Source organism: Barbatula barbatula, assembly GCF_947034865.1.
Source record: "Barbatula barbatula genome assembly, chromosome: 15".
Taxonomy (NCBI): Eukaryota; Metazoa; Chordata; class Actinopteri; order Cypriniformes; family Nemacheilidae; genus Barbatula; species Barbatula barbatula.
Genome location: NC_136778.1, coordinates 15,798,633 through 15,859,580, shown reverse-complemented (window position 1 = coordinate 15,859,580; position 60,948 = coordinate 15,798,633). Strand labels below are relative to the sequence as shown.

The 60,948-nt window shown below is 39.0% G+C and overlaps 4 protein-coding genes across 5 annotated transcripts; 2 read left to right on the top strand and 2 right to left on the bottom strand.

Moving 5' to 3' along the window:
- Window positions 1–403: 403 nt before the first annotated feature.
- LOC306904834 (flavin-containing monooxygenase 5) lies at window positions 404–10,578 on the bottom strand. Its single transcript, XM_079474976.1, has 13 exons — window positions 10,196–10,578; window positions 9,927–9,974; window positions 9,697–9,744; window positions 9,369–9,428; window positions 7,697–7,844; window positions 7,357–7,502; window positions 6,939–7,127; window positions 6,387–6,546; window positions 5,460–5,602; window positions 5,112–5,311; window positions 1,647–2,002; window positions 1,442–1,514; window positions 404–1,335 (listed from the first exon to the last, which is right to left on the bottom strand). The coding sequence occupies exons 6-13, from the start codon at window positions 7,486–7,488 to the stop codon at window positions 969–971; spliced, it is 1,620 nt and encodes a 539-aa protein (XP_079331102.1). The 5' UTR covers window positions 7,489–7,502; window positions 7,697–7,844; window positions 9,369–9,428; window positions 9,697–9,744; window positions 9,927–9,974; window positions 10,196–10,578; the 3' UTR covers window positions 404–968.
- Window positions 10,579–12,383: 1,805 nt separating this feature from the next.
- Window positions 12,384–16,144, bottom strand: LOC306904600 (flavin-containing monooxygenase 5-like; the record flags this gene model as incomplete). The annotated part of the gene is made up of 8 exons (XM_079474587.1): window positions 12,384–12,750; window positions 12,854–12,926; window positions 13,058–13,413; window positions 13,974–14,173; window positions 14,322–14,464; window positions 15,044–15,203; window positions 15,595–15,783; window positions 16,013–16,144. The coding sequence occupies 8 exons, from the start codon at window positions 16,142–16,144 to the stop codon at window positions 12,384–12,386; spliced, it is 1,620 nt and encodes a 539-aa protein (XP_079330713.1).
- A 2,537-nt stretch (window positions 16,145–18,681) lies between these two features.
- Window positions 18,682–25,910, top strand: mysm1 (Myb-like, SWIRM and MPN domains 1). Its single transcript, XM_079474365.1, has 20 exons — window positions 18,682–18,838; window positions 19,309–19,381; window positions 19,508–19,578; window positions 19,726–19,791; window positions 20,068–20,140; window positions 20,262–20,360; window positions 21,115–21,562; window positions 21,651–21,867; window positions 22,328–22,458; window positions 22,550–22,653; window positions 22,796–22,873; window positions 23,385–23,470; window positions 23,560–23,614; window positions 23,763–23,813; window positions 23,906–23,980; window positions 24,138–24,326; window positions 24,427–24,559; window positions 24,650–24,755; window positions 24,854–24,911; window positions 25,236–25,910. The coding sequence occupies exons 1-20, from the start codon at window positions 18,780–18,782 to the stop codon at window positions 25,566–25,568; spliced, it is 2,505 nt and encodes an 834-aa protein (XP_079330491.1). The 5' UTR covers window positions 18,682–18,779; the 3' UTR covers window positions 25,569–25,910.
- A 1,889-nt stretch (window positions 25,911–27,799) lies between these two features.
- On the top strand, window positions 27,800–50,921 carry oma1 (OMA1 zinc metallopeptidase). Of its 2 annotated transcripts, XM_079474647.1 has the most exons (9): window positions 28,003–28,641; window positions 32,362–32,376; window positions 34,107–34,335; window positions 34,530–34,703; window positions 35,025–35,132; window positions 36,212–36,340; window positions 38,486–38,560; window positions 39,690–39,839; window positions 50,033–50,921. In XM_079474647.1, the coding sequence occupies exons 1-9, from the start codon at window positions 28,274–28,276 to the stop codon at window positions 50,282–50,284; spliced, it is 1,500 nt and encodes a 499-aa protein (XP_079330773.1). In that variant the 5' UTR covers window positions 28,003–28,273; the 3' UTR covers window positions 50,285–50,921. The 2 variants fall into 2 exon arrangements, with proteins under 2 accessions (XP_079330772.1, XP_079330773.1); XM_079474646.1 differs by lacking the exon at window positions 32,362–32,376 and having other exon boundaries at window positions 27,800–28,677.
- The last annotated feature ends 10,027 nt before the right edge of the window (window positions 50,922–60,948 follow it).

Below are 60,948 nucleotides of genomic sequence, written 5' to 3'. Positions count from 1 at the left end.
ATCAGAAGCTGCTGCCATGGCTCCCTGAAACAATTCTTTTTGAGACATCTCTTAATTATTATTAAAAGAAAATTTGATCCACTTTACAACTGTACTTGAGTAAATGAGTCTCTTATCTCCGTCAATTCACTTATAGTTGAGTCCACACGGTTCTCATCGGCGCAATGACGTCAGCCGCTTGCCTCTCGTCCAGAAAGATTGTTAACAAATTAGCTTACTGTTCATCCGCTGTTGTCTCGCCGGCGTCCGATGGCACTTTTTTTCGTTGGCAATTGCAGTTGTAGTTTCCAGATGAAATCTCCACTTCTGACACCAGTTGTCGTGTTCGCGTGTGTAGTTAGTTAGCCTCGTTAAACGTTAGCCTGTGTGGATGCGTGGTAGTAACGAGCCACGACAAAGGGATCGCTTTCCGAACATTCACTTTACTTCTTCAACAGGTTGGTTACACCAGTACACTCACCAACAGTACAGTAGATGATATATCCAGTTTACATGTCAAACCTCACACTGTTCGGTTGTCTCGCTCCGGCACAGGACGGCAGCTTTTCCGACCGTGCGATGAGCATTAAAACAACCTGTAGACTAAACTAGAAACTCTATTTACGTAACTCGCACATAGTCTCTGACTGACACATTACACAGCCAATAGGAATAGAGACAAGATGAACACAGAGGATAGCTTAAAGGGACCATGCTCTTTCGTTGCTACACTATTTATGACATAAGTGCTTGCAAGTGTTCTGTACATATAACGGTTTATTTCACTGTTTTTAGTATAAAAAGAAAGCTCTGTCATTTTTACTATGAAAAACATAAACAATGTTAAGTTCATATGCAAAACAAATACATTACACTAGTGTCTAAAAACAGATGTATGGCTTAATATACATTTGCCAAACTTAAACTGCGGGTCTTTCATGTGTCTTGCACTAAGGAGAGGCTTCCATCGGTAGAGAGGTTGTCTAGTGTTAATGGGGAAAGAGTGGAAGCTTCTTTTGTTTAACCATAACGATACAAATTACTGCAGCCCCTCCTGCCAGACCCAGCCAATACAACAAACTGATGGATTTTTTTTCTGGAATAGGGCGTGTCTTCATGGGTTTGGCCACACGATCCCATTGGGTAAGGATAGCCTGACGAGCACCTCTCCAATGCCCTGGTCCGCTTAGCCGAAACTGATAGGGTGTACAGGGACCAAACAAAACCCTCAAACCAAGAGCAGGGTCTGTTAGGAGCAGCCAAACAATGTTAGGACAGACGCCCACTTCCTTGGCTATTGTGTCTAGGTAAGGAATGTAGGGAACTTGAAGGGCAGCCTGTTTAGGACAAGGGTAACTATAGAAAGAAAAAAGAGAAATGATTGAAACAGTGAAAGTCATCATATTATATTAATAAATATTTATAGGATTAAATATTTTTCATCAAGGTTATGAGGAATTACCATTTTAAATTTGCGTTGCGCTCTTTTTCAATAATTTTGTGCATTTTCACTGCTGAGGGAAGACGGTTTAACCCTTGAAGGTCAAATGGAAAATTAAAACATTAAAGCAAAACTTTGTATACGCGTGATTCTTTATATAAAGCTTTAAAATCTCATTGAAGGACAATTGAATAAAACATTATCACAGTAATACTGTGCAGATTACCTTTAATGACCCTTGTGGCCCAGCGTGCCTGCAATTCTACCACTGGCATGATGGCCCCTTTGGGCTGGAACAAACCCATGATACCCAGTGTTGGGCGCTCTAGAGATGGGGGAAAGATTCTTCTATAGAGAGTCAGTTCTCCATCAGGGCCAGAGTTTAAAGAGGAAGGGAGGAAGGGGAACGTGGAATTATATCCTGTACAGAAGATAACTGCATCAATATTGTCTTCCGCTGTCCCATCATTGAAAATGAGTGTCGCGCCTTGGAATTTTTGCAGGTTTGGTTTCATCACCAGTTCTCCCACCAGAATGCGTCCCGGGAGGTCATCATTGATAATAGGACGCTGGTCAAAAACTCTAATCAACAGCATTAGAAGATTACATATTATATTAAGTTTCGTTGCAGTTTAAATGCAGTTTTTACTACAAATGTTTTCAAAATAGAAATTTTGTATGTAGTTAATATAACGTGAAGAGAATTAAGACGTATAAATGTTGTTCATTCATAAATCAGGACATTTTATGAAGTTTTCAGTTTAAAATTTAAATTCTATCCTCATTTACCTATTGACTTTCATTGGTTCTGTGTCCCCTTCCTTGAACCGCCACCTTAACGTGGTGGAGGGGTTTGAGTACCCGAGCGACCCTAGGAGCTATGTTGTTGGGGGCTATATGCCCCTGGTAGGGTCTCCCAAGGCAAACTGGTCCTAGGCGATGGGTCAGACTAAGAGTGGTTCAAAAACCCTTTATGATGTTTAAAATTACAAGGACCGTGACGTCGCCCGGTATGGCGCAACCGGGGCACCACCCTGTCCCCACGGGGTCCGGCCGGGCTCAGCCCGAAGGAGCGACGTGGGGCCGCCTTCCCGTGCGCTCACCACGTGCGGGAGGGACCATAGGGGGTCGGTGCGTAGTGGATCGGGCGGCAGTCGGAGGAGAGTGCCTCGACAGCCCGATCCCTGGACACGGAAGCTAGCTCTAGGGACGTGGAACGTCACCTCGCTGGCGGGGAAGGAGCCTGATTGGGAGGAACGGCCCCCCTGATCTGAACCCGAGCGGTGTTCAGAACTGATCACCACCTGGTGGTGAGTTGGATCCGATGGCAGGAGAGGAAGCTGGACAGACTCGGCAGACCCAAACGACCTGTAAGGGTCTGCTGGGAACGCCTGGCCGAGTCTCCTGTCAGAGAGATCTTTAACTCCCACCTCCGACAGAGCTTCAACCAGATCCCGAGGGAGGCTGGAGACATTGAGTCCGAGTGGACCATGTTCTCCGCCTCCATTGTCGAAGCGGCCACTCGGAGCTGTGGCCGTAAGGTCTCCGGTGCCTGTCGAGGCGGGAATCCCCGAACCCGGTGGTCACCGGAAGTAAGGGAGACCGTCAAGCTGAAGGAGGAGTCTTATCGGGCCTGGTTGGCTTGTGGGACTCCTGAGGCAGCTGACAGGTACCGGCAGGCCAAGCGGACTGCTGCCCGGGTGGTTGTGGAGGCAAAAACTCGGGCCTGGGAGGAGTTTGGTGAGGCCATAGAGAAGGACTATCGACTGGCCTCGAAGAGATTCTGGCAAACCGTCCGGCGCCTCAGGAGAGGGAAACAGTGCCCTACCAACGCTGTTTACAGTGGAGGTGGGAGGCTGTTGACCTCAACTGGGGATGTCGTCGGACGGTGGAAGGAGTACTTCGAGGATCTCCTCAATCCCACCGTCACGTCCTCCATTGAGGAAGCAGAGGCTGAGGGCTCAGAGGAGGACTCATCCATCACCCAAGCTGAAGTCACTGAGGTAGTCAAGAAACTCCTCAGTGGCAAGGCACCGGGGGTGGATGAGATTCGCCCTGAGTACCTCAAGTCTCTGGATGTTGTGGGGCTGTCTTGGCTGACACGCCTCTGCAGCATTGCGTGGCGGTCGGGGACAGTGCCTTTGGGATGGCAGACCGGGGTGGTGGTCCCTCTTTTTAAGAAGGGGGACCGGAGGGTGTGTTCCAACTACAGGGGGATCACACTTCTCAGCCTTCCCGGAAAGTCTATGCCAGGGTACTGGAGAGGAGAATACGGCCGATACTAGAACCTCGGATTCAGGAGGAACAGTGTGGTTTTCGTCCAGGCCGTGGAACGCTGGACCAGCTCCACACCCTCTACAGGGTGCTGGAGGGTTCATGGGAGTTTGCTCAACCAATCCACGTGTGTTTTGTGGATTTGGAGAAGGCATTCGACTGTGTCCCTCGTGGCATCCTGTGGAGGGTGCTTCGGGAGTATGGGGTCTGTGGTCCTTTACTAAGGGCTGTCAGGTCCCTGTACGGCCGAAGCAGGAGCTTGGTTCGCATTGCCGGCAGTAAGTCGGACTTGTTCCCAGTGCATGTCGGACTCCGGCAGGGCTGCCCTTTGTCACCGGTTCTGTTCGTAATTTTTATGGACAGAATTTCTAGGCGCAGCCAGGGGCCGGAGGGTGTCAGGTTTGGGGACCACACGATCTCGTCGCTGCTATTTGCGGATGATGTTGTCGTGTTGGCCCCTTCAAACCAGGACCTTCAGCATGCACTGGGACAGTTTACAGCAGAGTGTGAAGCGGCTGGAATGAAAATCAGTACCAGTCGGAAAAGGGTGGCTTGCCCACTTCAGGTTGGTGGAGAGTTTAAGTATCTCGGGGTCTTGATCACGAGTGAGGGAAGGATGGAACGGGAGATTGACAGACGGATCGGTGCAGCTTCTGCAGTAATGCGGTCGATGTACCGGTCCGTCGTGGTGAAGAAAGAACTGAGCCGCAAGGCGAAGCTCTCAATTTACCGGTCAATCTACGTTCGTACTCTCACCTATGGTCATGAGCTTTGGGTCATGACCGAAAGGACAAGATCCCGGATACAGGCGGCTGAAATGAGCTTCCTCCGCAGGGTGGCTGGGCGATCCCTTAAAGATAGGGTGAGAAGCTCGGTCACCCGGGAGGAGCTCGGAGTAGAGCCGCTGCTCCTCCACATCGAGAGGGGTCAGCTGAGGTGGCTTGGGCATCTGTTACGGATGCCTACTGGACGCCTTCCCCGGAAGGTGCTCTGGGCCCGTCCGACCGGGAGGAGACCCCGGGGAAGACCTAGGACACGCTGGTGGGACTATGTCTCCCGGCTGGCCTGGGAACGCCTCGGTGTCCCCCCGGAAGAGCTGGAGGAAGTGTCTAGGGTGAGGGATGTCTGGGCATCTCTGCTTAGACTGCTGCCCCCGCGACCCGGCCCCGGATAAGCGGTAGAAAATGAATGAATGAATGAATGAATGAATGGTTCTGTGTCCATACAATATTAGTGAATGGAAATGGCTGTTGTTTGGTTACCAACATGCTACAAAATACTGCATCTTCTTTAGCGTTTTGCAGATAAAAAAACAGCAATGCACGTTGGAAAATGAGTGAGTTTACGATGGCAGGATTTTCATTTTTGGGTTAACTATCCTCTTAAAATCATGTTTTGCTGAGCAGTAGACAATCACCCGTGTTTAGGCTGTAGTCCATACAGCTTGTGGTCATGTTTCTGATTGAGACTTCTCGCCGCAATCCAGTTGATCACAGCTCGAGGCAGAAGATTTAAAATCAGATCCAGATTTCGCCTAACCAGCATCATATCCACAGGGAGCCCTCGATTTAACATGCGACCTGTGATCCATGCCCCTGTACGGGTACTCAGGAACGTCTAAAGAAAGGAATAGGAAGACAATAGGAAGACAACGGGAAGGCAGGAAAGGGAAATTAAATGTGTGTGTCAATAGTTTGTATGGTGGTAAATCGACAGGACACTGTATCCAGTCGCTGTATCTGAATAAGATACAAAATTCGCTTGCCTTCTCACAAACTCTGCTGAGCTCCACAGCGATGTCTCCTCCAGAATTTCCAATCCCAACAACCACAACTCTCTTTCCACGGTAAAGATCAGGGTCTTTATAATCATAGCTGTGGACAATCATTCCTGGGAAAGTATCAACACCTGTAACAAACCAAATGACACAAAACTATTTATACAATACATTTCCTTCTCTGTCTCTGATCTATTTGCCCTGAAATTAAACATTGAACACATAGTGAAATACATTAACTGTGTTGTCACTCATTGAATTTGCTATCACATGGTACAAATTCACATTACCCTAACATTAAACGACCTATCAGAGGTGGACAGTACTCAAAGCGATACCAAAAATAAAAATTCTGTCATTATTTAGTCAATTTTATACCTGCATGACTTTCTTCCGCAGAACACAAAAGAAGATATTTTGAAGAAAGTTGGTAACCGAACAGCACTGGCCCCCATTCACTTCTATTGTATAGACACAAAACCAATGTAAGTGAATGGAGGCCGGCTAACTGCATTCTTCATAATATCTTCTCTTGTGTTCTGCGGAAGAAAGAAAGTCATAAAGGTTTAAAATGACAAGGGGGTGAATAAATGATGACCGAATTTTCACTTTATCTACTGTCCACCTCTGCAACCTATTACATAAATATAAACAGCCAAGCAATTATAAAACACAAACAATTCATCAAACAACAAAAATATAACAAAGGAATTGTTACGGAGATTAAGACCTTGTGACAACAAGCCCCGGCCTCTATTAAACACATAGAATAAATAAATAATACACTGCAAAAATAAATTTTCCAAAGTGAAAATGGCACACAATAAGCCACCATTCACCCAACATAAATCTGTTTTTGTCAGTTAAACATTTTAACAATGTTTTTTACTTATTTGTGATATATAAGATGTGCACCTGGGAAGGCCGGTGTGATAGGTTGTGTGTATTGTCCTGTACACACCAGCACACCGTCAAACACATGTTTCTCCTCTCGCCCATCCCTGCCTGTGGTCACAACGTCCCACTGACCCGAAGCTGAGAAATCAGGCCTCTGTCTTACACTGCATACTGAGGTCTGAAACACATTCAAACATTTTGTAACTTATAATAGACCCTGAATATAAAAGTGCTTGAGATCTCATCTCCTGCTAAAGGTCTAGTTTAGCGGGCAGCCAACGGCTTACTGCACCTTCCCCTCCCTTTATAAAGCACTATGGTGACGGTGGACTAACATCATCACACATTTATGAAACGCGTTCCGTAGTGCAGTTTGTCCATTTAGCTCTACTGTAGAAACAACATGGTGAATTCCCTGCAAAGGGACCCATGGTAGGTAGGAATAGCTCATACTAAGATAACAAAAACTTAATGCTTCTTTATATAATGTCTTTATACACCTCGGAAGACATAGTTATGTATATGATTTAGCATTTCTGTCAATAGGACCTTTAATAGAATGTTACAAACCTGAAAGTGAATATATCTGAGCAGGTCAAAGTGCTCCGTGTAGAGTCTGAAGTACTGCACGACAAGAGAGTTGTGCATGTAGTTTGGGAAATGATCTGGCACAGGGAAATCGCTAAAACACATCATTTCTTTTGAGGTGTTCGCTGTAAGAGAACGATAAATGCTGGTACGTAACGTCTCTTGTGTCTCCTGTGAACATGCAAGAAACAGACAATTGTTTGTGTTGAGTTGTATGTGGGTATGTATGAACCTGTGTGCGTGTCCGTATTCTGTGTGTGTTCACTTTTATTAGTTTTTACTTGTATAACTTAAATGTTTTGCTTATAGTCAATACATTTCATGTACAGCTGCTAAAAAAGCGCTATATTAATAACGTTGAGTTGAGTAAATCCTAGAATTTGAAATGGTTGACGTTGACCTTAAACCTCCAGAGTCCACCAATATCATCACTGCTTTCAAAACACACCGGCTCCAGCCCTTCATCCAAACAACATTTGATGCAGACCAGCCCAGAGCAGCCTGCTCCAATCACAGCAACACGCTTAGCCATGTTGCTTGGGAACACTGTCAACAGTGAATGATCACAATAAACTCAAAAATAGGAAGAAATCATCCAACCCGTCAATGAATCTACTTTTGCATATCTACAGCAGTTGATTACGTAATCATTACGAAGCCTGTGTCAAATTCAATGATAGCACAATGCAGACAGTATATGCTACAAACTAAACACGGAATATGACAAAAATAATTCTCACCTTAGAGGAAGCTCGTGTGAGGACTTGAATAAAATGGCAGAGAGTTCTCCAGAAACAGCCGCTCTCGTTGAACTCAGCTGTTATGTAACAAATCGAGTGTGTCTGAAGTCTCACAGAGAAGGCTTGTCTGTGCTGGCTCTGGTTTAGTCTGGATTCGTCGGTTAAGCATTAAATATTTCAATCATGATTAATCATTTGCCATCACCATAGACGTGCAATTTCACTATTAATGTGTTCTACTAAATCTTATTTAACTAAAGGTCATTGATCGTTGCTTAAGATTCAATAGGTTAACATGATTCTATATACTATATAGTTAACTATAGTAACCATGTTTTCTTGGTTTTAACTTGGTTTTAACTATATTAATAAAAGATTATAATATTTATATTTATAATATATGTTATAAATTATATTATATATAGATTATTATGTATTAAATTGGGCGAGTGTGTCTGACCCTCGAATAGTGTCGGGAAGGCAATTCCAGAGTTTAGGTGCTATGTGTGAGAAAGCTCGACCCCCTTTGGTGGATTAAGTTATTCTAGGTATTATCAAAAGTCCTGAGTTTTGAGATCTTAGAGAGCGTGGTGGCTTGTAGTGTGATAAGCTCTGTTAGGTAGGTAGGGGCTGAACCCTTTAAGGCTTTATAAGTGATTAAAAGAACTTTAAAGTCAATACGATACTTAATGGGTAGCCAGTGAAGGGTTGATAACATTGCGGTGATCGTATTTTCTGGACCTGGTAAGAACTCTTGCAGCTGCATTCTGAACTAACTGTAGTTTGTTTATTGATGATGCAGGACCACCACTAAGTAGCACATTACAGTAGTCTATTAAAGTCACAAATGCATGAATAAACTTCTCTCGTCAGCAACACATAGAATATTTCGTAATTTGGCAACTTTTCTAAAGTGGAAGAAAGCTGTTTTTGTGATATTTCAGATGTGATTTCGAAATGACAGGTTGCTGTCTAATATAACGCCTAGATCTTTTACTGTATTTGTTGGAGTAACAGTATACAGTTCATAAAAATATTTATGCACGTGGGGTTCCGGTAAAGTGATTTGGGTCATTTTGGGTCGGGTAAAGATCTTTGGACCCGAGAAGACCTCTACAATCCACCAAGGTGCACACTGCCACTTAGGGGTAAACCAACTTATTACAACATATATATTTCTCGGATATAAAGCTTTGGGACAATTTAATTGTATGTTAACTTAATAGCAAGCTGATTTGCCATTTAATGACATAAACACAGTACAGGATAATACATATTAAGTGACATTTGAGTAAACCATTTGTAAATGTGTAGTGCTGTTTTGATGTTTCAAGGTTATGATAAAAATGTTAGTGTGTATTTAGGTGACATTAAATTCATTTTAATTTATCTTATTTCTGCAATGGTTATATTTTCATTTCACGTCCTGCAAAAGTTTTTGCCAAAGATCTATTTTTGGTATTTACTCTATTCCTGTATAATAATCTATACTGTAAATAACATTTGCAGGGGTTTCCGTGGGTACCCAGGAAAGCTTAAAGAGCTAGTCAACAGTTTTTCAAATGTCAATGTGATATTTTTGGTGCCGTTATGTACAGAATGTTCTCGTGTTTTTGAACATTATTTCCAAAAATGCCCAACAGAAATACTATTGAATTCAATAAATACGTACCGTTTGGTTTTCCAAAATTGGTAAATGGTACCAAAAAGGTAACAACACCCGAACTGTTCTCTGTGGGAAAGGGTGTAAAGTTAGGGAGTTGGAGTTTTAAGAGTGGGGCCAGATTAAACATATGGGCAATACTAATAATACTAATAATATTAATTGTGACTAATTCAATTGAAATGTTCTGCAAAGATCATATCATAAGCATCTTACCAACTGCTGCTTGAGGGTTTTTATTTTTTTCTGAAGGGGTGGCTCTCCATCAAATGTAACATGATATTCTGTACTTACAAAACTTTTCTGCAGTTCTATTATTTAATGCACAAAATCTTACCAGTTGTCACTGGAAGGTCTGGAAAGGAGGCTGGAAATGTGTTGCTTCCTGAAAAATGAAGTCACAAACATTATTATATTTGTGTGTACAACGACAACGGTATACAATCCGTAACCTGAGTGTGGTGCTTTGACAATTAATAATAATAATATATTATTACCATAAATGGTTAATATATATATACACTTTTATTATTCTAATTATTATTATTATTGTGCAAAAAATCTTACAGGATGTCACTGGAAGGGCCTGAGTGGAGGCTGAAGATGGGTTGTTTCCTGGAAAATCAAGGCAAACATTATATTTATTTTTGTTAAACTGTCAGACACTGGTAAATTTAGTAACTGGAGTATAATATATACAGTGGGTACGGAAATTATTCAGACCCCCTTAAAATTTTCACTCTTTGTTATATTGCAGCCATTTGCGAAAATAATTTAAGTTCATTTTTTTCTCATTAATGTACACACAACACCCCATATTGACAGAAAAAACTTACCTCTTCTCCAGTTCGTTGCAGTTTTTTTGCATATAAATTTTTTTTTCTCAAAGTTGTTTTATCACTGTTTATTAAAAAAACTGCCAATGTTATTTTATTCATACAGCACTTTTCAGAATTCTTATTGTTGCAAAGCAGCTTTACACACGATTTATGATAAAATACAGAATAAGTAATAAACTTCAGCAATTCTAAAGCAAAATGATATGCCAATTTGACAGTTCAAAAATGGGAAAAAGACCTCCCCCTCCCAAAGTTTGCATGCCTGAGATTCAAGAAGTAGCAAAGATATTTAGATTGGATCTTTTTGGATCTTAAAAAATGTAGCTTGTTTCCAACTATCAAAACAACTTCATTCACCAGCCATTCACTAGGTCCAAGCTGGCCAACCAGCTATGACCAGCTTGAACCAGTACAGAGCACTCCCTACACCACACCCCTTTTCAGAGTTGCCAGATCTGCTCATGATACAAGCGCAAAATGGCCTCTCAAAACTAGCCAAAAATGTGTCCAAAAACGAAAAGTATGCAGAAACAAAAAGTTATGTTTTTAAAAAAGAATATACCATTATTTCAATAATGCACAGTAAAATTACACTTAAAAATATTCAATACAAGTTCAAGTGTCCAACTAAAAAAACAACTGCAACAACTGTTTAAAAGTAGGCCACGTCTGCAAGACTTTTTTCAACTTTGTGAGTGGTAGACCACTGTTGAACACCTTGACCATCAGTAAATACTTAAGTTTCAGATTGCACACAACAAAGTCCTGTTTGTAAACAAAACTTTAATCGTCCATCTTGTTGTGAAGAGTTCTAACAAGAAGCTGAAAAACAAATACTAAATATTATTTATAAATACATTAAACCTGCATTTATTTATTTCTACTATATATATATACACACATTATAAATATATTTTCCTTCAGTGCAAACTCTAAAGAAATTCTAATTTGGAATAATTTGTTTAACCATTGTAAACGTATTGCTATCTTGTTCCATGTTTAAAACTGATTTAAATGTAAGATGAAGTTTGAGCTGGAGACAGGAATACTCGACTGGTCCTTTTGGAATTTTTGACAACTGTTACGTTCTAGCTCCCAAAAGGAGGGGAAACTGACAGTCCACTACTCGGGCCCACCAGTACCAGTAAAGGAGGTATGTAGTCGCCGTTGGAGAAAAGGACACAAACACCAAATACCTTATATAAATAACCAAGCTTTTATTTAGCCACAGTAATGGTATAAATAATTAACTTGGAAGAGGGGAGGGCTGGACGGACCAAAGTAAAGAAATAAACAAAAGAAACCCCCACCCCTAACCTATACTAACCCAAAAAAATTGAATACAATAATCCCTATCTGGCACACGATCAAGGTGCCCTAATCAAAGTTACAGCTGGTGGTCCGTCCAGGTCTAGCTGGTGTTTCTAGGCAGAGAAGTGTTTCTCCTACAGGTGATGTATCCCCCGGGGTAGCTCTAAATCTACTCCCTAAGAACAACAAAGAAAAGAAAATTAATTAAGAATAAAAAGGAAAAGAAAAATAATTCACACCAATTATTATTAGGATCCACAATAATACAAATGCTCCCTCCTGCTGCTACAAATTCCAAAACGGAACACAAGTTAACTTTACTCACACACAACAAAGGTTTAAAAACTATTACCACATGTTTGTATCAGTGTCCGAAAAGTTTTCTTAAGACCTCCACACAGAGTACAAACCAAACCAAAAGCAGGAACAAAAAGAGAGTGTGTCAAAACTGTGCTTTGTTTTTAAAGAGCCCAGCCAGCTGCAGCCACTGACGAGTAGGCGGAGTTTGAGGTCCCAATCAGCCGTTGAACCACCAATCAGCTGCCGGGACAGTCCCTGAAGCCCTCTTGCCTAGTAAAATATACAAACACACCACAAACAATACTAGAACAAAATGACTATAAAACGAACCCAGAACTCTGGGGACGTAACTCTGGGGATGTAAATAATTTAAATTTCTGCAGTAACACATGTAACACCACAAATGAATAAACATCAATCCAAACTTTTCTAAAATGGATTAGATTTCAAGAACATGGGACATTATTATATAAAAACAACGTATGCCTTAATACATTTGCCAAACTTAAACTGCGGGTCTTTCATGTGTCTTGCACTAAGGAGAGGCTTCCATCGGTAGAGAGGTTGTCTAGTGTTAATGGGGAAAGAGTGGGAGCTTCTTTTGTTTGACCATAACGATACAAATTACTGCAGCCCCTCCTGCCAGACCCAGCCAATACAACAAACTGATGGATTTTGTTTCTGGAATAGGGCGTGTCTTCATGGGTTTGGCCACACGATCCCATTGGGTAAGGATAGCCTGACGAGCACCTCTCCAATGCCCTGGTCCGCTTAGCCGAAACTGATAGGGCGTACAGGGACCAAACAAAACCCTCAAACCAAGAGCAGGGTCTGTTAGGAGCAGCCAAACAATGTTAGGACAGACGCCCACTTCCTTGGCTATTGTGTCTAGGTAAGGAATGTAGGGAACTTGAAGGGCAGCCTGCTTAGGACAAGGGTAACTATAGAGAAAAAAGAGAAATGATTGAAACAGTGAAAGTCATCATATTATATTAATAAATATTTATAGGATTAAATATTTTCATCAAGGTTATGAGGAATTACCATTTTAAATTTGCGCTGCACGCTTTTTCAATAATTTTGTGCATTTTCACTGCTGAGGGAAGACGGTTTAACCCTTGAAGGTCACAAGGAAAATTAAAAAATTAACCACAACTTTGTATACGCGTGATTCTTTATATAAAGCTTTAAAATCTCATTGAATGACAATTGAATAAAACCTTATCACAGTAATACTGTGCAGATTACCTTTAATGACCCTTGTGGCCCAGCGTGCCTGCAATTCTACCGCTGGCATGATGGCCCCTTTGGGCTGGAACAAACCCATGATACCCAGTGTTGGGCGCTCTAGAGACGGGGGAAAGATTCTTCTATAGAGAGTCAGTTCTCCATCAGGGCCAGAGTTTAAAGAGGAAGGGAGGAAGGGGAACGTGGAATTATATCCTGTACAGAAGATAACTGCATCAATATTCTCTTCCGCTGTCCCATCATTGAAAATGAGTGTCGCCCCTTGGAATTTTTGCAGGTTTGGTTTCATCACCAGTTCTCCCACCAGAATGCGTCCCGGGAGGTCATCGTTGATAACAAGACCCTGGTCAAAAACTCTGAAATTGGGAAATCAACAGCATTAGAAGATTACATATTATATTAAGTTTTATTGCAGTTTAAATGCAGTTTATACTGTAAATGTTTTCAAAATAGAAATTTTGTATGTAGTTAATATAACGTAAAGAAAATTAAGACGTATGAATGTTGTTCATTCATAAATCAGGAGATTTTATGAAGTTTTCAGTTGTGTTTAATTTAAAGTGATAGTTAACCCAAAAATGTAAATTCTATCCTCATTTACTCACACCCTTGTTATTTTAAACCTGCATGACATTGTTTCTTCTGCTGAAAACAAAAGAAGATATTTGGAAGAATGTTGATAACTGAACAATGGCAGTACCTATTGACTTTTTATTGGTTCTGTGTCCATACAATATTAGTGAATGGAAATGGCTGTTGTTTGGTTACCAACATGCTTCAAAATACTGCATCTTCTTTAGTGTTTTGCAGATAACAGCGTTTATTATTTCAAACAACGTTTAGAGTGAGTTTACGGTGGCATTTTTGGGTTAACTATCCTCTTAAAATCATGTTTTGCTGAGCAGTAGACAATCACCCGTGTTTAGGCTGTAGTCCATACAGCTTGTGGTCATGTTTCTGATTTAGACTTCTCGCCCCAATCCAGTTGATCACAGCTCGAGGCAGAAGATTTAAAATCAGATCCAGATTTCGCCTAACTAGCATCATATCCAAAGGGAGCCCTCGACTTAACATGCGACCTGTGATCCATGCCCCTGTACGGGTACTCAGGAACGTCTAAAGAAAGGAATAGGAAGACAATAGGAAGACAACGGGAAGGCAGGAAAGGGAAATTAAATGTGTGTGTCAATAGTTTGTATGGTGGTAAATCGACAGGACACTGTATCCAGTCGCTGTATCTGAATAAGATACAAAACTCGCTTGCCTTCTCACAAACTCTGCTGAGCTCCACAGCGATGTCTCCTCCAGAATTTCCAATCCCAACAACCACAACTCTCTTTCCACGGTAAAGATCAGGGTCTTTATAATCATAGCTGTGGACAATCATTCCTGGGAAAGTATCAACACCTGTAACAAACCAAATGACACAAAACTATTTATACAATACATTTCCTTCTCTGTCTCTGATCTATTTGCCCTGAAATTAAACATTGAACACATAGTGAAATACATTAACTGTGTTGTCACTCATTGAATTTGTGTTTCACATGGTACAAATTCACATTACCCTAACATTAAACGACCTATCAGAGGTGGACAGTACTCAAAGCGATACCAAAAATAAAAATTCTGTCATCATTTACCCTCTTGTCATTTTATACCTGCATGACTTTCTTTCTTCCGCAGAACACAAAAGAAGATATTTTGAAGAAAGTTGGTAACCGAACAGCACTGGCCCCCATTCACTTCTATTGTATAGACACAAAACCAATGTAAGTGAATGGAGGCCGGCTAACTACATTCTTCATAATATCTTTAAGTATATTATGAAGAATGTAGAAAGTCATAAAGGTTTAAAATGACAAGGGGGTGAGCAAATGATGACAGAATTTTAACTTTTTTTAATGTCCACCTCTGCAACCCCTAAATCAGTTTTTGTCTGTAAACAATGTTTTGTGATTATTTTGTGATTTTTAAGATGTGCACCTGGGAAGGCCGGTGTGATAGGTTGTGTGTATTGTCCTGTACACACCAGCACACCGTCAAACACATGTTTCTCCTCTCGCCCATCCCTGCCTGTGGTCACAACGTCCCACTGACCCGAAGCTGAGAAATCAGGCCTCTGTCTTACACTGCATACTGAGGTCTGAAACACATTCAAACATTTTGTAACTTATAATAGATCCTGAATATAAAAGTGCTTGAGATCTCATCTCCTGCTAAAGGTCTAGTTTAGCGGGCAGCCAAAGGCTCACTGCCCTTTCCCTTCCTTTATAAAGCACTATGGTGACGGAGGACTAACATCATCACACATTTATGAAACGCGTTCCGTAGTGCAGTTTGTCCATTTAGCTCTACTGTAGAAACAACATGGTGAATTCCCTGCAAAGGGACCCATGGTAGGTAGGAATAGCTCATACTAAGATAACAAAAACTTAATGCTTCTTTATATAATGTCTTTATACACCTCGGAAGACATAGTTATGTATATGATTTAGCATTTCTGTCAATAGGACCTTTAATAGAATGTTACAAACCTGAAAGTGAATATATCTGAGCAGGTCAAAGTGCTCCGTGTAGAGTCTGAAGTACTGCACGACAAGAGAGTTGTGCATGTAGTTTGGGAAATGATCTGGCACAGGGAAATCGCTAAAACACATCATTTCTTTTGAGGTGTTCGCTGTAAGAGAACGATAAATGCTGGTGCGGAACGTCTCTTGTGTCTCCTGTGAACATGCAAGAAACAGTCAATTGTTTGTGTTGAGTTGTATGTGGGTATGTATGAACCTGTGTGCGTGTCCGTATTCTGTGTGTGTTCACTTTTATTAGTTTTTACTTGTATAACTTAAATGTTTTGCTTATAGTCAATACATTTCATGTACAGCTGCTAAAAAAGCGCTATATTAATAACGTTGAGTTGAGTAAATCCTAGAATTTGAAATGGTTGAGGTTGACCTTAAACCTCCAGAGTCCACCAATATCATCACTGCTTTCAAAACACACCGGCTCCAGCCCTTCATCCAAACAACATTTGATGCAGACCAGCCCAGAGCAGCCTGCTCCAATCACAGCAACACGCTTAGCCATGTTGCTTAGGAACACTGTCAACAGTGAATGATCACAATAAACTCCAAAATAGGAAGAAATCATTCAAACTGTTCAATGAATCCACATTAGCATCTATCTACAGCAGTTGATTACGTAATCATTAAGAAGCCCGTGTCAAACTCAATGATAGCACAATGCAGACAGTATAAACATATGATACAAACTAAATACGGAATATGACAAAAATAATTCTCACCTTAGATGAAGATCGTCTGAGGTCTTGAAAAAAATGCCAGAGAGTTCTCCAGAAACAGCCGCTCTCTCTATAGCAGCGGTATCGTTGAACTCGAGTGTGTCTGAAGTCTCACAGAGAAGGCTTGTCTGTGCTGGCTCTGGTTTAGTCTGAATTTGACGGTTAAGCGTTATAGATTTCAAGCATGATTTAATCATTTGCCATCACCACAGACGTGCAATTTCACTATCACAGTGTTCTACTAAATCTTATCATTTAACTAAAGATCATTGATCATTGCTTAAGATCCACAGGTCTAACCATGATTCTTTTAGAATACTATAGGTTATAACCATGTTTTATAACTATATAACTATAGCATGTTAACACCAGTTCCATGTGCAGTGTTAAAACTCTTTCCATTTCAGTGGCTTGTGTATTTTATAGGTCAATTAAGACATTCATGTGTCCATATCTAAAAATAGATTATAATATCGATGTTTAGGATATATTATATAAAATATAGATAATTATATAGCCTAGTATATGCGACGCGGCACACGGCTCCTTGGGTTTGTGGCGTTCTAATGCATCTTTTGTCGTGCCACATCCGGTGAAGACACGATGTAACAACGTGTTATAAATGTGAATTTGTTTTCAAATGCATACAATTATTTTCTATTGTGACCCATGGTCACAATTGCATTGTAACAGTGAGCACTTCCTACCCTTTTCACTATGATATAGGAGATAATTAAAGACTACTTAATCCAAAACAAAAATTAATAAAAAAATGTATATAAAGTAAATGCAAGTTAACATCTGCAAAACTATTCTTCAAATGATACTTTTCTATATTTCTTCAATACTGACTTTCAAATTTAAGCCATCATGGACTAAGTTTAGATTTAACAGCGGGTCAGTTTTAACTTTCAACTAAAAGTGCAGTACAATTAAGTAAATCAATGAACACCAGATGTTCACGTTGCAACACTTTTTATACTGCGATTTGTGAATGGGCTTGAGGGCTAGTAGTGCGGTTGTTTTCTTGATTTTGTTGATACAGGAAGCTGGGGTGGGACATCATGTCAAAACTAAAGCAGATTGTACAACGTTAAAAGCAAAGCAGCTGTTTAATAAGTAAGTACATGTTTTAGGTTTTAGCAGTCTTTAGTTTTTTGTTATTGCATTTTGTCATATTTTTTACCCCCTTTTACCCCGATGGTTATGTTGTATAATATTTTGCTATTGTTAAAATTCATGAAAAATGTAGACCATAATAATACTGTCAATGTTAAAGTCTGTTATTATTTACTCACCCTTGGGTTGTTTCTAACCTGTATACATTTCTTTGTTCTGCTAAACACAAAGATCTGTTTGTTACACTTTTTGGGTGTTTTAAATAAAAACGATTTTATTGAAATAAAAAAAAAACATGATGGTGAAAAAATTTACAAAACAGAAAGGCAAACCTAAACTTCCCACATGGGAAAAAACAAGGTCTTTAGAATAATAAATAAAGAAACAGTAAATCCACAAACTTGAAAACAAGAACAAGTATAATCCGACACGAGGGAGGGTATGCAAGGCAGACTATGGTGAGTACATACAATGAACCGACCAGGGACAAAAGGGCACTAAGATAATATAAAGGGAAACGCTAACTTTGGATGATCACAAAGGGACGGAAAGAAGCACTAACGGGAAGTTACACTAATGTGACAATGATGGAGACACAAGGGGGCGGGGCTAAAGGACGCGTGGCGCAAAGTCAAAACAAAGTCCACGTGTCTCCACACAAAACATAACAAACACAAAAGGCATGATACTGTCACGACCCTGTCCACAGAGCTAGGAAACTACTGACAAGAACACGATCAAGGTGAAATTATAACCATTGTAGAAATTAGAGTCATTCAAATTAACTTATTTTATTTTCTTGTACTCTAAACCACAGGTTTTAACAAAAGTTTTTGCCAAAGATCTATTATCTCTATGGCATTGCAATCCCACTAATCATTTGTTTTATGATGAACTTAAACATGAATAAAGGTAATTTCGAATGTATTGCAATTAGAAATAGAATAATACTATAACGAATCATAAATACAGTATATAAATACACTTTTTTATTTTGTTTTCGTATTTAAATAAATATTTTGTCATTACTATTATTATTATTGAAGTGATGTTGCTTAGTTTGGTCTCTAAAGTTTGAGAAAAATGTTAAACTGTATTACAACAAATAAGAAAATATGAGCGGTTGTATTGTAATATAACTATTTTTATAGTTGTATTCAATTTCTAAACTGTTATGAAAATACTAAGGCATTGTAGCCACTACAGGGGACACATTGTTTCCTCCTGACCGCGGGCGGCGCTGTGAGAAACACAAAGCCCTAGAACCCACAAACCGTCTTTCTTCTCACATAAGCAACAAACATGGCAGACGAGCTGGATGTTGTGGACATTGAGGGCGACGAACGCGATGAAAATGTGGGGTAGGAGTTTCTTTCTACTCATATCCCGCTGTTTAGTAAATGTTATTAAAGTATGATTTAATATGATTGAGTTTCATGAGTTATCAGAAGCGAAACAGGAGCGATCTAAAGCGAGGCAGGATGAAATCATCCTCTCTGGTTATTTGAACATAGTCATATTGATGTAACTTGATTAAAAACATATTTAATGAATATATGGTGGAATATAAATATGGGGCTTTAGTTGCTAGTAAGACATTGCTAATACGACTTGTAGGTTTCTATAATAAGCTGTTTAACATGCAACTCTAATGAAACCACCCATGTGTTATAATAACGTCATCGCTTCATATTTGTTTATAATAACTCTATTAATATGGCTATGCATTATTGTGGCACCTTAGTTAACACACACCTGCAACATTCCTTCTCCTTATTCCATGCTTTGTTTCTGTATGTAAGACCTGACCTAATGCATCCTTACATTATAGTGACCTGAGCAGTGCTGAGATACTTCAGGACCAATACTTACAGTCGGCATGGAAAACAAACAGCAGTATTCTGGTGAAGCAACTTCATCATTATTTTTGTATAGTGTTGACCAATGGTGTATAAGAGAATATGCACTTTTACTCTTGCTCGAGATATGTATTTTTTGGAGATGTTTATGATGTGTTATTTCTCTTTCAGCCATGGTCGGTGGACAGCTCTATCAGCGATGAAAACAGGCAGGCCATTGAGAACATGCTGCTTGAAGAACAGTATCCTTCACTCTTATACATACAGTATGGAACCAATTATAAGTGCTTATTTTTGCGTGCTTTAGTGTGTTTACATTTTCTAATAGATGTTAAAAAATATGTGATCAGTCATTGAAAGCATTATGCTGTTTTTCTTAATGGAGAAAGGTATTATTTTGCTGGTAAAAAAGCACCAAAGGTGGCATGGACCAATGAGAAGACTAAAGTCAAAAAGTAAGTATAGACAATCCCCCATTTTAAAGGCGTACTCCGCCCATTAATATCAATTCTGTCATTAAACTTCTAGTTGTTGAAAACCTGTAAAATAATTTTTGTTTCGTTGAACACACAGAAAGTAATTTGGAAAACATTTCTTACAATGATAGTCAATGGTGCCCCGGAACTGTCAATTGCTTTCATTATTTGAAATATATATTTTTTTGTTTTCAGGTTTTAAAGAACTTGCAGGAATATTTTTTTTTCAAACTAGTAACTTCGTTTTCTTTTTAGGTCATTGGTGAAGACCTCTGTAGCATCAACACGTTGGGCTGAAGAGGAGAAGGATCTCTTTGAAAAAGGACTCGTATGTTTTTCTATTGTGATTTCTGAAATTTAGCAAGGGTCTTCTATTTACCATACAAGAACACTGAAGAAAAGACTCTCTTGTATGGAATTCTAGTTTTTACTTTTGTAATGGTTTCCAGGCTGAATTTGGACGCAGATGGACCAAAATTGCCAAACTGATCGGTACTAGGACGGTTCTACAGGTGAAGAGCTATGCAAAGCAGTACTTCAAAAATAAGGTATGATTTCTGTCTTTTCCAAATAACCAAAAGAAAATTGTGTATATACTAGTAGAGTGTTAATGGTTAAAAGCCATTATAGGAGCAGTTCACCTTCAAAATGAAAATTCTTTCATCATTTCCTCACCCTCCTTTCATTTCAAACCTGTGTGACTTTCCTTCTTTTGCAGCACACAAAAGAAGATATTTTAAAAAAATGTTGGCAATGGAACAGGACAGATCCCCATTCACTTCTATTGTATGGACACAAAACCTGTCAACAAAAGTTTTTCAAAATATCTTCTTTTGTGTTCTGTGGAAGAAAGAAAGTCATATAGGTTTGAAATGAAAAGAGGGTGAGTAAATGATGACAGAATTTTCATTTTTAGGTGAACTACTCCTTTAATGTGTATAGTGGTGTATACAAGCTTTCCTGTAGCTCAGCGGTTAGAGCACGGCGCTAGCAACGCAAAGGCCAAGGGTTTCGATCCCAGGGATTGCACATGCTCAGAAACAAAAAGCAATGTTAGTCTCTTTGGATAAAGCGTCTGCAAAATGCATAAATGTAAATGGAAGTTCATGAGCGGAACATTCTTTCTTTTTTCTTTCGTTTTGACATACAACTTCATAACTTAATTTTGTTATATCATATAAAGTTATGTTTTGAATAACTGTATATATCAAACGTTTGTTTTGATGAATTAATCTGTAAAAAAAACTTTGAGCATCAAATGTCTCTCAGTGGTACTAATAATAATTGTATAATTCTTTGAAGATAAGAACAGAAAGTCCTGCTGAAGTATCTACCACCAAAGCCGCTCCAAGCCCAGATTTCCCCTCTAGAGATTTAGTCCCTTCAGTTCAGCCTGATATCTCAGCACTGACCAACGCTGTGCGCATCGAGCGGCTCTCAGATGACGAGGATGTGGACATCACTGATGACTCCAGCAATGATGGATTTCAGGTGGAAAACCAGTCAGACTGTGACGACAAAGAAGAAATCTGTCCGATGTCACCCCAAACAGATGATCTTTTAAACTCTCTGACACAATCACAAACCACAGCTTCAGACGGACCCACTGATCCAGACACAAATGAAATCGCTGGCCTCCCTCAGAATAGGATTGATCCAGAACAAGAGGTGGAAAGTGTAAACGACTTATTTATGTCAGGCAGTCCAGGCAAAGACAGCCTTCTTGAGGAAGAGAGCACTTATACAGCAGGTATGTTGTCGTACAATGACAGTGACTACAGAGAAATTATTGCTAGAATTATGCTTAGTTTTATTGTTAATGTATTATTTCACCACAGATGAGATGGAGTCAGGTGAATGTCCAGAGGAGGAAGTGGAGGAAGACCAGGAAGATGAGGAGGAGCAGGAGCTCAGACCTCCGGAGCAGGAAGTCACATTGGACTTAAACGCAGTCACAGAGGAGGAGAAGCAGGCCATCTCTGAATTTTTTGAGGGCCGTCCATCTAAAACCCCAGAGAGATATCTGAAAATCAGAAATTACATCCTCGACCAGTGGTTAGACTTTGTATTTAATGTGCATTAATAAAAACATACCTTTCGGTTAAAGTAGGGGAACGCATTTTTAAGACTTTATTTATTTCTACTGTCTCATTGTGTTGAAAATCGTCAATAACAAATCAGACCACCCAGTAAGTCGGTTATGCATTTTTCTTAAAGTTATAGTTCACTGAATGAATGTTGGCAACTGAGATTTAGACTACCATAGTAGGAAAATAAATAATTGCATATGTTTTTGTTCTGTTGAACACAAAAGAAAATATTTAGAAAATTTAAGAAAACAAACAGTTCTGGGGCACCTTTCTCAACCATTTAATGGTAGTCAATGGTACCCCAGAAATCTCAGTTGCTAATATTCTTCCCAATATCTGTTGCAGGATTGGAACAACTTGAGGTTTAGTAACTCATAGCAACATTTTTGCACTTTAACAATGACAGTTGTTTAATGTCTGTGTAGGGGAAAAAGTAAACCTAAGTACCTGAACAAGACATCAGTTCGTCCAGGTTTGAAGAATTGCGGGGATGTCAACTGCATTGGTCGAATACACACCTATCTGGAACTCATTGGAGCGATCAACTTCAACTGTGGTAATGCTTCTTTAGCTTCTTTTTATAATTACTCATTTTTAAAACCAAAATATGACTACTTTACACTCACTTTCTCTCCCTTCATCTGTAGATCAGGCAATCTACAACCGCCCGCGATTGGTCGACCGCTCTCGACTGAAGGAAAGCAAAGACAGCCTGGATGCTTATCATCTTGCCCAGAGACTTCAGTCTATGGTAGGAGACACTGGAACGGAATGAGCTCAATATTTCTACGCATCTTATTTTCATGATATTGTCCATTAGCAGCACTATTTTCCCTACATCTCATTGACTGATTGTTTAAATGATCGCTCTGTTTTGGTATGTTGTTTTGTAGCGTACAAGGAAGCGCAGAATTCGGGACATGTGGGGAAATTGGTGCAATGCTAAAGATCTGGAGGGCCAGACGTTTGAGGTAAAACAAAAACTATAGATTGTATCAGATTCTTAGTGCTACAGTTTAGCCAAGTCTTTTCATATATGGGCAGTTTACTTCATGATCTGTGGTGAGGAAGGCGGAAGAGAGAGCCACGGACTGACACGGGAACCCAAGCTGCTGCACGAAACCTGGAAAGGAGTCTGACGGTGTGCTGGAGTAGTCGCCACCCAGTTATTTTGTTAACAAGCAGTCTGTTTCTTTGTCTTTAATAAACTCACGTGCCAGTCTCGCAAACCTCGTCCTCTTCCAAATCCACAAGCTGATTCCAACTATCACTCAGGCCACCGGCCCCGCCTCACTGCTCTCGTACCGCCTTCCTCACCACAATCATATTTGTATCTCTACCATCACTTGTTAACGTCACGATGTGTGATTTAATTGTTTGGTGTAACTACTTCTATGGTTAAATGTTAAACATTTTATGCAAGTACAGTGTTTTATACACAAATCAATTACAATGTGTTTAGAAAGGTTGTGTGTTTTTAAGCATCTGAGCGCAGAGGAACTGGCTCTCAGGAGAGAGGAGATGAGAAAAAAAGGACCGAAACCGTCTAAACTCTCCAAACAAAGAGGGTAAACTCGCACACTGTTGTTGCTTTGTTTACCAATGCATGTTTAGAATAAAAAGATCAACAATAATAATGGCTTCTTTATGTCTGCAGCGCTTTCGATCCGTTCCAGCTAATTCCATGCAAGTCATTTGGAGAGGACAGACAGGTACAGACACTTCATGTCTTGGAGATTTCGGCTCTTAAAAGTGTTGCAAAAGAAACTTAGTTAAGCTTTCTGCTGCAGTGAATTTACTGAGAGAACATTGGTTACTTCACACTTATTGTTATTTGCTTGATTTTTCTTATTCCATTAGGAACCCTACAGAGTGCTTGTTTGTGCTGAAGCTCTTGTGGTCATGGATTTAGTAAGTATCACGTGACGACATGTAGTCTAAATTAAGCTTCATTTTTGGTCTCCCTTTTATTCATTGGTATTTTATTGTTTTGTTTTTCCCAGCATGCTCATGTATCTATGGCAGAGGTGATTGGCCTTTTAGGAGGAACGTTTAAAGAGGACGAAAATATTTTAAAGGTTAGATTTAATCATCAATTCCTTTGTGGCCATTTTGCGTTCAGACGGAAATGCTTTTCACATCAGGCATAGTTTGCATCTTGTTTGTGTTATATCATATTGATTTAGTTGGTGGTATTATAATTTGTGATGTATGTCCATGTTTTTGTGTGTATAGATATGTGCTGCTGAACCATGTAACAGTTTGAGCACAGGTATGCAGTGTGAGATGGACCCCGTCTCTCAAACTCAAGCTTCCGAACTGCTTGCTGGGAAAGGTCACAGTGTCGTCGGCTGGTACCATTCTCATCCGGCCTTTGACCCAAACCCCTCCCTCAGAGACATTGACACTCAGGCCAAATACCAGGTTGGAGATTTTAGTTCTGTAGTGCTCCTGCTACAGTTTTTTAACAGTATAGATAAAGCTGATTTTTTTTATAATCTTTATTTGTTTTTGTGAATTGCAGAGTTATTTCTCTCGAGGTGGTGCTCCATTTATCGGGATGATTGTCAGCCCGTACAACCCAAGTAACTCCTCCCCTTTCTCTCAGACCACCTGTCTGCTGGTACAGGAGGAGGTTGGACCCTCTGGACCTGAGAGTATGTTACAGCATTTGAAAGAGTGGTAGTTGAACATAGTTTGCATCGCTAAGGCAAGGCACTGACATTTGTAATTCTTTGTTTTTTCAGAACTTCCATACCGGTTTAACATGCAGTATTTGTCTGAGCTTCCTGATTGGTCAGAAGTGATGAGAAGAACAGAATGGGTGGTGTTCAAGTATAGACAGTGTCATGGGTATGCTTTTTGTGTGTATACTGACTTCATGCCAATTTAATTAATCTTTAGTTTGAGCTTATTATTACTGACGTTTGGTTAATATTGTGTTTGTTTAGGAGTGTACCAATGGACAGGCTTTTTCGCAGAGATTCTTCTCTCACTTGCCTGGCAAAGGTAATGTTTCATTAAACAACATTCTCCAATAAGTTTTAGTTTCAGTCTCATGGCCCCTTCACATGTTTCATATATATTAAATGAAATATATTTTATATATATATATATACATATTTATATATATTAAATTACTGTTGTATAGTCATATTTTTTGTGGTTACAGATAAATATAAAACAATGGCTCAAATTAACATCAACTCTGTTAAGTCACTGTGTCACATGTGTCACATTGCACTTCATTTGCATGCAGTTCAGCTGTCATAAAAGACTTCTCTTGTCAATCCTTAATAAATACATTTTGTTTTTCATCTTGCCTCTCAACAGATGCTTGCATCAGCCCGTAAGATTTTGGAGCAGGTATCAGATGCTGAAGTAGAGACTTGGCTCTTTCAGTTACAAACCTTGTTTCAGACTCATTTTATTCGTGATACTGCCTCTTCCACCTCTCAGCCTCATGAACCAATTACACAGCACCATTTACTGTCATTCTACTCTGAGCCAATCAACAACAGCCTCATCACAGATGAAGAACAGCAAACAGTTGACTCTGACAGCCAAGATAAAGTGTACACTATAGGAACTGTCAACCATATCATAAACTGTAATAAAGAAGAGAATGCAGATTTTACAGAGACTATCAGTTCAGAAGCTGTGTGAAATAATCCATTGAATCCCACAATGGATTTACCGTGTAGAATCTGCTGTTGCAGAAGTAAAAATATATATACACTGTTCAAAACTGATATTTAGAAACTTGTACGATAGATTACATTACTAATGATGTAAGGTTACTTTTTACACTGTCATTAATATAATCTGTCCATTAAAGGGTTACTTAGTTTTCATAAAATTTTTGTTTCAACATTCAATGTCTTTATTGTGAAATTTTTATTAAGGTTTAAATACATGATAGTTCTTTCTAGTTTGATATCTATGTTTTTATTATCAAAATTTCAGCTTACTGCAGTAACCGAGTTGATAACTGACTCATCAACATGATATATTTGTTAAGTGCCATTGAGCGAACCTTCAGCGCCCTCTGTGATGACCTCCTAAACTATTGTAAAAATATTATTTTCAATAATAGTCGTCAGATTTTCCCTTTTACATATATATGTTTGACTTCACTTCAATGTCTGGCTTATATTTCCTGAGAAAGGCTTAGTCGGGTAACATGTTTTTTATTTTATTGGAAAAGCAGATACTTATTAGGTTAAGTCCATACTTTCTCCCAAGATATTATTCCAATACGGTATTTCGTAAGGTATTGTTGTTAAATCTTTCTGAAAGAGAGCTCGGATTGTATAATGATTCTTTTGATGTTCTATAGAAAAGCACACACTTCCGATGATTGTGTCAATTAAAGAGAGACATGTACTTGGCCATGGAATGTGGTGCCTTGCAAAAGAGAAGACACAACCAGAAGGAATGGCATTGAAAACAACAACGCATTCCTCAGCAGATACAGGAATGTTGTATTTCTGCATGTTGTATTTACATTTTATTTAAAAAAAGTTATTTGTAAACTGTCCAACTAAAAGAAGGCTGTTTTCAAAGAAGTTTTCAATGAAAAGAGATTTTTCAGGCCAAGAGCTTCTGCTTATGAAAAGTAGAAAGTTTGATTGGGATCTTAGAAACGTTATGGTTACAAAGCAGGAGAAAATTCAAGCCCCAACCTAGGGGAAAATATAATTTGGGAGAATATTCCAAAGTGAAAAGGGATTTTTAAGAAAATTCTTTGGCCAATTAATAGATTTTATTACGGACTTCATAATATAGTGGGTTTTGTTTTTCCAAGTGAAGTTATTTAACATGCTATCAACCTTTTTTAATGTTCCTTTATCAACCTCCAAGGAAAGAGCTGCATAGGTCAGTCGCGACAATCCTTCGGCTTTAGATTGCAAAATTCTTCCTCTTATTGATCTATCTGCAACCATCTATCTGAACTTTCTTTGAGTTTTCACTACTAAAGAGTCAAAATTGACAGTAGTTTACATCTTGTTTTTTGGTCTTTATTATTTACAGTTCCAATGTAACTTGATCTTTCACAGGAATGTTGGATATAGATGGAACATCACAGCGATTGACATTAACTCACATTTGTTGAGGACTCGATCAATCAAAGCTAAAGGGATTTGGGAGGTGTCATCAGCCAGCAGGCCGATTATAATTTGTCTGTCGTCGATTGTAATACCTTGCAAATTACTACTGGAAATATGATATGTCTTCAGGTTCGAGTCTTTAACGTTACGTGACCGCTTCATGGATCATAAGTCAGTGATGCATGATGTATGTGCTACATGTTGTATCATAGGTAGGACATATTATGAAATGCTTGAAAGATATGTGCAGTAAAGATCTTCTCTAAAAAGAACCGTTCTGTTTTTTTCTGTCAGTATATCAATAAATGTCTCTTGTGGATTTCTGTGTGTGTTATTTATCTTAATAAATAACTATTTTGCTTAATAAATAACTATTTTGCTTAAGAACTGTGCTGGCAAAATATAAACAATAAGCAACAACACTGCAGTCAGTGTTTATAATGTCTAATGCACATTTTACACAAGTGATCTCTATTATTAAATAAAAAACACACCTGTAAACCTTTCTTGCATACCCGAGTGACTCAGAATTGTTAATGAATTATAAACACGCCAGTTAAAATCTGAAAATGCGCTTTCGACCTGAAATGACTATTCATCTCAAATGACGTAAATTAGATGGATTGGGCGGAGCATCCGTAAACCCCTCCCCTTCAACTGTCAGTATGCTGATAATTTCATTTCAAAATGCAACAGCTGTTTTTATACATCCAATCAACTCACAAGCCACGCCCTCTCATTTTCTCCTTGGAAATTCCTTTTCAGTAAGAAATGCGTCTTCCGGTTAACGGGGACTTTAATTGAAGTCTGCTCAGACGAACGAAATGACTCGAAAAAAGATTAAAATAACGGATTTGCGCGCGCAACAGACGTGATATGTGATTCGTCCCAGACTGACAGGCGGAACCGATGGTCAAGCGCTATGTGCAAGGGGAGTGTTTTAGATGTAACGTTAGCAGCAAAGTGCGGAAATCTGAGGAGACTTTCGAGGACATCGTTATAATGAAGAAGTTCTCTAAAGTGACAAATAAACTCTGTTTATTGGAATTAATAATGGAAACGGATCTATAAACGTGAACGACTAGCAACACTTGGCGATCTCGCTGATTTGTTTATTACCACCCAGTCATTACAGTTGCTGTATGTCAAAGGAAAAAAGGACTCCATACGTCTGTAAAACTATTGAATTCACAATGAACTTCTTGACATTAGCGAGATGATTTAGGACTATAGAGTACATTTAGGTTTTATTGCATTAAAATGGATCTTGTTGTGCTACGTCTGACCAGACTGAACGTGTCCACTTTAACAACTTCAAATCGATTCCGATTATTTACTTCAGGGATTAGATGGAGGAACCAGAGAAACGTTCATCCCTATACATCTAATCCCACTAAGACACACTTCTTTTCCTCTGTGAAGGGGCCTGTTTCTCCCAACGTTGCATCTCTGTGTCTGACATCAACATCACGACGACTCGACACCTGTTTGACTGCATTCAAACCTCCAGCTCAACGACTTCCGGTGGTAACTCAACCCGTGCATCAGTTTCATACCTCCGGGTGTCTCAGAGCTGTACCTGCTCCCTTCATATGGCTGGTGCTGAAACCCATACAGAAGGTCCTGGCAGAGGTGGGACCAAGTCATTGTTTTGCAAGTCACAAGTAAGTCTCAAGTCTTTGCTCACAAGTCCCGAGTCAAGTCCCAAGTCAAGACAGACAAGTCCCGAGTCAAGTCCCAAGTCAAGACAGACAAGTCCCGAGTCAAGTCCCAAGTCAAGACCGACAAGTCTCAAGTCAAGTCCTACAGTTTGAGTTTTGAGTCCTTTCAAGTCCCTTTAACAACGGAGTAATAATATTTGATCAGATCATATATGCTTTTAAGCTTTGATTTATTTATCAACATTTTTTTGCAAGAACATTCTTCAAACATATTTCCAAAATACAAATGCAAATGTAATTAATTACACAAAAATTGCCACAGCAGTTTCTGTCCTGTCTTGTATTTATCTTATCTCATATTGTGTGTGTGTGTGTGTGTGTGTGTGTGTGTGTGTGTGTGTGTGTGTGTGTGTGTGTGTGTGTGTGTGAGAGAAGGAGGGGGGATAATAAATACATGAACATAACAATGAACAGGGTTGTGCTTGTTCTATGTCAGGGCACTATGCTGGATTACATTTGCAAAAGATCAAATTGGCCAAAAGTCTGTCAGTCATTTGTGCACGATGGGGACGTAGTATGATGCCACCATGGCTGAAAACCCGCTCCACTGGAGCACTGGAGGCAGGCACTGCCAAGACCCTGTTGGCCACTCGGAAGAGTGAAGGAAGAGTCTTCATGTTTAATTCCCAGAACAAAAGGGAATTCTGTCCATCAGCTATGTCAAGATAGTGACTTAGCTGTAGTGCTGGAGTAGTCCCAACATCCTTCTTCTGCCTCTTATGGTATGCAGCAAACAGCCCTTCTCCTTCTCGAAGGTCCTCTTGCTCTTCTTCATTAACCGGAGGCACAGGTTGCTCAGTCTCTGCAGCATCTTGCAGGATCAATTCTGGCAAAACATGTAACAACAGCAGAAACAAAAGAGCCCTTATTACCATTGGTGTTGGTGATAGTGTTAAACTGAAAAAATAATTATTGTTGCAGTCAATTAGATCAGATTATCAGGAAAAAAGTTACATTAAAGTAAATAATATTTACCTTTAACTCGTTGTGCCACCTCTGCCTTGATGTCACGATTGACCAACACATGGGGCTCCACCCACAGCAGAGAAAAGGATGGATCCAAGGCAGCTGCTTTGAGGTAGACTGGATCTGAATAAGGGGCAGTGATCTCATCTTGTGTCCTGGCCATTTTCACGTTGATGAAGATCCCAAGAAATCTTTTGTTCAGGGATGCCTGGAGACTTCTGACCACGCTGCTCAGGAAACGGACTTGAGGCTTCAGCTTCTCAAGGTGGTGATTGAGGGACAAGACGGATGGAACAACGGCACTGATTGTGACAACCTTCTCCCCCTGTGTCAAATCAGTTGCTTCTCCAAACGGCTTCAAGATGTCCACCAACTCCTTCAACAGATTCCACTCTCGTGGTGTGAATGACAACTCCTTATGCCCAGCCTTTTCTAGAATAGCACAGAGCTTTAGATGATCACACTGCAGAACTGCCTTCACTTGCCTTAGTGTTGAGTTCCATCTTGTGTTGACTGCGGCAGGGATGCCTTTCTGTTCCCCAAATTCACTATCAAACACATCTTTGAACGTAGTGCTTGTGTGCAGCAGTGAGCTAAGTTTTGATAACTTGGAAAGAGAAGGACATGCCACTTTTGTTTCTTTCAAACCGTCTCCCACCACCAGCTGAAGAGTGTGCGCAAAACACTGCAAGCGCTGTGTCTTTGCCATAGCAGCATCTACCGTTTGCTGATCTGCCAGGGTTAAGTCACACCAGAGCTCAGGGTCATCAAGATGATCTCCGTCATCTTCATCATCTTGTTCACTGGGGAAGCACACAGAGAATGCCTTTCGCATGTTAGCAGCATTGTCAGTAATAATGTAGTCCAATTTATCTTTGATGTTGTATTCATCACATATTGCCTCAAATTGGTCACAGATTCTTTCAGCTGTGTGTGAGCCTTTGAAGCGATTGCAGGCCAAGAGATTAGTCTTTAGCTGTATCCTATCTGCCTCTTTCTCTATCCAGTGCACAGTGACACCAAGGAATCCCCTCATCTTTCGGTCAGACCAAATGTCCACAGTGACTGAAACATGGTCAGTGTTGCTTAATTGAGTTTTTAATATTGAACGTCTCTCTTCAGCCAGGTTTTCTGTTTTTGATGTCAACGTTCTGCGACACACTGGGCTGTACTTACTGTCAATTACTGTCAGAAAGTGCCGAAAACTCTTGTTTTCCACAATAGACAGGGGAAAGTTGCAATCAATAATCAAGTCGGACAGTATTGCATTGGTGATAGCTTTCTGCTGTGGATGACTCATGCTGTAATGCCCTACACGACTGTCCATGAATTGTGAAATGGAAGGCTGTTGTGGTTCATTTATGGTGCTTTTGTTCATTTGGTATTCTTCAAATCTGTAAGAGGTAAGCATATTAAATAGGTGTCAGAAAATCCCTTATAGCCACACATGAATTGTATTTGAAACTACTCTTAATTACTCATATTACTAATACCAGTCTAACAGAATCAACCGTAAAAATTTGACTGACAGCAAGCTAACACATTCTTAATATAAAGTATATTTTATCTGACGTTCATTCCCCTGATAGCACACATATATCTGGCTTACATTTATTTGAAGTCTGCATTTACATCTGTAAGACATCTACAAAACATAGTTTGCTCATCTGCAATACGTCTCAGAGATGTCTGCTGTCAGACATCATATAGACCTCCAGAAGATGTCTGTAAGATGTTTATGATTTAGAATGGATGAACAGCTCTTCTAAGATGTTTAGCAGATGTTTTTACGCAGCAGATGTTTCCAGATCTTTTGCAGATGTATTACAGACGTTCAGACGTCTCCGAGACATATTGCAGATGAGCAAACTATATTGCAGATGTAAATGCAGACGTCAAATAGACGTAAGCGATTAGATTTGATTATGTTTGGCTGCTGCCCGCCGTCTACTGTGTGTGATACACTGACTAAGTACCTCATACAACCCCGCTTCAAAAATACCAAACTATCATTTTAGTAAGGGAGTGAACCCCCAGTGGACGCAGATTAACGTGTTTGCAATGTAACGTTAACAGCGAGTTGTCTCATTGATTTAACTATGCAGCTAGCAAAGTTAATGAGCCGATAAGCTAGCGTCATTCAAAACTTACCGTTCTTTGTGTAACTTCAAATGTCGAACGAAGTTGGAAGTTGTTGCGACTCCGTCTGTAATTTTCGACCCGCATGTTTTGCATATTGCAATTCGTTTTTTGTTGACAATTTCGTAGTTTTTATACCCGAACGAAACTACCTTTGGTATCATTTTTGCCAACTGGCGCGTTGTTTGACAGTTCTTCTTCATTGGTTTTCCTGCAATTTGATTGGATGCTGTCTGATCAAAACAACGTGGATCTAAATTGATTGGATGTTGTGCCGACAGCACAAACACACACACAGATGCAGATTAACACAGAGATAGATAGAGTGGGGAAAGTAGCAAGTCTTTTCAAGTCAAAAGGCTCAAGTCCAAGTGAAGTCACGAGTTACTGATTTTAAAGTCCAAGTCGAGTTGCAAGTCTCTTTACATTTTGTCAAGTCGAGTCAAAAGTCATCAAATTCATGACTCGAGTCTGACTCGAGTCCAAGTCATGTGACTCGAGTCCACACCTCTGGGTCCTGGCTATCATACTGGGAAGGTAAAACCTACATGACTCGGTATATACAAAATATGGTAACACTTTACATGACGGTACCCTTTGTAAAGCATTTATAAATGTGTTAATTCATGATTCATATGCTTTTGCAAATGCATTATGAAGCAGTTCTAACTGCGTGGATAAAAATAAATAACAAATTTCGAAATTCCTGCCAAATAGTGAACCATTGTAACTCACATGTTATAAATGCTTAATACATGTATTTATTCATTATTAATTTGACTCGCAAGCAGATTCATTATTTTCTTGATGTTGTTTGCAAAATAATCTGTCAGACTGGAGATGGAGAATATAGGATTACATTTACATTTATTCATTTGGCAGACGCTTTTATCCAAAGCGATTTACAAGTCGTTTTTACAGTGACACATTACTGCAGAGCAATCAGGGGTAAGGTGCCTTGCTCAAGGGCACTTCAGCCATGACCTGCTGGCACTGAGATTTGAACCAGCAACATTCTGATCACAAGCCCAACGCTCTAACCCCCAGGACACAACCTATTCCTACTGCTTTTTAAGGTGCCCTACAGAATGCCTTCAGATTATGATGTTTATCCAAAGCCGTTTTTCTCGTTTACCATGATAAATTCATCAAACTTTAACACTAAATGCACAAAGAGTGACTAACTTGTTTGCTTACAATGTTTTATTAATGATTCAATTTTTTCCAATAGTTAATCAAAACCAGCAAACATTTACTTATTTATTTATTATAGAAACAGAATGTTTGCTCACAAGGCTACCTGATGTGAGTCATATATTTAGCGGCATTGACGTGCCATGAAAGTGTACTTTAAAGAAAAGTGGATGCCTGTGAAGTATTCTTTCACAACTTGAAAACACTTTATAAATGTTATAACAGTTTAATCCAGGGAACAGGGCAAGAAATCCAAAAGACAAGAAACCAGGGAGAATGCTCTGCGATGCAGTTTGACACTAAAGAAAACTTTGCAGTGTGTGAATGAGTGAACGTGGTATAAATAGTCTTATAGGTGATGAGACACAGGTGAATGCAATCAGTGATGATGAGTCCGGGCAGTGAGTTTTGGGAAATGTAGTTTGTGAATGAGTGATAAATAGTCTGATGTGGACTGCCCTCTGGTGGTTCTCAAGGGCACTCCAGCTGGTGACCGTTACAATCAGTAATATAATTAAAATAGAAGTCAAGTAAGCAAAAGAGAAGTCATTTTTGTTCTAACGTTACTCGTAGAAAATGTCATTAATTCCACATATGTATATATGTATTACAATAAATAGTAGCAAGTATGTAGTTTACATTCATTATTATACTGTAAATGTTCTGTAATGATTTTCACCTTCTACATTTACATTTACATTTATTCATTTGGCAGACGCTTTTATCCAAAGCGACTTACAAGTAGTTTTATACAGTGGCACATTACTGCAGAGCAATCAGGGGTAAGGTGCCTTGCTCAAGGGCCCTTCAGTCATGACCTGCTGGCACTGAGATTAGAACCGGCAACCTTCTGATCACAAGCCCAACGCTCTAACCATTAGGTTTTCTATGGTTTCAAAGCTAAACTTCTATCGCTAGCTGTTATGAAACTGCTTACCCTGGCTTTAGCATTTGGCAATATTTGACTTAAGCTATTTTTAAATGTGTATTTTGGGTAACATGTTCGGTCGGATAAAACGCAGGTCTCTATTTCCGATTTTATGAGGGATCCTAATCTATCTCTCTATCTCTAGGAGCATCAGAAAATGGTGGCTGGCTTTGCCACCCAATAAAAAGCAATTGTTTCGTGAATGGACTTGGCGTCGCCGCTGGCATTTGGCAGGAGCTGGGGCAGGATTTATGTTCCTCGTCTCACTCTTCTTTCTCACACACCTGGATGAATCTCCAGTGACAGGCAGGACCAGACTGTTGGTGTTCAGCATGGAGAACTTCATCGAACTGGCAAAATTCACTTCAGATGCGGTATGACTTCACTGCCAAAACACTGCTCTGGAAAAATTGTTGCCTACTTTAAAAAAAAGTATCTATAAAAAATGGGAGCACATTTGATGTCTATTATGTCGCGTTTCACTGTACTGTATTGAACACTGTGAAAAGGACATCCGTGTATAACGCAGGAAAAACATACTGTTTTACTCTATTTTTGTAACTCACAGTATATGGAGGAGTTTAAGGAGTCTCTGGTACCTACCTCAGACCCTAGGCATCAGGCGGTAGAGCTGTTAGTTCAGCATCTGGCCCAGAGGAACCAGGACATTGCTGAGATTTTCTCTGTTTCCTGGAATGTCCATGTGGTGGAAGGACCAACTGTCAACGCATTTGTTTTACCCGTGAGTCATAGCTGAGCATCAGAGATCTTTATAAACAAATCAGCTGTGTTCAGTCTTTAATAGAATGTAATTCAAATTATATATATATATATCATTTCAGCTCCTTCATTTTCTCATTACATAGATACATGTAAACCCAGACAGTTGTGTGTTGATGTATTCATCAGAAAGGTTCAAACAAAATCACATAAAGACAGATTGTTCTGGATAAACAGATGAAAAATAAAGTAAGACTTGAAACACAATTCTGATATAATAGGAGAAAACTAAATCTGATCTTACAGCTTGATTGATTAATGTTCCTGTGTGTGTGTGTCTCAGAATGGAGAGGTGTTTATCTTTACAGGAATGCTGGAAGCTGTAGCAGACGTCCATCAGCTGGCCTTTGTACTGGGGCATGAGATGGCTCATGCTTTAATTGGTCATGCGGTAGGTCCCGCCCTCAGAAGTTCAACATTTGAAATGTTTTTACGAATGTGAAATATGCATATGCAATATGCCCCTTTAAGTACTTCTGGCATTTCTAATTGTCTTAAGCTTTAGCTCTCTTTTGCATTTGTTATCTTTACTTTAATCTCTTCTTAAATGAAGAGCAGTGGGTCTAAGAGGCTCTAAGCGCTGTTAAGGGATCGGTTTAAAGGGACGGGTTCATTTCACAGCTGTTGCGTCAGCATGTAGTTTTGTGGGTCTGGTAAGGGCAGAGAAATAAAGAGCTCAACGCTCAAGCACATCACTTGACTTGGCAGTCATCTTGGAAACGCCTCTGGGCATTAGTGTAGGTACTGTAATACGCTTTCAGCTGTACAGCACCCATTTTGTCCACTTAAAGAATATTTTAAGAAGGGATAGTTCACTCAAAATGAAATTTCTGTCATCATTTACTCACCCTCAACTTGTATAAATGCCTTTGTTCTGCAGAAGAAGATATTTGGACGAATGCCAGTAACCAAACAGATGTCATCCCTCATTTACTATCATAGTAGGGGATATAAATACTACGTGAGTCAATGGGGATGAGATCTGTTTGGTTACTGGCATTCTTCAAAATATTTTCATCATACATAAACAAGGCCGTATCACCTAATGCAAATCGCAGACTGTACTTCAATACAACTATATAAAATACACAACTGGAGTCATCCGCATAGCAGCATCTCCCCATCTGATTATGAGCATGTGTTTTGGTATATTCTTTGCCCTCATCAGAACAAATGTGTGTTGTTATTATAATGCATTGTGATTTATTGTATCTCTCTTTTTCTGGTTGCTTTCCTGTGTTGTTCCTAGTTGAGCATACTGTCAAAATCTGAGCTGTTAAGTCTCTAAACTACACCAAGATGAAAACAAATTAGCATAGTAGATAAGCGATGAAATCAACAAAGCCAAAAACTATCTAATAAGGAATTTATGCCTGTTTATGCAACGGTTACTTGAGTAATAACTCTCTCTCTCTCTCTCTCTCTCTCTCTCTCTCTCTCTCTCTCTCTCTCTCTCTCTCTTTCTTTCAGGCAGAGCAGGCCAGTATGTCTCACATGGTGGAGTTGTTGTCTCTCATCATGTTAACTGCGATCTGGGCGATCTGTCCTCGTGACAGTTTGGCTGTGCTCGGCCATTGGATTCAAAGCAAACTAGTCCAGGTGACCTTTGACGTCTCACTCACACTTTTTGGGCTTTTCCATCAATGCCATGCTGGTTAAGTGGGCTTAACAACGGCCGCCATTACAGTGTCAAACTTATACACTGTGAAAAAAAAGCAGGGTTGGTATACTACAGATAGATCCATTACAACAGAGGTTGTGTAAGGAACTCAACAGCCCTTATCATGTGTTCTGTACGAGATGTGTTCTGTTTTACTCACCCACATGACGTTAAACATTTGAGACCTCCCGGCATCTTCGGAGCACAAATAAATATATTTGGTTGATATCCGAGAGATTTCCAGGCCTACTTATAGACATCATGGTTATAGTTGTTGTCAAGGTCCAGAAAAGTACTAGAGACATTTTTTTTTTAAGCGACGACAATACTTTCTCTGCGAAAAACAATCCAAAATAATGACTCGATATATTCTCCTCTGACTTGTCATTCTATGGTGCGAATTCAAGAGAGCTCTTTGACACATATGCGCATTCGGTGGGGGCAGATGCCGGTGTTCTGACTGACAACCCGGAAGTGCAACTCTGTGTTTACAAGCAGGCGCATGCTGTAGCTTCACAAAATTTCTTATGTTTTCTATATTGAGGAGGACTTGGACTTTTTTTGACCAACTGAATGCGCATGCGTCAAAGTGCTCTCTTGAACGCGCACCATAGAGTGGCAAGACGGAAGAGAATATTTCTTTTTAAGTCGATATTTTTGTTTGCTTTCGCCCATAAAGTATTGTCGTCGCTTCAAATACTGTTTAATACTTTCTTTAATACTCTTCTGGACATTCATGTCTATTAAGAGTTCTTAAAATTTCTCGGATGTCACATACAGTAAATATCTTTATTTGTGCTCCGAAGACGCAGAGAGGTCTCAAACATGTTTAACGTTGTGTGGGTGAGTAAAAAATCACACAAATGTGATTTTGGGATGAACTAACCCTTTTAGGGATACTTCACCCAAAAATGGAAATTCTGTCCAGATTTACTCACTTTCGAGTTGTTTCAAACCTGTATACATTTGTTTGTTCTGATGAACACCAAGAAAAGTATTTGGAAGAATGCTCATATCCAGACAGATATTGCCCCCCATTGACTACCATAGTAGGAAAAGATACTTCTGTTGAACACAATAGAAGACATTTTGAAGAATGGTGAACAGCAAACCGTTCTGGGGCACTTTTGACTACCATTGTATTGTTTCCTACTATGGTTTGGCTGTAAGCATTCTTTCAAATATTTTTCTCTGTGTTCATCAGAACAAATACATTTATACACATTTGGCCCAACTCGAAGGTGAGTGAATGATGACAGAATTTTCGTTTGTCCCTTTAGTCAACACCTGGTTTTTATCGTAGAATTTGCTCTTCAGATTATTCCAGGCTTTTTTCTTTGGTGTCCCTTTAAAAAAAAAAATTCATACACATTTTGTCCTTTTTTATATTATTTAAGAATAAAGTTATGTTTGATCAGAATGAATTATATGACGTATATATATTTCTAATATAAGTTTAGGTCGCGTTTGGCCATTAGCTGCGCGAACAGTCCTTCAAAATTGATTGTACAATCCTCTAAAGGGCCCTTTAAACAAGTTTTATTCCTCCACTAAAGCTCAAAGAAACCTTCTGAAGTGCTCTCTCGCCACCATTGTAAAACAATAACAGTATCTCAGAGGAGATTCTATATTATTTGGTTTTCTCATGACTTCAATTTGAGCTTACTTAAAATTCACTTCAGCTCCATTTATTTGTCTTCTAAATGGATATTGAATTAGCATTTTCTGAATGGCTGTGTGGCGTGAAACAAAGGCCCGCTTTCAGTTTTAATGCACTTTTGTTTTTTATAGTGTTTTCCTTCATAGATACTTTGTAGTGTTTTGTTCCGCTTTTATGTGGTTTTTTTCATCCGTTTCTTTCCTGGCTCCTCTTCTTCTTTCCCCATTACATTCAAAATAAATTACATTTTAATGGTTTGGCTTTTTTATCTCGGAGTCATTTTGCTCTCCAAATATGGTTCAGAATTTTTTTTTCAGTTTTGTCCATTTTCCTCTGTTTACCCAATATAACTGCTGTGTGATTTGTTAAAATGGCTCATTTAACGGACTTATTTTCTCGCTCATTATCTTTGTATGTGCTGTAGTTCTCATTTGATCGGCCGTTCAGTCGAAAGCTGGAGGCTGAGGCGGATCAGGTTGGCTTGCAGCTGGCTGCCAAGGTACCAGAGATATTATTAAATGCATATTATTATATTCACAGTGAGAAATGATCCTGTTGATCAGATCATTTGAGATTTCAGAATGAAATGTTCTTATAATAAATGTACGATACGAACGACACATTTGGAGAGGAAATGTTGGTGGTGTAACCTATTTGAAGATTGGGGATAAACTTTGTAAGATCTGGGCCGAAAGATTCTAAGTGACCAATAAAGTGTAGTAGGCAACTGTCATTGCAATGAATGTATTTTAAGCGTGCAGTTTGTGATATCAAAAAACTTTGATTAGGCAACTGTATTTTTATAGTTGATTTTTTTTCCCTGATAACGGAAATTTATAAAAATCCTGCCATGGTGATAGGTGTGAAATCACTATTTAAAGGGGATACTTCACCCAAATTTGGGATTCAATGGGGGGCAAGATCTGCTTGGTTATAAGCATTTTTATTAAATATATTTCTCTGTGTTCATCAGAACAAAGAAATTTGAGATTTGGAACAACTCGATGAAGCATCCCACATCAAATAAAAGCAACTGCTTTTTAAAAATAGCAAAAGCTGATTACTACAAATATAATTGAAGTATACATGCCAGTGAAATATAGTGAACGAGTAGACAAACCTGTAGTGGTGGAGCACCCTCTTTCTATTAGTCATATACTTGCTGTATCCAACATGACCTCTAGATGGCATTGTGGTTTTACAAATTGTTTTAGTGAAAAAGTCGGTATGTGGCAGTCGTCTGATTCACGGTGTAGTACTCATCCTGTCAGCATGTTTCCTGGTCCCATACTTGGCACCATTATAGAGAAACATATTATTCGATTCCCCTCCATCTCTTATTAGTAGTAATAACCGAACGCCCGCTGCTCGTAAATGGGCCCAGATCCGTTCGCCTGCCACAGCCTGCCCGGTGAAGGACACTGGCACGTTGCTGCGGTAACGGTGAGAGGCTAGCTAGACTAGTCATGAGTCATGCCTGTGAGTGAGTCTGCTCCAGTTCCAGTTAATGACGATGTCCAGTGCTCTGAGCACCCTGTGGGGTTTGATTCCTTTGATGATGGCGAGGCGTTAACATGCAAGAAAATCATTTCTGTAGGCGTATTTATTGAGATTTGTCTGTGTGTTAGGCGTGTGCTGACGTGAGGGCGGGCCCAGTGTTCTGGCAGCAGATGGAGATCTCTGACCAGCTGAAAGGACAGCCCAACATCCCAGAGTGGCTGTCCACACACCCCTCCCACCAAAACCGTGTTAGACAGCTGAACCGCCTCATCCCCGAGGTAAAACACACAAAAAGAACACGCATCATTACCACAGGAATATAACCATTTCCCACACACATTTAACCATTATGGTGTACATCACGATTACACTTATGTTAACAACAAATCAAAGTTCAGATCAAGTTCTATGGAATTTTAAAGTCCCAAAGTTTTTTGGCTTTAAAAAAAAATGTGTTAGCTTTAAGGGATATGTACAGTATAAACTAGTGTGCTCCAAAAAATTGACACAATTCACATTTATATATATATATATATATATATATATATATATATATATATATATATATATATATATATATATATATATATATATATATATATATATATATATATAGGCATTCAAAAGGTACAGTCTTGCACTTTCACCTGTACGGATTGTATTAGGATAGTTTTTTATGACATTGTTCCGGATTCAACTTCTCTTTAAATTCCAGGCTGTATAGGTAAACTAAACATTATTGCCTATTTAAGAAGTCCTGCCGAAACCCCCGGTTTCATTACACCAATGCATTAAACAAAGTACACTTTGTTTAATGCACTGGGACACTTCTATGCACTTTAGTACACTTCAATGTAGGCCTACTTTAGTGGTTCTTTAAAATGTTATGTGTGTGCACATTTGTTTTGAGAAAATATGATAAAAATACTAAAAAGACGACTACTACTACTAAATATATGAACTCACCCCAACATAAATGTTTCTGTTTTGCATTTTCGAACTAATTGCTATTTGTTACTCAAAAATTTAACAATGTAGGTGGAAAGATTAATTGAGGATTTGATATACATTTTCTTGGGGTAATGTTTGGTTACGATTGTCCTCTTTTTGCTTTAATGACAGCATACACTCGAGCTGGCAAAAACTTTGCAATTTTGTGCAAAACCTGATGATCCGTCTTATCCCAGCATGATCCGACAATGTTCCAATGAGCATCTTATGCGCTTCAGTGGAAGAAATCAAATCTGACCTTTTGTACAAAGGGGTTTGCTTACATCTGATTAGTGACCTATACGCAGCGCATCTTAACAGCAGAAACTAAAGATTTCATTTTAAGTCGTAGCTTTTTGTGTATTAGACTTTTCAGAATCCTAAAGCTTATTTATTCCAGGTTGAGAGATTTTCAGTGTGGTCTTACAGTTTGCTTTTTTTTTTTACAGTTTGATAATTTGGCTAGAGGTAAAATATCTGTCATCATTTACTCACCCTCATGTCATTTAAAACATGTACAGTATATGACTCTGTCTTCTGGACAACACAAAAGAAGATATTTAAAGAAATGTCCATATAATGAGAGTCATTAGGGTCCTATGTTGTTCGGTTACCAACATTCTTCAAAATATATTCTGCAGACGAAAGCAAGTCATATGGGTTTGGAATAGGGATGTGTGCTACGACTAATTTGACGGTCGTTTAAACTACATTTTTGTAACTTTGTAGTCAACTAGTCTAAAACCAAGAATGGGCCAGAAGGCGGTCCAAAAATGTTGCCTAGGGCCTATGTAATCCATTTGTCTCTTTTGTGCCTGGGCTTAAAACATGTAGCCTATAGGACTTTATGAAATCCAGTTTATTTATAAGTCAGTTTTTTCGGACTCTACAACTTAAAATACTTAGCTACAGTTAATATAAATCATTATTCGTTTATTTAAGTGATGTTGAATGAATGAAAAAAAACTGCTTTTTAAATTCTATTGCAATTAAAGTACACGTTATAATCAGGGTAGGCATATAGCCTATCAACAAACAAGATAGTCTACATTATACCATGCTTTTATGTTTTATAAAGCAAAGCAATGTGTGTAAATAAAAAAAGCTAATAGAAAGCAATGGACAAAAGTTACAGGACAATCTACAGAATGCATTTAATCTCGCAGAGGGCAAACGAAAAAGACGCTAATAAAGCTTACTGCCCATATTAGCTAATTTAGAGAACACACATATACTGAGCTGGGCTAAACACCCGAGTCCGCATGTGATTATGATGTTAATATTATTTTACATGTTCTCGTCGATGAAATGCATACTCGGATGAAAGTCGGCTCAATGTTTATGAAAAATTATTCCGTCTGAGGAATCTGTGCAAGCTCTGCAAGGGCACACAGAAAACAGTGCTAATCAACATGTTTATTCAAGTGCTTTTTTGTGATAAACATTATAATCAAATTCAAAGTTCTGTGAATCTAGAAGCTGAGACATTCTCATCTCAGTTTTATTGAGTGTGCTCAAGATGCCTTCACCGTATTTACAGCTCATTCTGCCATCAAATAACGTCAATCCGTCTTTCATGCATTTCAAATATTAAAATATTGATATTTATCACGAAGTAATTGTCAACATAACTGTACGTAGCTTTAGATCATTATCTACTATTTCGTTTTTACAATATGGTTACGCATGGCTCCAGAGAAATTATTGTTATGCCACTTTGATATGACATGGTTTGCGTAAAACCCACCCGCTTTCCGCCTTCAAAACACCCCCACAACTCGTCTATTAAATGGTCATTTCTGAGCGTGCTGCAGTTGGCACAAAGGAAGGAAACGCATGCTAGATCTGACCTAAAATTAAAACATTTCCCTCCTGGTACACGTTTAAAGACTATGAATAATAATTTTTTCAAACATATTGTTTTTGTATATTATGTAAAATGTTACATTAAAATGAAAGTCATTTAAATTATAACATTTAGTGTAATTATTTCGCGTAATCCACTGTTTTCATTGTCGACTAATAGGAACTGTACCATTTGGAATGACACGAGGATGAGTCATTGATTCAATCATTTTCGTATGAACTATCCATATAACAATGTAGAAAACACATTAACTGTTAATGGTTTTTTATATACTATGAATGGCTGTAAATTAGTTATCTGATAACACCATTGTCTCCCGTACCAGTAACCCACAAGGTGTTTGTTAAAAAAACAGTCATTCTTTGTATTTAAATAGCGTAATATGTACAGTATTGGGTGCACTGCAGTCTTGATTTAAATAGAGTGCCCATCAGAAACGCACACAGCACGTCTCGCAGCCGTGTCTGATATCCAGACAATACCAGAGCTAACGAGACGTCTGGAGACCCCTCTGGTCTGCAGTGAACCCAGCCGTCTGCACACACGACTTACACCACGTTTGCTGTGGAAATGATAAATGCTATTCGGCAGGCAGGGCCAGGGTTATGAAAAGCCCGGATGATCTGTAAAAACGACGAACTGTACTTGGCATTTTGGAAAAGTTAACCAATCACAAGCACCCACTGGAGAGATTCTTCATAAGTGATTGAGACTAAATCATTTATGGCGTGTACTCTTGCACAGTGCTGTATAGGGCATTGCGCGTTTGATGTGTACGAATTGCACGGCAGTGGTTTGTCAGAGAGTGCAGTGGTAATATGCATGTAATATGCATGAAATGAGCTCTTGTGTTGGATTTGGATCGGCCACAGTGAATTCATGAGTTCATTGTAAACTACAGGGCAAAAGATTTTTACACAGGGTTGAATTTAGTCTAGTGTTACTGCACCATAAAGGGGTTGTTTACATCTGCCGTCATTTACTCACCCTCATGTCAAACCAGTATGACTTTCTTTCAACTGCAGAACGCGAAAGAGCATATTTTTCAGTAAAACACGCAGTTTCATTTTAGACTGTGGAATAAAAAGAGAAGCAAAATTGAGCTTTTGCTAGTCAATGGAGCACTAGGTACATCTGTTGTAAACGCACCGCGTGAACTACATTCGTTCAATTTTGGTACGGTTTAAAGTTTTAATAGGGAATATGTGATGTTTTCTATGAGGATACTAGCCTAGCATCATGCTAAACGTTAACATTTCTGTTTGTATGTATATAGATGAACAGCGGAATCTACTGTGTAGCAGAAAAAGAGGTCCAAGTCTGTGATGTTAAATGTTTTAGAAACACATATGGGTGCCTACGTGCTGTATACTGCCGACCTATTAGTATTTATGTGTGTTATACAAAGAAAAAGCTGGCGAGAGATTATAGACTATAGAGCAGTGTGGGGAGCCGTATACACAACCATGTTCTCCTGTCACACACCAGTGCCTACACAAAATGGAGTCTCAATAATATACGATGCAAAGTGCTGCAAGCAGCTCGGAACAGTGACGGAAAGATGCATGTGAATGAGTATGGATGTTAGTTTTGTAGTAGCATGCAGGGACTAATTACATTTAAGTATGTTCCTCACACAAGGCTATCATATCCGTCCTTCGGATGAGATGTTAAATCGAGGTCCTAACTCTCTGTGGTTATTAAAGATGTCGTTCGAATAAGAGTAGGGATGTTACCCCGGCGTCCTGCCCTCCGAATCAACCCCATATGTAGCAATTGGCTTTGTAACTCTCTCTCCTGTCCACCAATAAACTGGTGAGTGGTGAGCGTTCTGACGCGAAATATGGCCGCCGTCACATCATCCAGGTGGATGCTGCACATTGGTGGTTGTTAAGGAGATTCCCCCCTTCAATGAAAAACGCTTTGATTGCCCAGAAAAGCCCTATATACATGTAACGAATTCAACTTCGGCTGAACTTTATCATTGGTATTCTTCTTTGGAAGAAGGTTATACCATTTTGTAACTAACAAAGTAAATTATTTACTAATGTAAATTCAAATTTGGGGGTAAAATATCCCTTTAACCTTGAGTCTTGCTTGCTAACTCTGGCACTCCAAACAAGAATGAACAGATGGTCAAGGCGCTAATTGTCCATCAACTGTAATGCCGGTCTTGTTCTGTTCTGGTGCTATTGAGGAAAGAGTATTGGTCCTTTGGGTAGTTACTTTAAAACGGCCTCCATCCTTCTCTATTCTCACCCTCCTTAACCTAAGCCAATGGAGTCTGCATGCACTCGCTGATGACAATTACTGTAGTGAAGTATGCATGTCTCCTGCTGCTTATTACATAGTCAATGCATTTGTATAAAGGCTATTCTGCAGACTCCTGATTATGCCGCAGAGTCCCCTTAAGTCGTTTCACCCTGTAGCCATCTTGGTAACACTCCAATGCAACCGTTTTCTGTGTAGGTAATGTATACACATATATATACTGTCAGTACAACTCCTATATACTTAAAATTCTGAGAGGTTTTGGTCATTCTCTATCTAAGTTTTCAGTAAAATATGAGAATATTAGGAACATTATTCGTGTATTTTCTTAGGATGTTATTATGGATGGTCTTGCTGTTAGTCACATATGTTCTGAAGCAATTGTTTATCAAAAATTCTAAAAACGAGGCACAATTGTGACACTGGATCACATAAGTAGCACGGGTATATTACCAAAGGCCAACAATACATTGTATGGGTCATAATTATAATTTTTTTTCTTTTATACCAAAATTATTAGCATATTAAAGCCAAACTTTGTAGTTTTTCTACCATAAAATAATGTCTTCAATAGTAGAATTATTATATAATTATTTCAATGGTTGAACAACGCTTAACCGGACAAATTCTACTGCCGCTGCTACCTGAACAGCTTCATAGCGACTACAAGCACACTCCGTAAGTTCTGTGTTCGGGTCAGTACACACAGACCCGCTCATCCCCTGCCCGTGGATGAGTGCGATGTGGTTTCCAAACAACATTTCGGCATTCGCTGGTTCTATCAGCTTAGTAAACAAATTCACGTGTATTGCTCTGCCCACGTTATTTACTACACTGGTAACAGACAATCGTGCTTATCAACCACAGGGGGAAAAGTGTTCTAAAGTGTTGCTTTAAGTGTTGGAAGCCCAAGACCGAAGCCCACTGAAGCTAAGCAGGGCTTAGCTTGGTCACTACTTGGATGGGAGACCTCCTGGGAAAACTAGGTTGCTGCGGGGAGAGGTGTTAGGAAGACCAGCAGGGGGTGCTCACCCTGTGGACTGTATGGGTCCTGATGCCCCAAATATAGTGATGGGGACACTATACTGTAAAAAGCACCGTTCTTTGGATGAGATGTTAAACCGAGGACCTGACTCCCTGTTGTCATTAAAGAGCCCTTCTCGTGAAGAGTAGGGGTGAAACCCTGCCATCCTGGGTATGATTCCCTCCACTGGCCCTTGTCAATCAGAGCCTCCTAATAATCCCCACCCTCTGAATATCCTCTCTCCACCTATAGCTAGTGTGTGGTGAGCGCCGTTGTACTGTGGCTGTCGTTGCACCATCCAAATGGATGCTGCACAGTTGTGGTTTCAACCCCCTCGTATGATTGTAAAGCACTTTGGCATATATAAATGCTTCATTCATTCATTCAAAACACTTTAAAGAATTTTTTGGACAAAATTATTTAGCAAAAAGGCAAATCACAGCATATTAGGAAGTATAGTTTTTATTTCAATCGAATTAACAAAAATGCACAGAAAAACAGGAAAAACAACTACAATCTGTTTTTCTTTTATTTGTTGATTCTATCTTGTACTAATATGTTAAAGTTATTTATGAACTTCGCACATGTTTGTGTGTATTTTGTCAAGCCTCCATTGTTCTCAAAGCTTCAGTTTATGCTATACTTCAAAAACAATAAAGAGTGAAGATGTCAATTGCATTTATTTAGCACATAATTCATACATAACATTTTTATGCATTTGGCAAACAGGTTTATCTAAAGTGACTTACATTGCATTGAACCCCCTGGGATCAAACCCATAACCTTTGCGTTGCTAGCGCTACGCTCTAACCACTGAGCTACAGGAAAGCATTATACAGTCAAGTATATCCTTTTCACAGATGGTTCAATTGGTCAGCTGGTTCCATTTTATCTGTGATGTTCCATATCCGTGATGTTCCATCTGAAGAATCAATGTGCATTTTAAAAGGTTATTCTGTTTCAGATTGGCCCTAAGTATTCAACTGATGTGTCCCTCTTGGGTAAATGTTCCCAATAAGCTTCGGTCCATCATTCTCTTTATATCAAGTGTCGTTTAGATTTAAGAGTTTCCCTAATGTCCTGATTCTCAAACATAGCGGTGTTGTTGAAATCTGCCCTTTTTCTGGGTTGAATTTCTTGTGTGTATTTAGCAGCCAATTCCGATAAATTCTCCCCTGGGCAGAGGGTTCTGAATAACTAGAAAATGCTTTCTGTTGAAAGGATATGTTGAAATTGCTAACTAAAAATAGTAAACTATTATATTTAATATTTGCATTTCTTTAAAAAAACAACTAAATGTAATACTCATTTTAAAGGTTGTTCCCATTTTTCGATGATGTAAAAAGGGATGCACACACAGGTCAACCGAACTAAACGGAGAACACTCCTTAGTTGTCCTGTAGATATAATGTGCTGTAAGATAAAAAAACACATGGGAATTAATAATGTTACATATGTATACATACATATGAATAAACAAAAATCAATGTGAATTTAATATAGGCTACAAGATACATTAAGCTATCATGAAATGCATTTTATCCAGATTAAAATACCCTTTTTTAAAAGAATGTTGGTAACCGAACAACAGCGAACCATCACTTTAAGCCATACATCTCTCAATAGACGCTGTCCTCTTTTAGTGTCGTTTAGCTGGTCCTGGTCTTTGAGGTCATGTGTCTGGAGTAATTATTGATCTGATGTTATGAGGGCTTTTCTCCATCATCCCTAATGGAGGTCAGAGGTTAGTTTAGAGTTCGCAGAGACCAGTGGAGGTCCCGTTTTTGTCAAATCAGTCTTGTAAAACGTCTGAATTATGTAGATGGCCTTTTGGTCTTCTTGAATAACTAATGTAATGCAGGCATTTTGTTGTCAATCTATTCATCCATCCATCAATCCACCAATTCTTCCCTCCCTCTTACGCCTGGTAAGCTTGGTAGAGGGTTAGACGGAAGCCTTTCCGAAAGGCGGTGCAAAATATGAAAAGACAATGCAGAAAAGCAGAGCGCTTGTGGCGGAAGACAAAACTTGTAGTCCATTATAACATCTACAAAGACACCATCCATGCTTTCAATATGGAACTAGGCAAAGCTAGACAGACTTTCTTCTCAAATATTATAAACAGCAACTTAAACAACACCAGGACTCTTTTCGCTACTGTAGACAGACTGACAAACCCCCCAAGCCAGATTCCCAGTGAAATGCTCTCAGACAGCAAGTGCAGTGAGTTTGCATCTTTCTTCTCTGATAAAATCAATAATATTAGAAAGGTGATCAGCACATCCTTGAGTAGCGCTGGGGTCGGGCAGATCACACCACAACCTGAGAAAGTAGTTACAATGTCTGATTTTGAAGAAATTGATGGCAACAATTTGGAAGAAACCGTTCAACACCTTAAAACATCAACCTGCACCCTTGACGCACTTCCCACATCTTTTTTCAAAAGTGTGTTAAACTGTTTAGAAGCAGATCTCCTAGATGTGGTAAATGCCTCACTTCTCTCTGGAAGTTTCCCAAACTCCCTGAAAACTGCTGTTGTCAAACCCCTCCTGAAAAAGAGCAATCTGGATAAGACCATATTAAACAACTATAGACCGATCTCAAATTTTCCCTTCATAGGTAAGATAATTGAAAAAGTTGTCTTCAACCAGCTGAACAAATTCTTAAGCTCAAACGGATACTTTGACAATTTTCAATCTGGGTTCCGCCCGCATCACAGCACAGAGACAGCGCTCATTAAGATAGTAAACGACATTCGCTTAAGTACTGATTCAGGCAAATTATCCGTGCTGGTCCTACTCGACCTCAGTGCTGCATTTGACACGGTCGATCACAACATACTTATAGACAGGCTGGAAAACTGGGTGGGGCTCTCTGGGATAGTCCTAAAATGGTTCAGGTCATACCTAGAAGCAAGAGGTTATTATGTGAGTATAGGTGACCATAAGTCTGAGTGGACATCCATGACATGCGGAGTCCCTCAAGGCTCAATTCTTGCGCCTCTCCTATTCAACCTGTACATGCTCCCAATGTGCCAAATAATGAGAAATAACCAAATTGCTTACCACAGCTATGCAGACGACACACAGATATACTTAGCCCTATCGCCTAACGATTACAGCCCCATTGACTCCCTGCTCAAATGCATTGATGAAATAAATAGTTGGATGTGCCAAAACTTTCTTCAGTTAAACAAAGACAAAACTGAAGTCATTGCATTTGGAAATAAAGATGAAGTTCTCAAGGTGAACGCGTACCTTCACTCTAAAGGTCAAACAACAAAAAATCAAGTCAGGAATCTCGGTGTGTCTCTAGAGTCAGATCTTAGCTTCAGTAGTCATGTCAAAGCAATAACTAAATCAGCATACTATCATCTGAAAAATATTGCAAGAATTAGATGCTTTGTTTCCAGTCAAGACTTAGAGAAACTAGTGCATGCTTTCATCACCAGCAGGGTGGATTATTGTAATGGACTCCTTACTGGCCTCCCCAAAAAGACCATAAGACAGATGCAGCTCATACAGAACGCTGCGGCAAGGATTCTGAGCAGAACGAGAAAATATGATCATATCACACCAGTCCTCAGGTCTTTACACTGGCGACCAGTTACATATAGGATAGATTTTAAAGTTTTATTACTGGTATATAAATCGTTCAATGGCCTAGGACCTCAATACATTGCAGATATGCTCATTGAATACAGACCCAAAAGAACACTCAGGTCATTAGGATCGTATCAGCTAGAAATACCAAGGGTTCTCTCCAAGCAAGGAGAGTCTGCATTTAGCTATTATGCGAGCCGCAGCTGGAACCAGCTTCCAGAAGAGATCAGATGTGCTCCCACAGTATCCACATTCAAATCCAGACTCAAAACACATCTGTTTAACTTTGCATTTGATTAATGTGCCACTGTGCCTCTGACCGTCCGACTGTTTGTGCTGTACTTTATTTTATTTATTATCTGTTCTAAACTATATTTTATTTTTATTCTTAACTGGTTAATTTTTATTTTTCTTATTTGTTCTAAACTTTGTAATTTTGTTTTTTATTCTTAACTGGTTACTTTTATTTTTCTTATTTGTTCTAAACTTTGTAATTTTATTTTTTATTCTTAACTGGTTACTTTTATTTTTCTTATTTCTTAACTGTTTTATCAAATGGATATTTTTAATTTCTTCTATGTGAAGCACTTTGAATTGCCATTGTGTATGAAATGTGCTATACAAATAAACTTGCCTTGCCTTGCCTTGCCTTTCGATGTCCAAAGTAAAGGCTCGCAACTATCTTGTCTAATATGCACACTTCTCTTGTTGTCATAGGCTCTGGAACTCCGTGCAAGCTGCGACTGTCCCGCCTTACCATCGGATGACCCCCGTGTCAATTTCTCCCAGAAAGTTCAACTGATTTTGGACAACGCCAAGAAACAAGAGCTGATGGAAAAAGAAAAAATGATTGGGAAAGAGAATGCCGAAGTCTTGTTTCCCCTCCCTCAAACAGCTCCTGTCCCAGCACAGGGAGCTCAATCGGGGAGGCTGCTGGCTACATCCGCTCTGCCACAGAACTCTGCTTAGCAAATGAGTCTTGATATAACATGACCGACAGGCACAAATTCAAGCTTTCCTTTTTAGCTCCCCCTTTCTCGTCCAGCTGCTCTGAAGAAGGCTTGAGCGTATCGTCGGATGGGTTTTTTGATCCGTTACATTTGTTGTCACTTGGACACCCATGAGTTTGCTGCCGCGATGTAAGTTAATGAGATGAAACGGGTGGGCGAACGTATGTCAGTCGTGTGAGAAGTTCGAGTTCATGCCCCTCCTTTACACATCCACAGTGTTAATAATGGAGCTGTTCCAAATGGGCTTTTGATTAGTTTTAATTGTGTTATTAGCATAAGACCCCTGTGAAGTTGAGTGCATTGCGGTGTACATTATTCATCAGAGATCCGCCTCTACTTTAATGTCCTCTATAGGCTCTGCAACGTGATGTAACTGCTGCATACAGTAGTGGTGCGTGCCGTTGTGTTTCGACCTGCTTTGAGCTCTCTACATTATTGAAAGGATTTATTAACAGAGACAGCAGGACCCAAATGAGGCCAACGTTAGAGTTCTTGAAAAACGTTGAGTTCATTTTACATTTTCTTTCTATGCAAGACTGTGATTGTAAGGAAAACGTAACTGACTTCATGCACTGAATAAACAAAGATTTTTACAGATTTTGTGTCTATTGAATTTTTGTGTATTTACAGGAATTTCAAGCTTTAAGTATATAATGACAATGTCATATATTTGGAATATATTTGGTTTTATCAGTTTAACTAGACTTATCTGGAATATCTGGTATTTGTCTTTAATATTAACATGAAATTGCATTTACACACCAGGTCACTCCCGAAATGTTGTTAAAGCTAAATGCTCCAAAAATGTATAACCTTTTTTGTTGAATGAGTATGTAAAAAATCTGAAAACTATCCTTACCTTATCTCGATGCACGACAGCATATGATAATGATTTATTGGTTGAGCTGGTTTTGTATATTTACAAATGGTAATGTTTGACTTCATACGGGAACGCTCAGACTGATCGGCGTTTGACAATAGAACCATGGGAGCGATCCAAAAGCTCTCAGATTGTTCTGAGCAGAGCTGCATGAAGTCAAATTAGCCCATTGTCAGTTTGACATCGTTTTACGTAGGTATGTAAAGTAACCTGCAATTTTATGTTGCAAGAAATGGCAATGTAGACACAAAAGTTATGGACTACAGCTTTAATGTTTTCCTTGTCCACAAATTCATCTCAAGATGTTAAAGCTACATTTCTAAATCATTTATTAATATTACATAGCTTGAATTCCATCAACAGTTCCGCTTCTAAGACTGGTTTTGTGGTCTAGGGTCACATATGACTAGCGTCTAAGCCTCCAGAATACACCATGTTATGACCAGTTACAATACAACTAAGAAATTGGTGATAATTACATTTAAGTGATTTTTAGTCAGCCGTTATCTGTCTCATAAGGGACCGGATCATAGGATCTGAATTTCTTAAAAGCAGGGGTGTCCAACCCTGCTCCTGGTGATTCAGTATATCGTGTACACGGGCTCGGGCACCGGTAAAGACCCTGGCTCACTTCACATTGGTACACTGTTCACTTATTTTCCTGTGGCGTGATGGCTTAATTCGCGTTGTGATACTTCACGGCTGGTATTAATCAACAATCGGCAAAAACGACATCTCTCTGACTAAATACTGTTTGAAGTACATATGAGAAACACTTTAATTATTCTGTTACATATCCGTGCACAAATTTGGTTGATTATTCAATTTAATTGTTAGTTAGATTGTGTTGCCTGCTTGTCTTGCCACTTTTGTTTATACATAACATTAAATAAACATTTGTCTTTTCAAAAGTTCTGGTGAGTTGGCTCCTGCGATTTCCGTTAAACGTCTTCAAAGCTTGTCACGTGATTTCCAGTAAGAGAACATAGCATCGATGTTCCCTGGTTTTTGCGGTGCATTGTGGGATTTTTAGGGAACGAACGTTTCAGTGCACCGGAAGGATTTTGTAAATGAGACAGCCCTTAAAATGGCTTACTCCCTGGTCAGTGCCCTGACTACTGAACAAGGGAGCTGATTGAGACACAGCCGGGGTTGGAGCTGTAGTCTGCAGGGCGGTAGCTCACCAGGAGCAGGGTTGGAGATCCCTGATTTGTGTGTGTGCGCATGTGTGTCTATTTCTCAGAGATGATTGAAATTCTGTCTGGAGAGTACAGACATACACAGGTTTAAATTGTGCATTTTCATGTGTATCCTCAATACATTTAGTGACAATGAATAGGTTAACAATTTAAACTCTTTTAATTCCTGAGTTAACTTTAGCCATGATTTAAAAAAAGGCTTCATTACCCACAACAGTAATCTGACTTTCTCAATTTATTACGTTTTAGATTTACAAAGACAGTTTTTTTAAATAATAATGATAATTGTGTAATATTAGACCAACAAGTGTTAAGAAAGCAAATTAGTTTATTTTGTCCAGTGATTTCATTTGAGCTTTTTTGACAGTGCAAGAGACTGTTTTTGTCTTTTACCTTATTTCCTTTCCGGACATGTTAATTTAGTCTTTTACCTCTCTAACCCTGCCAAAACCCCCAGAGGCTTGGATGTAGAAACTCATTACCAGATGTAAGATTTAATAAAATCATCAAGATGTTCCACATCATTCACAGATCCAATTAAAAGGGTGAACAAAAGATCAAGAGCTAAAGGTCTGCAGTGAGGACCGAGGAGGAAAGAAAGGTGGATTTGACTCTTCCAATGAAATGATGACAGAGACTAAATGTTTATGAAGTGCCATGAGTGCCTATAGAGGGGTCTTCAGCAGCATTATGGTATGGGAGCATTTTAAATATTGTAGAAAATGGTTGTATAAAACTGTTTCAAGCCTTTTACTTTGATAACATGGTGGACCACTGGTCACGGCCTCCTGTTCTAGAATGAACAGGACATTTCTTTATCTCGAGTTCAAATGACAAACTATATTTAAAGAAGCATCGATTCCTGTTCCAGCAGAATAGTGTTATGAGTGACGAATTCTTCAGCTAGAACAGATAAAAAAGATGCATGTCAATGTTAAACATTAATTTATTTTGGGTTAATAAAATGCAAAAAAATAATTAAGCATGTACATAAAAATAAGTGAAATTTGATCATATTTACCTTCGCTGATTCCAAACTGTAAGCGAATAATATTAATTGACCTGTAAGCTAATAATAAAGTTGAGCGTTCAGGCACGATAACAGAAAAATGTCAGCTTGACGTTATTTTCTTTCAGCCAGTTTCAAGCTTTCTTTGTGCGTTTCTGTAAAAGAAGCTGTGTGATCGAAGAACTAAGTAGTACGCTGAAATGCTGCGCAATCTTTTTTAGCGTGTGGATTACCATTAAATGATGAATTGTTAAAAATATGCAAGGTTCACAGCAGACACTCATAAACGCTGTTGTTAACTTTTGTCTTATTCAACATTACGTAGCACTAAGAAAGCCGTGATTGGTTGCTGTCAGTCATTCGGCCTTCAGTCACATTTTGATTTCAAATTTGTAAGATGTTGCCCTTGTGTTTGTTTCCTGTTCGCATCTTTCAGGTTCTCCCATAAGATTTGATTTCACAGGAAGTTCATTTGTGCTGAAATTCAGAAACATCGAAGCAAGCAGAGAAACAGCCAGCCAATCTGCTGCCCGGCCCTCTGTAGACCATTTCCATCCCCAGAGGCCACTTGTTACAGAGTGATGGGCTCATAAAGAGTGTGACGTGTTTCTGTCTTCCAGACAAATGTGAAGCAGCGCTCTGTGTCTCTAACAAGGGAAAACGGAGGAGGAGAGCCATGCATTCCCTCTTACTTGGTGGATTTTTCAGGAGACGGTTTTATTCTCTCATCCACCCACCAGCCATTTCCATCCTGTCAGAAGAAGACCTCTCGCCGAGTGAGGTCATTTTAACACTGAGATGAGATGTGTGTCTGTGTTTATGAATCTACTTACATTTATGGGCTTTTGAGCAAGTTTGTAGTTGTTGAAACATCTAAATCTGTCTTAAGGTCGCAACATGTTTAAGGCTCGATCTCTGGGAAAAAACACCATGTTTTGATCAAAAGCACAGTCAAAAACAGCAATCAGTGACTCATGTAACTATGTGGGTTGATATCATTATCTACAATTGCGTCTCCTCCATGCTCCCTTCACAGAGTGTATTCTTGCGCAAGCCCCCTTCTGTTTGTAAGTAGGACACGTCTGTACTTTTGCTGCTCTTATGGAATTCGTTGCCTTTATTCTTAGAACCCTTTATCCTGTTTACGTCTCTTTGACTTTGTCTTGTTTTATCTTATATTATGAATGATTGGCATCCTATATGTTGAAACAGAGCCTAAAGTGACTGCTCAGATGGTTCCGGTGCAGTGGCATCTGTTCACATTACCTGTACAAGCAAATCTCACCATGGCCTCTGGGGCAAGATTCTGACCCACTTAGTAAAAATACATCATCTAAAAATTCTTCCTTTGAAGGTGCGGGGAAAAGTGTCTGTATAATTTCGGCAACTGTTGCCATGGTTTTGTGACCTAAAGCAGCTGTTTTTTTTACAGATTTCTTATGTATTTTACATGAATTACAGAAACATTACTGCAAATTAACAAGAAAAAAAGGGAAAACATGTCACTTTACAGGAAAAACTTGTATTGACGGTTTATTTCTTGCGCCCCATTTAGCAGAAAAATTCGTTTTTTACAGGATGAAGGGAAATATGGTTTGTAATATTTTGGTGTGAATTCCATGTCCCACGTGAAACTCCTGGGATTACACAAGCGGATGTCACAGTGATTCACATGTGTGTCGGATTTGTATGAATTCGTATCATTTGAATTTGAAAAACAATAACAAAACACAATTGAATGTTTTGGAATCTGTTGTGTTGGGTTGCACCGGACCCTTAAATTCAAAATGACATTTCCAAATTTTCTTTGCAAATCTCAGATCTGAAATGGAATTGAAAAAACGAACCCAATTTTGAACAGAGCACAACCCTTTCCTGTTGTCTTGCAGGGTCACGTTAGAAGGTGCTCCTGTTTGCTTCAGTGGGTTTTGTTTTCAAAGACATGAAGCTCATTCCTGTTGTGGAGGGGCTGTATATAGAATATACCTTTCAAATCGGAGAAAGTGGACACATTGTGCACAGAAGGAGAAGCGGAGACATGTAAAAAAAAAGTGGAACACCACTGGAGTCTATTTTCTTTCTTATTCTGTTTTTGTGACTTTCCATCTGTGTTCAGCAGAGCAGTGAAGCAGGGCAACAAACTTCAGAGCGAACAGATCCTACAGGGCAGTGTTATGAAGGGCATGTGAGTACACACAGGGATGCATACACACACAAACATTGACCATCACAGACACAGGTCACTGGTGCATGTTTACAGCTCAGAACACCTCATTTCTCCTGCAGCTACCACATAGAGAGTGGGCTGAGGAGCTGGAGACTACAAGCTTCTTTGAAAGTAGTGAGACTTTTTTAGACAAAATAGTCCTTTCCCCAAGTACCACATTGCTAAAATGGTCCAGTTAGCCCTTGCTGGTATACTCTAGTTAACTACGCTATTCTGTGGGCAATAACATCTTTAGCAGTTCATTCCACAAAATAAATAAATTATAGCTTTAATAAAGTGCAACCTGAGCTAAAAGGGAAAACAACAATTTAACATGGTGGCAATTTCATGTTAATATACATGTGTGATGTGATATTGGAAAAAACAACAATAAATGCTCCAACCCTAAAGTGTTACTGGTGTGAAAGCAGATTGCAAATTATGGTGTTGTCACACTAGACTTTTTGTTCTATTGACTTCTATTATATCCATGTGATTCAGAGTTATTAGTTGTGTTTTAGTTGTATTATGGTTTTATTATTAATTTGAATTAGCCTTTAATATATTTATTGTTCATGTTATTGTTATATAATTTAATGCTTAGCGATTTTGTTTTCTGCTTATGTCATGTATCATTTTTATTGTCGGAGTTTTTATTTATTTTCAGTTATGAATTATAGTGACTCAACGTAAAGGGATAGTTCAACCAGAAATTAAAATATCTGTCATCATTTACTCACCCTCTTTTTATTTCTAACCTTTATGACTTTATCTTCGGCAGAACACATTAGCAGATATTTTGAAGAAAGTTGGTTCACGAACAGCACTGGCCCCCATTTTGCCATTCCATTGTATGGACACAAAACCTATACGATTAAATGGGGTCCAGCATTCTTCAAAATATATTCTTTTGTGTTCTGCGAAAGGTTTGAAATGACAAGAGGGCGAGTAAATGACAGAATTTTCATTCTTATTCACTTTTTGTTTAAAAAAATGTTTCTAAATAATATTCAAGCCAATATTTCAATTAACAGAAATGTAGTTTTAGTTTTGACCTTATTGTCTATCTATATAGGCCCTTACATAATACTTATAACAGTAAATATGTTAACACAGGAAACAAAACTGTGTTTATCAAACCGTTTCATGAGGTGTTTAAGGGCGGTTTCACACTAGCACTTTTGGTGCGCACCCGGGTTCGATAAACGTCAGAGTTCGGTTCTTTTGGGTGATGTGAACGCTGTCTTCCGAACCCGGGTGCGCAACTGAACGCAATCGTACCAAATCGCAGAAGTGAACCGCTATTAATGACGTATTCTTTGATGAAAATGTGTGCTTTCACTAACTTTTCGGACGAGCGTGACTGACCTGCTCCAAGCAGAGAGCTGTATATCTCATTTCTGTTCGCCTTCAGCGTTCTTAAGAGCATTTGTGGTACATTCACAGACGAAAGTGCCGCTATGTACTGAACGTTGGAAATCAAACTAACGGTTCAGAAACATAAATGTATAAAAGTGATGCGTGCAATGTTCTGCATTTTGACTTCTGCGTCGAAATTAAAAGCGACAGGAAAAACAGCTGCAGGCTGATGACGCAAGCGACCCGCGGTTCGGACCCAAAAATAATCAAAGGAACGCAGTCCAGTGGGTGCAGGTGGAGGCGGGAGCAATCGAACTAGGATTGGACCAGGCAATCGAACTAAATGTAAAACCGACCTAAATCTAAATAATGTGGAAGTGCAGAGTGCTTCTTTTATGTTTCATTCTCTCTGTGGGCCAGAAACTCTCTAAAAGACGCTGTGTGTATGGATTTTATACCCACTCACTTCATCAAAGTGCTGTCTGTTCTCTCTGTATCAAATAATAATCATTCTCCAGTCATGCCTCCATTCAGGGCTCAGTAATCACCTCCTGCTTTCATTTGCTCACTTTGCCCGTGTCTCCCTTGCATTTCTGTGTGTCACATTCGAAAACGTCCCTGAGCTGAAAAAACCAAAGCCAGATAAAGTGCGACGCATCCCGTGGCCTCGAGGGGCACCAAACTCCTTTACCGTCAATGGCACCAGGACAAGGAATTTCCATTTGAATACATTTGAATAATTTCACATTTACCTTCCGCCCGCTCACTCTTTTGTTGTTTTGGAACACACAATCTAATGGTGACATTACAATTCAACACCTTGTCGAACAACCACAGCGAGCGGTAATGTCAAATTGCGCCCTCACACGGTTGTCTCGCTTTGTCTCGCGGATGTCAGAGATGTCACACGTGGGTATGATAAGTTATTTTGCAGGTAATTTGAAAGATGTATTATGGAAAAGGTTTGGTTTATAGCTTGCTTTACTTCTGTGAAACACTAAAGGTGAATGTTTGAATGATATTCTCTGCATAATGAAAGACTATATTCTTAAAATTTCGAGGCCATGAAATTAAAGTTTCTATTCATATTTCACTTCACTATTATTTACACGTGAACCTATTAACATGTGAGCAAAGTTGTATGCTGGAAAAGGTTTCAGTTTTTGCCTTTTATGTGATATTTTCTGGGCTGGGAGAGGAAATGTAGATCTCTGCATTTGTTTCATCTTTAATAGCAGCGTAAAGCTGCGCTCATTAATCCACAATGAGAGCTGGAGACTTTATTTCCTGCTGCTTCACTGCTTCAGAAATGTCTAATTACCCCCACATACACACGCGGCAAAGAAGTAGGCCAGACACACTCCCGACAATGCGCACGACTTCTCCCTGATCACTGAAAAAAGCTTGTTTAACAAATGATTGATCATTCTTTAGATAGATCAATCACAAATCAGTTGCTCATTGGTATCATCGGCGCCAAAAAGGTTAGTTAAGCCGGCAGATCAATTATTTCCCCGAGCATCATAAATGTGAATGATAGCTTGTAATAAGTTTGAAGTGTTTATTGTTGTTGTTGTTTCTCAAATGGAGACATACATCTAGGTCTATACCTGTTTTAAATGGACATTTCACTGAGAAAGGGTTATTAAACTATGATCTTAAAGGGATACTGTACCAATATTAAATAAAAGGAAGGAAGGGGAACCGGCAAACATAAAACAACTTTTAAATAATAAATATAAACGTAAATAGACAGAAAATTGTGTCAACATAGTACTTACTGTCATTTATAAAAGTACAAAAAAAGGAAGGCTCGGACTAAATAATAAAGAATAATTAGCCAATAATAAATTGTAAATTCCTTTAATACTGTTTAAAAACCTCCCCAAGATGAGACCTTAAGGAGCTGGATATCACAGCTTTACTTTCTGTTGAATGTTTTTAGACACAATTCCTACAGTTAGAATTGTGCTATTTCATTATTTTGACTTAACTGTTATTATAAAATGTGCAAAAAATTATAAATATATGGGTAGTTGACAAACATACAGTAAATGTGTCCTATGGTGTGACAGCAAACACCTAGAAAACAATTATTATGCTAGTTTATTTTATAAATGCAAATATTAATAATATTTAATAAACAGTTTGTCTTAAATTCTTTTGCTATGGCACACCATAGGCCAGATGTTTGGAATATTTGTCAAGTAATTGTTTATAACATGTTGTTTTGTGTTCAGAAAAAGTCATGTGTTTTGAAAGGACATGAGGTTGAAAAATGACAGCATTCTAACTCCCTTTAAATGCTATCATTCCTCTTTCTAAACTATCAAGAGTAAACAATACACCATCACCAACACACACCAACACACAGCTAAACGCTTTTATTTTCTTTTTATTAAAGTTGCACATCAATACGACTTTGTGCTGAAAATATCTTAACATTCTCTTATCGGATCTCTAAATGTTCCCTAAAGCACATTTACCACTGCCATTTTGCAGATAGCATCAGTATGAAAGATCTGTTTGTGTGGCTGACAGATTTCGCTTAATTCCCTTTCATTCTAAATGTGAATTGAATGGTTGATAGGACCATCTTAAATCTGATCTATTTTCTCAATGTATTCTGGAGGCAGCTCAGTGATGTGCATGGATGCAGTCATATGCAACACATACACGCGCTGGCCCCCGCCACCCCGTGTTGCAGTACCTGGTCCCGTTGCCATAGTTTCCATTATGTACAATGTGTTTGTGATGTGAAGGACAAAGCAATGATAACTGCTGTTAGGAGCTCTCATTCCATCTCCATCGCCCTGTCCTCCACCCACTTCTCATCTCTGAAATGTCAGCAGGACCTTAGCAAGCGTAAAAAAGTGATACAGACACTACAGAAGAAAGGTCTTCTTTAAGAGAAATGACAAGCCATGCAGATCTCCCTGCTGTTCATAGAGACATACTCATGACAGGTATGCTTCACATGAATATGACATATTTTGTTATAAGTTACTCAGCCTAATATCGTCCCTAACCCAGATGACTTATGTCCTGGCCCCTGTTTCACATAAAATGAAAGTAAATGGGGACTGGGGCTGTTTACCTTTACATTATGCTTTTTACATTTAGTCAATGAGCTAACATGCAGTCTACAAAGGAATTTATGTGATATAAAATGTAAAATTTCACAGCCATATATTGTAAAAAATTACCCAGGGTACTTTTATTCTTTTTATATATTTTCAAGCATAATGTCCAAAAAAATTTAATTTTACTATTTTATTTACAGATTTGTTAACGTCATTTAGGGTCAATAACTATCAAATTAAAGAAAAACAAAGAACATTTACTAGAACATCTTTTACAGTATAGGTCTGGCACCCCACTTGCTCGAAAATGTAAGTTTTCTTAAATAATCTTGTTAAAGTCTATTTTTGAAATACGGTCAAAAACCATCAAAGAAAAACAGCGCACATTTACAAGAAAAACATGTGATTTTACTGAGTATTTTTCTACAGTGTACTATCTTTGTGTAATGTACACACTTTACCTTTAATCAGCTTTTAACAGTTAACAGTGCCCATTCACATGCATTAAAAAAGACTAGCCAGGATATTCTTAAAAAAATCACCTTTTACATCTGGAAAACAATCATACAGGTTTTGAACAACATGTTGGGTGAGTTTTAATTTTTTTTGGTGAAATATTCCTCAATGAGAGAAGACACAAAGAACATGAAAGCAGATTTTGTGAACATTTAGACTTAAAACTATTGTAGAGATAGTAGGAAGGCTTGTGTGCCTGTGTTTCAGTGAAGCTGACTCAGATTGCTGGCTCTGTAGCGGTTCATAGTGGGTTTTGTAAGCTGAGTGATGTCCTAGTTCCCCGAGGTCAAGATCAGTCTCTCTCTCTCTCTCTCTCTCTCTCTCTCTCTCTCTCTCTCTCTCTCTCTCTCTCTCTCACACACACACACACA

Bases quoted from the DNA above. Each gene is read 5' to 3' on its own strand.
- LOC306904834 (XM_079474976.1), bottom strand. From the start codon at position 7,488: ATGGCTAAGCGTGTTGCTGTGATTGGAGCAGGCTGCTCTGGGCTGGTC. The intron at 7,128-7,356 runs GTCAACGTCAAC...GCATGTTCACAG, and splicing joins GTGGACTCTGGAGGTTTAAG to GAGACACAAGAGACGTTACG. The intron at 1,336-1,441 runs GTAATTCCTCAT...TTCTTTCTATAG, and splicing joins CGCAACGCAAATTTAAAATG to TTACCCTTGTCCTAAACAGG.
- mysm1 (XM_079474365.1), top strand. From the start codon at position 18,780: ATGGCAGACGAGCTGGATGTTGTGGACATTGAGGGCGACGAACGCGAT. The intron at 19,382-19,507 runs GTGAAGCAACTT...TTTCTCTTTCAG, and splicing joins AAACAAACAGCAGTATTCTG to CCATGGTCGGTGGACAGCTC. The intron at 23,615-23,762 runs GTACAGACACTT...TTATTCCATTAG, and splicing joins CATTTGGAGAGGACAGACAG to GAACCCTACAGAGTGCTTGT.
- oma1 (XM_079474646.1), top strand. From the start codon at position 28,274: ATGGATCTTGTTGTGCTACGTCTGACCAGACTGAACGTGTCCACTTTA. The intron at 34,336-34,529 runs GTATGACTTCAC...TGTAACTCACAG, and splicing joins CAAAATTCACTTCAGATGCG to TATATGGAGGAGTTTAAGGA. The intron at 34,704-35,024 runs GTGAGTCATAGC...TGTGTGTCTCAG, and splicing joins TCAACGCATTTGTTTTACCC to AATGGAGAGGTGTTTATCTT.